Here is a 72,089-nt window from a genome sequence, read left to right on the forward strand (position 1 = left end):
TAAGGTTGCCAGTTCCAGGTTGGGAAATACATAGATATTTTGGGAGGTGGGGCCTCAGGAGGGCAGAGTTTTGGGCATCATGGCATAGAGTCCAACTTCCAATGCAACTCTCTGTCACATGGAGAGTGGTTATAATAGCAGATCTCCATCCACCACATGGATGTGGGTAACCCTAGACACAGTATTAAATTCTGTTGCTCTTCCTGCACATGACAAAGAACGGCTAAAATATGACTGATGCTGCTCTGCACCCTTCAATCCCATCCTGCCCCTGGCTGCACAACCAGTGGGCGGATGGCTCTGGAATCCCTCTCCTCATCTAGATATACCTTAAGGTGCTTACCAATTATTAGCTTAACATATGTAATAACAAGCCATACTATTCCTGCAATCATCACCTTGGTCCAGCCCAGGCCAGGCCAGACCTAATTTATTTAATACCTGAAACTTCCAAAGAACACAGAGCGGATAGAAAAGGCCTCCCTCCCAGTGAATCTGAAGGAAACCCTTCAAATTCCTGCTTGGCTCTAAAAAAATCTAGATAATCCCACATTATTCCATTCTGGATGGGCAGGTTAGATGTATAGTCATCAGATGTGCTGCCTTATAGTGGAATAGCCCTTTTTCACAACAGAAACTCTGTGAGTAGCCCCTCCCAACTTCTGTTAGGTTGGGTTTGACTGCACATTTGGGCCTAACCTCTCCCCAAAGGAGCTTCTTCCATGGAAACAGGCACAATACCCCCACATCCATTGGAGAGAGGGATGGACTAAATTGTTCTGTAGCCTTTTATCAGTCATTCAGCAGCAGTCTGTGTGAGGGTCACATTTGACCCATCACAGAAGCCATTATATAAAGTACCCTTTAATCTTTAAAGTAATAGGAAAATAAATTTAAATGAAGTTTCCCTAGGGGGGGAAATCATTGTGCAATCTCTGTGATGTACTGGACAGCATTAGAATGATGCAGAAATCACTACAGAGTAGTAGCAGCTTGCCACTTTTTCAATAAATCCTGCATTGTGAGACATATTTAAGAAGCTAATGGAATTAGTTGGTTATAATTAGGGCTGATGGGGAAAGCAGGATGGAGCTGGCAAGTTAAAGATGCCTGTTCAGTGAAGCAGGTTGCTTCTGTTTATCTCTCTGGTCAGATGCTGACTATTCAGGTAACTAAATGTGGGCCATACACTGTGAGAAATTGGGGTCACAAGTGCTCTTACTGTGTCTTTCATTACGAATGAATCTCAGGGGTTTGCCAAAGGTGGGAAATCAAATATTTTAATCCTTTAAAAATCAATTTAAGGGATTTTCTGAACAGAAAAGTTTCTTTTAATGAAAGTCCTCTAAGAAGGATTATGTTTACAGACCACAGCTTCAAAATTATTTATTTATTTATTTATTTATTTATTTATTTATTTATTTATTTATTTATTTATTTATATTAGATTTCTATACCACTTCCCAGTGGTATAGAATGAGACAAATACGTTTGGAAATAAATTTAACACGCATACAGGATCATAAAATCTGAATTGACTGCAGCTTCCAACCAAGTGTACACTCAGAGCTGAACTGTTCATATTGGGTTTCCCAGATTATACAAAAATTAAACAAAAGATGCAGGAAGGAATGAAATTTAAACTAAACTCATAGCATGGGGGAAGAGGAGGGCAGGTAACCACTTCTGTTTAGGGACAAGCACTAGCCGGTTCATGAACTAAAGTCATTATAAATTTTGGCTGGCTTGTGGTCCACAAAGCGATGTTTATAGGGAGTGACTAGCATGAACATTCCATCAATTTTCATGCTGTTTGTGGCAGTTTATGACAGTTCATGAATGGATACATTTCCAGACAGATTGTCTCTGCTCAGATAAACTGTTTACCAAATTCCAAAGCAATGAAGGGAGGTGAATTCTCCAGCCTTGGAAACACCAATAGGAACCCTCTAAAGCTTAGCAGGTACTGCTTGTTACTGATATCAGAATTCATATTCTGATCTATAGAATCAAAATGCTGTATGTATACAGTTGGCTGTTGGCAATGGGGTTTGGCTACTGGATGCTTTGGCTGTCGGAGGATTCAGTTATACCTTCCTGATTGAGAACAGGCATCAGTGGGCTGAGGGCTCCCTCACCATCACCTCTGCTGAATTCTCCACCATTGCATGCCCTGCATTAACACCATTGCTACTGACCTCCAAGTTCACTATAGACCCCCTGTAGTGGGGCTTCTCTCTCTTACGGCTCATTGAGGCATAGGTGCTGGGCTGTAGCTCCTCCTTCTCCCCAGTCTCTTTCCAACCATTCTTCTCTCTGGCCTGTAAGCTAAACACTTCTTTGCAGAGCTCATGCGTCCATTACAAGAGCTCTACACTGAAGAACAAAGCCGCCTTTTTATCAAGGAGTCAGAGGCCATTGGTAACAATAAGTGCACCTTCTTTGGGGAGCTATAATTCTGGTCTTGTATATCCAATTCTCCCCAACCTTGATTGGTAGGTAGAGGAGAGTCACCCGGAGATCTCCTGTGACTTTGATATCTCTATCTTTCTGGGAGGCCATTCCGTCACATCATTAACTTCACAAACTGAACCAGTTTGCTTAGCATCTAAAAGTTCATAGCAATCCATGGTCCATGAACTGGGCACATCATGTACAACAAATTCAACCTCATTGTCCTGGTTCATGCCCATCTGTACTTCTGTTTGTATTAATAGAAAAGACCTGACTTTTTGCAACTGGAGCTAAATGTAGCTTGCTTTTTATGAGGAAAATTAGGAATATACTGAGGGATGCATTAACATCCTGTTTCCTCTGGGAGTGGGTGCTGACTGCCTGTGAGTCTGCCTTTAAACCAGTCTTTGCCCCCACCCCCTCTACCCTGCTCTCCTCATTAGGAGGATCACTTTTCAACCTTTTTCAATTGACAGCCAGGCAGATGGCACCATGGTAAATCCCACTTTACAGGTGGTCCCACAGCCAGCTGCTCCCCCCCTCCAAGCTCATGGCATACAGAGGGATTCTGCCGGTTCACTGCCACCCCCCCCCCCCCACACACACACACAGTGAAAGGTTGCTGGAGGGAGAAGGCTCCTGCAAGATCCCTGCCAGCTTAGTGAGTCCTCCTGGGGTGGAGAGCATCCCTCTGTTGCCTCCATGTCCCCGCTTTGACAGTGGGCAGGAAGGGGGGGAATCTGCCATCAGTTCCCAACTTACCAACATTACAGTTGTTGTTGGGGGCCTGCTGCCTCCATCCTGCCCACTTTTAAAGTGGGCTTTACAACTAGGATGCTTTGGGCTGATCCTGCCTTGAGCAGGGGGTTGGACTAGATGGCCTGTATGGCCCTTTCCAACTCTATGATTCTATGATTCTAACTAGTTTCATTATATAATGTGTTGTTTAACCCTTAATCATAATCCCAGTGGTGTGGCCTCAAAAGTGAGCAGCCTCAATTTGCAGTTTGTTGCAGAGAGCCTTAATCTGCACAAGGTTGCTTAAAGGTTGTATTTGTTTCCTTTCCTTCCTTTCAGCAGGATGAAGGGGGTACTGTAATCAGCACTTCCTTTCTTTTGTCAGGTACCAAACTGGGGATCTTACAGTGTTCAATCTCAATAGAAATCATCCACTAGTTCTGCTGAAGCTTACCTGGCTGTAAATGTGCTTTATGCCAATAGCAATCTCTGGATTTTTAGCCAAAGAAGAATCAGGTCCCCTACAATTGCCTAATGACAAACGTTCTGAGGAGAAGAGACATCAAAAGCTCTTCTTTCTTGCAGCTATTCCCCCCCCCCCCAGAAGATAAAGCCAGAGTAATTAAAAAAATAATTAAAGGGTTGAAAGCTGCCATATGAGTTGTGACAACGGATCAGCTTTTGTTTGCTCCAGCTGCTTTTCACCTCTAGCAACATGACAGTTCACATGGCAGCTCTGCTTATCTCACAGGGGCTCCGCCGTTTAGAAATTGCGAGCTTCCTCAGAACAGAGAAATTGGCTGTGCTGTCATGTTATATTCCATGAGGGAGGGTTTCACGAATGCAGACAGCAGGTTGTCATTGGTGACCAGGAATGTCTTCCTGGTAATCATGTTTGTGGACAAACAAAGTATAAGACACCTTTCCCCTGGCATTCACTAGGGAAAAGAGGTCAGCCTCTAAGTGGGAGATACAGAGTAGATACAAGACCCCTCGTCCTGCTGCTTCCCAGTGTCTCAAAATCACAGTACATATGCCCATTCCAGTCATTAACAGCATGTGCCGCAAGCCTACCACTCGCAGTACCTGCAGTTCAACTGATATGCATAGCCACTATGTTGTACACCATGTTGTACAGACAGAGACAATATGTGTATTTATCATGCTGGTACAGCCTCAGCATGCTTGAACACAAATCCTGACAAATCCAGTGGTGAGCCAGTGTGGTATAGCAGTTAGGTGGACTCTAATCTAGAGAACTTGGTTTGATTTCAACTCTTCTTTTTGTTCACATGACAAGGCTGTGCATGTATGGTAAATATGTACATTGCCCCTGTTCACACACAATGCTGACTTTGTGTACTGCAATAGTCTATGCCCTGCTGGTGCACATGCAGTAACATCTGAAAAGAACTGAAGTGAGTGCATAAATCTACCCTACCCCCCAAGTTCCCAGGAAGGGTCATGACTTCACTTCACACTGGACTTTGAGAGAAATGAAAAGCACTAAGAGTTCTTTTTGCTTCTTTTGTCGGCCCCAAAAACATGAAGTTAGGAAATGGTCTCTCTCCTGAGCCCTTAGCTTATAGAGAAGTAATAGGTGAAGCAACAAGCAATAGTTGGCTACGAAGGCCAGCCAAAATGTGTTGATCCCTGGCACAGATTTGACGTCTTTGTTCCTGGCTCTTCTGAGACCAGTGATCATTCTGTTTCAATCAGCTCTCTACACTTCAGGTACTTCTGTTTGTGTCCCACCCCCATCAGAGCTATGCTACAGTGGGTGAACAAACATGAAAACCATAGCCATGCTCCAGCTGTTTCCTATGAGCATCTGAAGTCTAATTGACATATGGGTCTCTGTCATTTGCAAGCACGTTTTCATTCATCTCAGTGGGAGAAGCAGAAATATGTGTCAGTTGCTTCCAATGCTTCCAGGGCAGGCCATGAGCAAGGAAGTTCTGGGTAGGAACATTTGGTGGGTGAAAGGGCAACTCTGCTGGTGGAAGAGAGGATGAATCAAGATAGCCAAAATCACGTTGGACCATGCAGCTCATTTCCAATCGATACAGCTGTCTATATGTATCTATATCGATATAGAGAACGCAGGACGATTTTGCCCCATTTCTTTGCAGGAGGAAAAATAGCTTACATGAAAGATAAATAGAAAAGAAATTGTTTCCAAAGAGGATTTTTTAAAAACATTTTTTTGCAGTTAGAAAAGGGGGGAAATTGACCTTGCCATGAGGATGATATGCTACAAAACTTGTCCTAAAGGTATTATTGCATTAAAGCATAAGCATTTCATTCTTGATTTACATCGCTATTCTGTCCCATTCAAGGGCCCCTATCAATTAATGGCCTCCATTTAAGTCTTGCCTTCTGCCAAATTTGCGACTAAATTCTTTCCATGTGCCAGTTTGGAACAAGATTATCGCAGCCCCATTTAAGTGGGTCATTTTGAGCAGCCCTTATATTTCACAGTCTACCACACAGCTAATCTGGGGGACCTATCCTAACAACTTTTAGAATGCTTTTGCCCTTGCTCTTGCCGAGATACTGAAGGTTTTTTGTCCTGCAGATGCTGCCACAGCAAAAAACAACAAAGCTTGTTTGGATACTAGCTTATGAAGGCAAATCATAAATTCTACTTAGAGGAAGAAAACATTATGGTGCGTTAATCATTTCTTGCATAATGAATGCATATCTTGGGTACAGTGGAACATTTATGGCTTTACTGGCACTATTATGATTAATAAAGCATAAGTGAAGTTGTACAGCAGCACATATTGGTATACAACAGTTTACTGGATGATATACGGACCAGCACTCTTAATACACTCAAACATTTTGTTCTTCCAGATTGCCTTTGCAAGAGCCGCAGACAAACAGGCCGTTAGCACCTGGAGTCTAAGATGAAACAAATACAGAAGAGCCACTAAGGACATTCTGGAAGAAAAAAGTTCAGTGCAGCATTCCTAGAATTACCATTTTGGAATGCAGGTAGGATATTTTGTGATGTAACGTCACATGTTGATAAGTCCTTGCATGTGAAAAGGTAGCAGGGGAACTTCCTATGCTGATAAGTCCTTGCATGTGAAAAGGTAGCATGTCAGGGAAGGGGGTTTATCCCAGCCATTTTTCATAGCAAACTTAAACACATGCACACACACAATCCCCCTCTCCTGAAATGGCACAGTTTTAGGAACTGCATTTTTTTCCAGAACAGATAGTTGACTTTTCAAATAGGATTTTTGTACTGTTCTTACATAGTGCTTCTATTCTCTTATTATTATAGCAATTGTCTGAGACACTTAAACTGACTATCAGTGTCCTGCCCCAACCAAGCTTCATGGGTGGGCAAGGAGCATACATGGCGTATCCTATACCTACAACCAAGACTCTGTGGCACTGCATCATTCTAGAGCTAGGCAGGGGGGAAACTTAAACATGAATGCAGTATACAGGTAAACTTATTGTGGTTGAACTCACTCAGTTATACATGGCATGAACTCCTGTTTAGATTGTCTTGATGTTCCCTCATGATGTTTGTCTTGAATATAGTGCCAGCCCAAGCAGATCGGAATTGCCTTGTGGTCATTGCACTTTCTGGCTGATCTATACAATCCAAGAAATTTTTTAAAATGTGGTAACACTTGGATTGTTAAATTGTCCAACCTGCAAAGCATAGAGTTCCTTATAGGTCACACTGTCTTTGCATTCTTTAAATAACACACACACACACATCCTCTATTTTGTGCATAGCTGGCCAACTTTAACCATCTTATCCCCAGGCACACACGGAGAGCAGGAGAGATGTGTATAAATTGTTTTAATGTATTTAAAGTCTACATTTATTGTACTGGTTTTAACTTATTGTGCAAGCTGCCCCAAGACCACAAGGAGAGGGGTGGCCTATACATCAAAATATAAATAAACCAACGAAAGATCAAAAAATAGATTGTATTGCCTGCTTTTGCACCTATGCAGACAGGGAGCCTTGGTTTGAAAAGTATTCACAAGAACTGCTTGCAAGATTTGTTGTGTTTACGGGCAGGCACTGAAGACACACAGAAACACATAAGTAATGAGTCTCAACTCAAACACCTGAAAAATATTTTTTTTTCCCTTTTAGTACACAACACACCTTTTAAAACTTGGAGTAGGTGGCAGCTGGGATGGTGAAGGAGAATAGTTGCTTCAAGTCTAATTATGTGAGACAGCAACATAGTTGTGCAAATTGCGCACATCTAAGTCTGCCATCTTCAAATAACTTAAATGTATAACAATAAACATAACAATAAAAGTACTCCAAAGACAATTAGTTTCATTACCTAGTGCATGCAAACCAGCCCAGTCATGATGCATGCATATAAGAGTGATAAGTAGCCATCCCTTCTGTTGTACGATGCAACCAGCCAAATCTGCAGACTTGGTTCCTTTCAAAGCACCTGATGTCCATGAAGCCTGACTTTTGCTTGTGAACTTGAATGCCCTCATCAAAAGGGAAGAAGATATAATAGTGATGAAAATTGCATTACTCTTCATACTGCTAGCTTGGATCCATCTGGGCACATATGCTACGAAGTATAACAAATTGTTTGAGTGCCATGCACTATATCTTACACAGTGTTTGTATATGTTTGTAGCATTTACCCGGGGGTATTGCCATCTGTCTCAACATTATGCTAAAAATGGACTTCCTAATAAAATCTCACTTGCTTTTAGCCATCACTCAAAGACAGGCATGCAGAAGGCTTGTTTCATTTTGCTTAGTAGGAATTAAAGCTCTACCACTACAGGCATTATGCTCCTCTTTCAAATCACCTTTTCCCAAGATATTTTATCTCTACCTCCTTATTAAGAATTCAAGACAGTAATTATTTGTTCTTAAGTGGTTTCCTATCAAGGCACTGATCATAGATTTCCTAGTTTCAGCAACAATGCTGCATCATGTGCTTTCCGAACAAAGTCTACTTCTCTGTGTATATAATCAGCATCCTCCCACTCATGGGTGTATCTACCATTTAGTTCTTGAAAGCACTAGAGCTTGGAGGAGGATGAACTCTTAAGAAGGTCCCATCAACTTGAAGCCTAAACAAAAAGCATTTACTTGAATGGTTTTAATCACAACTCAGGAATTGGGAATAGGTTTGGACTAAGGATGGACAGTAACCGGCTCATCACAATTTTGGGGCAGTTTGTGGTTCATGAAACAATGTTAATGGAAGGGTGCCCAGCATGACCATTTTCAAACTTGTTCCAAGTGGTTTGTGAATGATTCCATTTCCAGACAGTCTCCGCTCAATTAAACTTTTTACAAAACTCCAAGGCAACGGAGAGAAGGGGGCCCCTCCAAGAAAGGTTCTCTGCACTCAGACTGTGGTGGATGAGACATCAAGGCAGGCTACCTTCCAAGAAGTTATTTCCTCAGGGATGCTAACTGTGCCATCCAGAAGGGCTATGTGAAGGGCCCAGGAAGCAATCATTGCTGTGGATGGCCAATCCTTTCCCTTTATGGAGGATGTAGCTTTTTGGCAACTGCTGCAAGACCTTGGTACTCCATTTCCTTGCAGAAGACCATAGGTAAATGAGTCTTGCCTGCCATGCACCACTCCTCAGTGGTGATCATCAAGGCTGAGCTCTCTAGAGCACAAGGCAGAACCATGCACTTCATGACATGCCTCTGTAGCAGCCAGCAGTATGGTACCTCCTCTTACAACCCACTGGTGGCAACCAGAAAATTTAGCACCTGGCATGAGGGCAGTAGGCTATTTTGCCATTGCACATGTCCTAGCGATACCGCTCTGACCAAACTGCCTGGTCACAGCTCCGCTGGATCTCTATCATCAAGATTAGTCTTTTCACACCTGAATATTATGGCAGACATCTGCTTTCAGTCAACTCATTTGTCATCATAGTTGCCCTGACACGTGCATCAAAGCATGTGCTAACTACAAAAAGCTGGGCATTTTCTTTGTTTAACAGCCTCATTGTGCAATAAAATCAGAGTCCAGTAGAACCTTTAAGACCAACAAAGATTTATTCAAGGCATGAGCTTTCGAGTGCAAGCACCCTTCATGCACTCGAAAGCTCACACCATGAATAAATCTTTGTTGGCCTTAAAGGTGCTACTGGACTCTGATTTTATTGTGCAGATCAACACAGCTATGCATTTGAATCTAGCCTCATTGTGGGATTCCTTCCAACACTGTATTTGGGGAGAAGGGGTACAGTATTTCTAGAGTTAATAGGACTTTTAGATTAGGCTCACTCCCGGAAACAGTTAGGGCTTTTTTTTTTTTTTAACTCTGTCACACTACCATTACTTGACTAACTACCTTGCATTGTTGTAACCTTAGTACATCTTTTTGAATACACTCTATTTTTCAAACAGCACCAGAGTGATTCTTTTGGCTCTCAGAATCCTGTGGGACTCACTAATGGGACAGTTGAGCTTAGGCTCTCCCCCCAGGGTAAGCAGGTGACCAAACAGCCTTACACCTGGCCACCCACTTCTCACCTGGCATCGAGTCTGAGAGTCAGGGAGAGGACGATGGCCCTGAATACCAGCTCAACCTGGACTAACTGACCTGCTGGAATTCTACTTATGCCATGATCATGTGTTTGGTGGAACAGAAGAACATGGTACAGGATGTAATCTTCTCTATATCATTCAGCATGGAAAAGAGAAGCTTAGCATCAGCTCCAGAAACTGGCTGACCCTCTTCCAAATGGTGTATGTCCTCAAGCCTTTAAGGACATCATCAACATGCTCTGTGTCCATACAGCCAGCATAGGGCATGCCATCCCCCTGATTTGAGGACTGGATGGGTGATGCATTCTCTTTAAAATAAAAGGAAGTAAACATTGACCTGCATTGGTGACCTGCTTATTAAAGGCAGGATTGCTCTCCTGCATGTAGAGCAATGGAAGTGTGAGCTCTGCGAAGAAGTGCAAAGGCTATAGGCAAGCATATGTGGTCAGAGGGAACAGTGAGTGGAAGAGGCTGCGGGGGAGTAGCCACGGCCCAGCACCTGTACCTCATATAGCCTATCAGGAAGAAGCCTTGCTACTGGTTTTCAGTGATGAGTTAGGAGGTCTGCAGCAGTGGTAGGAACACCAGGCATGCAATGGCAGGGGATTTGGCAGAGGCAATGTGAGGGAGTTCCTCACCAAGTTCTCTGAACCCACTTCCCCTGGAGTATCAGTCACACAGGGCTGCCATTTGGCCCTGCCTGGGCGGAAGGTATCTATCTGGGCAATTTTAAGGAAAACCTCAACATTCCTGCTCAACCCCAAAGCAACAAGCTAGCCCCACAATGCTGCCCAGGGTGCAGGGGAGCAAACCTTATGCCAAACATGTGGTACAATCAATGGGTGCCTATAGAAACAACCTGCCCAAATGCCTTACCAACAGGGGAGGGCATTAGTAACTATTATCTCCTCGCCCTATAAGTCTGTCTTTAAGTCTTCTAAAGGTATGCTGACAAAGTCACTCCTTGCTCCTAATTAGGGCAGGACTCATGCTTTCATGTGCATCTCCCTCCACTAGCACATTCAGTTTCCCCTTTGGTTATCTTTGAAATGACAACTTGAGGAATTACTTGTCAAATATCACTAAAAATTGAAGAAGCCCTTTCCTTAGAAAGAAGCTATTACTGGGCTGCCAGGCGATGAAACTTCAAAGGGAAAGAAGAATATCAACGTCAGAACAGCACCTAAGGACAGGTCCCCCTTTCAGTCCAAAATAAAAACAAAGAATGGGGGGAATGTAAATTGAATTGTGCTTCGTACAAGACAGAAGAGGATATTTAGTTCCCCAATTTGGAGTCTGACTCAGGAACGATTCTGGGTTTGCCAATAGTAACAAGCATAAACGTAGCGTCAATATTGTAAAGTGAATGCTGACATGTTTACAGCATGCCACCAGACTGTATTTGAAGGACTTGGGTTATTTCCAGGAAAACAAACCATAAAAATGTACTCAAGTGTTATATTAGTGGAGCTAAAATTGAGGAAGGGAACAGCACAATTACAAGGCACACTGGGAAAAAAATGCTAAAGTACACAGGAGGATTCTGAGAGATAGCAAACATGCCAGAACTGATATGTTGAGTAAACTCCATGTTAACGACAGGAGGAGAGAAATAAATATCTTCATAGAACCTAGAGGCATGACAACCACTATCAGGAAAGATGGTGGACAACAAATTCCTTTCCACACTTCATTCTTATCTGAGCTCTACCAAACTTGCCCTCCCCATTCCAGTAAGGTTTTGCTACTGTAAACCGAGTACTGAACTCAGTTTATCTCAGCAGTTTGCATGCTGAAGTCCAAGCTAGATCCCCTGAGGGTTGGTCAATGAAATGAAGAAGCAACAGACTCAGCTGGCCTTTCTCTCATCTCCAACAAAGCAGCTGACAGTTTCCTCCAAGAGTATCATTAACTGAGGAGGAAACTGTCTTCCATGCATATAGCAGGCATATAACTTTTCCTTCATCTGCCCATATTACCAAAGATGTAAACATTTTTGGACAAAACCACTCCCAAACCTCCATTTTATGGTCTCCAGCCCTTGGCATGAATGACCATGAATGACCATTGCTCCACTATTGGCCTTGGGCTCAGGACTCTTGTACTCTCTCTTTAATACTTAAGGTCAAGGATGAAAAGGCAGACATAATGGTGCTGATCTGTCTGCTCATCTACTGTCCTGATTGCCAGAACTTCTATGCATACCTATGCAACTATGACCCATTTACATAAATTGTTCCAGATGCAGGACTTGGGGGGCCATAGTTCAATGGCATAGCGCATGTACTGCATGCAGAAGATCCCAAATTCAGTCCCTAGAATATACATTTGCCAACAAAACAGGCTTTGTTTACAGGGCTGGAAATGACCTTTACCTGTGGCCCTGGAGAGTAGTTCTTAGAGTCATATTGGACTTCATGGACCAATGCTCAGTGTCAAACAGTTGGAGGTGTTTCTATGAATAACGTGGTCCCATGCTTCAGGGTACAATATGCAAATCTATCAATATGTCCATGTGTAAAATCTGAGAGTATCCAACCCACTTTTAAAAGGAGTATGGCTTGTCTTTGTTATATATCCAAGTAGTCCAGCAAAGCCTTGTCTCTATGGAAGCACACAATATACACAAGCAAACAATAGTTGGCTGTACATCTGTGGAAAGGGTTGAGTGGAGAAACAGATTATAATTTGCTGGGGGCTATTAAAAAAACAAACTCTGATAAGCAGAACTCTCCCAAGAATTCAAAAGAGGAAGTTTATTATTAGCAGTCCCAAAATACCAATGGGAAGCTGGACAGAAGCCACCATAATATTTAAAAATTAGCGATGGCTTTTAAAGAAAAAATGTGGGGCATGGATGGGACTGGTGCTGTAGTATGACCCACAGTGGTTTATGTATGCTTCTGCACCCTTAACTTTCACAGGTCCTGCAAGTAAGGGGAGATCTATTTCAGAGGAACAAACTGTCTACCTTCTAAATTTGACTCTAGTTTGAGATCACTGGATAAATGTAGTATACATAGATTTTAAAACAAGCTTTTCGTTAAAGTGAAAACATTCCCAGTATATAGATCTTCCCAGTAATAACAAGCATAAATGTATTTTCATTGTACTTACATTTGTTAGGCATTTTTAAAGTATATATTCCTGATTAAATACTGTTCTTCTGAGTTGCACCATTGATAGCACAAGAAGCTCAATAGCTATTTCAAGTATATAGGAAAGCAGTTCTCTAAATTAGCTTTGGATGACTTTGACTATTTTGCTTAATGTACCAAATAGTCATCAGGTGATACTTTTGAGTCTCTACCTGTCGTGCCTGGATTAGAAGCAATATCCTGAATGTGAAAGCCATTGTCTTCCATTTTCCCTTGCCAGCTTGATTGTCTGGCATTAATAGCAAGAACCAATTTAACGCTTTGAGTTTATTGGCACTTTCCTTTGCAGTTGTCTTCTACATTTCTTGTAAGCCCTTGAAGGCTTTGAAATGTTTGCTGAAGGAAGGACATTAGAACAGTCAGATGCACACTCCCTTGAGATTAAGTGTTCTGGAGACTGACCAGCTAAGACCCCTCCTTTTGTGGCAGATGGGCAGTGGTATATTTTATTTTGATTTGATAACCAGTGAGACATAGCAGTCACCTGTGCAGATACAGAGGGAGCATGCCGGTGGAGGCATTACATTCACTATGCTGTTCCCCATGCTAGAGTAGTCTTTTTTATTGTGACAATAGATGCTGGTTGCAGAAAATCATCTTATCCAGAGTTCCCATGTGATAAGGAGACATCTGCCAGTAGTGGGTGCAGAGACTCTTGACAGGGATGGCCTGAATCTGTATAGTCAACTGCTCTGAATGTGACAGCCTGGATGCAGAGTCCACAGGACAGGGCATCACGCGCATAACGGGTTGGATCCCACCCTGCAACAGCAGAAGTGTTTTATTTGATGTTGTCTGTTTGCACAAGACAAAGCTACTATAAGATCATTTCTCATCAGTGTTGCTGTGTATAAAAATCTAAAGATAAAAGGCAATTTTATGCAGTTATTATAGCCCAGTCTGAAGATGCAATACCATTTGATCAAAGAAGATCATTATCAGAAGGGAAGGTTGCTGAAATATATAATCATCTTCAAGAGGAAACATAAAATAGGATATGGTCTACTGATTTAGTGCAAGGAATATTTGCAATGACTTTCTTGTGTTTCTGGTTCCTCTCAGATTCTGCTCACTGGTTGCCAGCAGGAAGGTGATCACTCAGAGAGTTGTTCGGATTAAGTCAGGTTAATTCAGATATGTCTGTTTATTAGATTCCACACAGAGGTGCAAAACATGCGCTGCCTTCTGCTTGCAAACATGCAGTTGTAAGCTGTGCCTTTTCAAGCTTCCTCATGGGAGACCCTCCCACATTTTTCCTCTACCTTGTCACAGCTTTTTGCCTTCCTGCTGTGCTTGGTTCCCCCCCTTTCTGAGCTTCCCTAATCATGTGCAGAACACTTTTCTGTTTTCAATGGGGGGGGGGGATAGAGGAAGACACAAGTTCAAATAGATCTGAATTCAGCAGGTCCCACAATGGAATAAACAAAGTAAATGCAGAATCAGCAACAGTCATCCACAAGCGTCTAACTCACTGTCTTGCCACTGCCTGGATTAGAGGGACTGCCTTTCAATGGCTGATCTCCTTTCTCTGGGTTTGTGGACAGACAGTAGCAATAGGATACAATTCATCAAACTGGCACCAAATTGCAACTTGGAGTCCCTCAGGGAGCACATGATGCACATGAGAATACACTCTGAGTACAGAACTTAATGATAGCGAAGAGTGGTGACTTTAGGGACATAACATAGAAATTGGCCTCCAAAAAGGATATAATTTATACATATTGGTTGGAGCCATAAGTTACAGTCGCCACTCAACCATTCAGCTATACATTATAGAGAATGCTATATAGTGTATTATTATAATTTTGACCACTGAGGAAGACCCGGAAGGGTCAAAACGCGTTTGGTCCTATTTTTTCACCTTTGCCAAGCCAAACTACTAGCATCCTACTTAGGTCCAGAACACCTATCCACAGTAATTCACATGACAGTTACCTCCAGACCGGACTTCTGCCACTCACTCTATGCAGGTCTGCCTTTAACCTCGACCCAGAAACTACAGCTGGTTCAGAATGCAGCAGCCAGGGTCCTCAAAGCAACACCATGGAGTTCCCACATTTGGCCCATCCTTCAACAGCTGCAGTGGCTTCCAGTTGTATTCTGGATCAGGCTTAAGGTTCTGGTAATCACCTTTAAGGCCATACGCGGTCTGGGCTCAGTGTACCCGAGGGATCGCCTCTCTCACTACACCCCTCAAAAAACTTTACGATCCACTACCTCCAACCGCCTGGTGATCCCTGGCCCCAGGGAAGCTCACTTGACTTCAACCAGAGTTAGAGTTTTGTCCTTCCTGGCCCCAACCTGGTGGAATGAGCTCCCAGAGGAGTTCAGGGCCCTAACGGAACTTAAATAGTTCCGCAGAGCCTACAAAAGAGAGCTCCTCCACTAGGCCATTGGTTGAAGTCGCCAGTAAAATAGGTGATTTTCCCCATTTCCTCCATCAGCTCTTATATCCTAGAGCAGGTGTAATCAACCTGTGGTCCTCCATATGTCCATGGACTACAATTCCCATGAGCACCTGCCAGCAAACACTGGTGTGTGGATCATGGGAATTGTAGTCCATGGACATCTGGAGGACCACAGGTTGACTACCCCTGTCCTAGAGCATGTATCCCCACCTCTGTGGATGGAAGCAGACACACACTTTATTTGGGGAAATTTGGCCATGGATGTATTGAAAACAGCAGCAGGAGCATTGGGGTAACATGGGAATGGATCCTACAAGGGGCAATTTGTCTGTCACCAATGTACATCCACTCCTCCCAACCCATCTGCTGGTGAAAAACCATGAACTGGGAAGCCCTAGAGCAGGGGTAGTCATCCTGTGGTCCTCCAAATGTCCATGGACTACAATTCCGATGAGCCCCTGCCAGCGGTTGCTGGCAGGGTTCATGGGAATTGTAGTCCATGGACATCTGGAGGACCACAGGTTGACTACCCCTGCCCTAGAGTCTACCTGGGCACTGGCTGCTGAGTGGTTCCTTGTCACCTGGTGTTGAGAACAGCATCTAGCACCCAAGTTTGGCATGCCGTTAAGTGGACCTTATTGGAATATGCAAGATCTGTAGTGTGCATGATTCAAGAAGATATCAAGAATGTTTCACACGGGGCATTGGGAGAGATGTATAGTTAGCATGTTTAGTTCAGGAACTTCTGGACATTTTTCTAATAATCTCCTCCTGTGTCTTGATTGGCTCAGTTGGAGATTTCCTGCTCCTTTGAGCGTACTTCCTTCCTGTCTCCAGAATAGACAAAATGTTAGTGAGAGACAGACTGCATTCTCTTTCTTCTCTCTCTTTATATGCAAAGTTGTCTCTTTACAATAAAACTATTTTATTCTTTCAAGCAGTCTGATGCACTGCTAATTCACATATTTAAACTCTGTCAATAGCTCCACCCCCACGTTCCCTTAAAGCAGGGGTAGTCAACTTATGGTCCTCCAGATGTTCATGGACTACAATTTGCTGACAGGGGGCTCATGGGAATTGTAGTCCATAGATATCTGGAAGACCACAGGTTGACTACCCCTGCCTTAAAGGACTCCTCAAATGGGGAGTCTGGCATGCAGGTACAGTCTCCCCTCACCATAGGATCTGTTCCAATACCTAAACTGCTCCAAAAGCCATTATAGATGTCTAAGAAAAACAATGCTGATACACAACCTTAACAATTGAAAGCAAAGGGAAGGATTGAGGGAAAGTGGGTGGGAGAGTTGAAACTGAGTAAGGACGATTACCTAGCAGTGGCCATGTTGTATAGGCATGAAGCAGACCACCAAGGAGCAGCACTAAAGACCTGTGGCACAACCAGGATCTATCAGTTAATGAGGTGACAGATGTTGCAGCCAGATTGCCCTCACACCCAAGCAGGACCTATCCTCCAGCTTGTATACATGAGCATGCATGCTAAGGTTCAGAAAGCAACACAGTGCCATTTAAATTTTCTGTGGGCAATCAGTAAACTGCATTTGATATTTTCACAACCACTATCCCCATGACCACACCAGTGTATCTGAGTGGAAATTATCTCCACCACATACACTTTGCCCTGCATATCTTCAAGCAGCAGGGACTGAGGTTCGTGCATGCAGCACTCATAATTTTCATGTTTCCAGGATTTCTGCTAGTCTGATCATTTTAGGAATTAATCACACATGATTGAGGAATGAGCTCAGACGTGAAACTGACATCCAGATTGCTCAATTGAAATATTCATGAAATGAAAGGACTACACCTTTATAAATCACTGTGATGCCATTGATTTTTTTTTTACATTTTCAGAATGGACTCATAAATCTGTATGTATCAGACAGAAACAACATAAATGAAGGGACTGATTTGTTTTCTGTTTGTATGGGTTTCCCATTTTGCTTCTGGCTCCTGTATATTCTTACCAGATTGGCATATAGGATTTCAGCCTGGAAGCCTATTTTAAAGTAGTATTTCAATAATAAGAACACTTATCGATTGCTTGGGTATTTCCTTCTCATAAACCTCAAAGACTGTTGATGTTTAAATGCTGTAAAAACTATTCATTGTTAGGTGATACTTTGATGGACACTGCAATAAAAGTATGCTGCGTTTTAGCAAAAAAACATATGTAAGGCAGTCTCAAGACGTGACACAATTCTTAAGCTGAAGTCACCTTTATGGAGAAAATGGAACACCACCTATGTGTAATCATCGCACACAATTGTATTTAACCATGTGCACATGTTGCGGCTGGTTTTCTACATGTCAGTGATTGAGTGGCAAATTTTGAAGTGCCAAAGCTCTCCATAGCTGTAGTCTCACATCCTGACAGTCCTACCTATACAACAAGAAATGAAGTGCCAATGTCTTCTTTTACAGAGGGCTCCTCAGAATGAGTGGCAAACCTAAAACAATCAGGATATGTCCCAAATGAAGCTCAACCAGCTGCTTCTGAAAAGTTCAATACCTCTTGTTTATGAAGCCCAAGTTCAGTTTTTTTCCTGCTACAGGAAGCTGAAGCAGGTTATGCTGCTTCACAAAAGTGGCTAATGGGGTCATTAGAAAGTCATCTGTTTGAATTGCTCAAAACCTCATGAAATAGCCATAGGCAAGCCACCCTTGCAAAACACAGCTCATCATACATTAACCTACCTTACAGAATTGTTAGCATTGCAGCAAGACAACATAGCTATGAAGAATCCTGCAGGGTCAGACAAAGTGTCCATCAACCTGTTCTATAGAGCAGTCAACCAGATGCCTCTAGGAAGCCAACAAATGGGGAGTGAAGTTACCTGTCATGCTCAAGACAGAAGAAATGAAATACTTGAATTGTTGTTGGTCAAGGAAGATATGCAGGATTCTTTTAGGCAACTGAGTTTTGTCATGGTTTATTATTAATTTTTAAGACAGAAAATAAACATTTTGCTCATGCAAAGACATTGTCTTAGCTAAGGCACATCCTAGGCCAGGTCAGGTTATGAGCTTTTAAAACTTGGAATATACATTTATATCTAAGTACCACCAAGTTGCCACTGACTTATTGCAACCCCAAGAAGGGTTTTCAAGGCAAATGAAAAACAATGATGGTTTGTCATTGCCTTCCTTTGTAGACTCTTCTTTGATGGTATCCCATCGAAGTACTGACCCTGCTTAGCTTCAGATGCGATCAGGCTATGCCATGCTGCCTTCCCTCCTGCTGGAATATAACCATTCCCTAAAAATAAAGCTGCTGCAAGTGCCAGAACTCCCTAGTTCCTCTTTAGGGGGTGAGTGTAGGTGTCACTTTCAAGAAGTTCACTCTTTACCTGGAGATTCTGTACTTATCATCGGTTGAGTTATATACTCCTGTGCAACCTTGTTCCACCGCACCCCTGTCAAGTATACATGTGAACTACACAGGCATGGGGGTGACACACAGAGCCATCTACATGTAGTTGCATGTTCTTTCATAAGTTGTTTAGAATTTGGGTACAATGCCATCATGAGTGCAATTCTAGGTTAGAAATCCACTTTTAGAGAGTAACCTCTGATTGTAAAATTAAAATGAGTATGAAGCATAAATGCCCTGTGTAATGATACTATAGCCAAGCTTAGTCGTATGTCCAGAAGTGAAGGAAAAGTGATACATCTGCTCTGTTGAAATCTATCCACTGGTCTGAAATCAGCAGTACTACTCAGTAGAAATCATTTGGATTAGGCTGCAAGAGACATATTGAAGGTGTGGGAAGCAGAACTTATCATTAGCCATATGAAAAAGAGGAAGACTAGTGATAATTGTAATATAGATACATTATGAAACATTTTCCAGATGTCAAAGTATTTCTTTTAGTCTGCTGGCCTGGCAAAATACATCTGGTCCCATTCCTGCTGGCCAGAACAGGCAGTACTCCACCCACCCCAGCCTTCCTAAAAGTTAGGAAAGCTGACACTTGGCTGACCTTTCCAACGTGCAGTACCTGGTATTCACATGGGGATTCAAGACCTTCTTAGTAGGTGCGCGGGGGGGGGGAGAACACTGTACAATGGCAGTTCACCAGAGGGATTATCTAAATGAAGGGAGTGGCTTGAGAGACTCTTTTAGTGGAGAGAGGCACACACAAGCAATCTGAAGAGGACAGGTGGGCAGAGCACATGGTGGCAAAATGCCAACAAGATGAGAGAAAGGGAGAGAAATGAGAACCAAGTCTGCATTTAAAAAAATATCTGCAAACTTTCAGAATATTTGGCCAACTCCCTTTACCTCCGAGAAGGAAGTCTTAAACAAAGAAGACTACATTTAGATACTCATTTTATTTCCTTTTCTGTTGTTGGTATGTTTTCAGCTTTGGGATGCAGGCTATATCCAGTTGCTAGAATTGCCAACAGCCTGAAGAAAAAAAATGTCCTATCCCTTTAATAGAGGCTTAAGAGGATGCCATCCACAAGGAGATGATGTTTACCTCCAAGCCATGAAAAGCTTCAGGCTCCTATTTCCATACACTATTAAAGGGGCTGGATTTTTTTTTGACAGGGTATTAACAATCCTACAGTAATTGCACTTCACCATCCAAATATGCCTGGAGCTACTGGCCTGGTAGTGAAAAAGCAGCTAGACACCTGGGCTAGCTAAGAAAACTCCATATTTCCAGGTTAGAAACAGGTTTTTTATGGCCTTTTGCCATAAAGGAAGATACCAGTAGTGGTGTACCTAGCCTACATGGCTCCTGGGGAAGGAATTTGCCATGCCCCCTACTCTTATTATTTTTGTGGCCATCAAGTGATCCCATAGAGATTTGGAGGTGGTTTATGATTGCCTGCCTCCATGTCAGCCCTGCTTAGCTTCTGAAATCTGAAGAAAGCAGGCTAGGCTGGGGCTATACAGGTCAGGGCCCCATTTCTACATGGCAGAATTATTTTCAGTAATAACCATGAAATAAAACAAATAATAATACTGGCCAGAAAATAGAATTAGGTGGGTAGCCATATTGGTCTGAAGCAGCAGAACAAAGTTTGGTGCCAGGAAAAATAATTCAAATTCCAACATGCTATTCCATCATGAAAGCTTGCAGAGCGTAGTGCTTAAAGTGTTGAACCAGGATCTGGGAAGTCCAGGTTAGAATTCCCACTGGTGCCATAGAAGCTTGCTGGGTGACCTTAGACCAGTTACAGGACATTCAGCCGAGCCCTGACCTGGGTAGCCTCAAGATAGCCAGTTCTCATCAGATCTCAGAAGCTAAGCAGGGCTGATATAGAGGCAGATAATATAGAGGCAAACTCACCATTAAACATCTCTTGCCTTGAAAACCCTAGACGGTTGCCGTAAGTCAGTTGTGACTTGATGGCAGAAAAAAAAGAATGAAAAATTCCATCAAACCACTCATGTTCTGAACAAGCACTTGGGAGGGCTTCTGTTCTCCCTTGTGGAGTCCAAGAGCTGACTAGGTCAAACATTTTTGAGTGCTTGGAGTCTTCCTTTGTACTAACTTTTACACTAGTCAAAGCATCACAAAATAAAGCTTGTAAGTTTCACCAGAAACTAAGAAACATACTACTTCTTCCCCCAAAGAAGTCATATCCCCATCCTCCATTGTTTCCAAAGGACTAAAGTTAAACTGAAGGGGTTCAGTTTTGCAAATCCAGCAGAACCAGTGCAATATACAGAGTACCCAGCAATACCAGTGCAATCCAGAGTGCCCAGCCAGAACACAGTGCCATTTTGGCAATTCCAGCAGATGTCAAGCACAGAATGACAGTCCAAAGATTCCAAACACAGGGAGGGGACTTGGATTGGAACCAGAGCAATGGATGATGCCCAGCAAACCCAGTGCCTTCAGTTCATAATAGTGACAAAGGTTTGCTGCTATACTACTCTTAAATACATTTTGTCACCAAGTAGGATTAGGGATGAAAAGGTCTTGAGACCCAAAAGTGAAAATAAAAGGAAAGTACATGGAAAAATTAGGAAAAAAGAGACAGAAATGACTAAAACATGTGGAAAAGAGGGAGAGAAATTGAGGGAGCTTATTTTTCTTACTACAATACTAACTACTGCTTTGCAAGATCTGGCTGAACAGGGTGCAAGGAAAGGAAGAGAAAAAAGCTGGACTACTAGAGCTGCATTGACTACTATGTGACATCTTTGTATGGATATTAATTGGATTAATCTGTACTGACCTGACTGCATTGATCTCTAATGGATTGATTACATTATTCTGGTACGAGAAACTGCATTGTACAACATTTGATGCTTTCCATCCTATGTTTCTGTGCTGTGGTTGCCTGCAAGCAAAGATGCCTGATCCCAACTTCCTTGCATCACTTTGTAAGGGATGTAACATCAGATGTGTAACCATTGTGTGATGTCCACAAGGACCAGTGTGCCTATGGATGGCTTGGAAACTGTGGCATTTGGTTTCTAGTGAACCGGTCTGAACTATTTGTCATTAGCACAGATCACAGCTTGGTCATCTGCAAACTAGCGAAAGCGGGGTGAGTGATAAGGTGCTAAATGTTGCTGCATGAATAGCTCCTGGGGACGTTACAAGCACGCGCACAGTGATCACATGGACTGGCTGCTTTTTCCAGTGGAAAAGATACGTGACTTCTTTGTTGTTAGTGTAGAAACTTTTCCTTAGAAGCTAGCCATTCAAACCCGAACTGGCTACATAGTCACACTAACAAACTTGAAGCAGCAAAACAGCCATCACTTTTAAAGTTACATGAAATTCTGTCAAAGGGCACATAATGCTAAAGAGAAATCTATTGCAGTATTAAAGGTGCTTTCAGGGAGCCTGCTATCCAAGTTGAAGGACATCAGCGAGTGAATCCAATTTGAAGACATTATATATCTTCTATGTTTCAACAAGCATCTAATCTAGCTTAGTATAACCACAGGACAGAATACTCCTAATGTGGTCTGTCATCAATCAGCATACAGGCATATCTGCAAATGGTTTGAGTGCCTTGCTGTACACAGCATATTATTCATTTACCTTTTTCATTTTGCCTCGAGAATACCATTAGTCCACAGCAGCCAGGGCGTATAAAGATCCTCCATTTGTCTGGTAATACAGACTATAGAACATTAAATGGGAAAAAAAATTAAATGTGGCCTATCTTCCCAAACTCTAATTTCATAGAGTACAATTTCCTTCATGTTAACACCTCAGTCAATCTAAGTTCCATCACCATTTTGGAATGCCCAAATCACAAAATGAGCATCATATATACTGTGTTACGAAACCATATGAAACTCTTCTACTGTAGTGGTTAAGAGTATCAGCCTCTAATCTGAAGAACTAGGGTTGATTCCCTACTGCTCCTCTATATGCAGCCAGCTGGGTGACTTTAAGCCAGTCACAGTTCTCAGAAAACTCTCTCAGCCTCACCTACCTCACAGGGTGTCTGAGGTGGGGAGAGGAAGGGAAGGTGATTTTAAGCCAGTTTGAGACTCCTTTGGGTAGTAAGAAGTGAGGTGCAAAAAACAGCTTGTTTGCATCACCTTCAGGCTGTAAAATTCAAGAAAAAATGAATTCTCTATGGCTACCCTATGGCTGGGCAATTATCCTTGGAGATGCCCATTTGCAATTATGAAGAAACATTGGCGAGAACTTTTCTTTTGATCTGCTTCTGGAAATCAAAGTAAATCTGAGATGTTATCAGATATTACTTTAACCTAATTTTATCATCTGTAATAATGTTAACTACCCAATTTCTAGCATTTTAGCAGGTAGACAGAAATGAAGACAGATAAAATTCTTTATTTATCTAGCTTCACATATTCTTTTAAGAGGACTGTTACCTCAGTGTGGTGGAATATGATGTCAAGTACCTAAATATCGCTAATAAATTCTTCAGTAAGCAGTCAAGAAAATATTACCTACATCTTCCATGCCATCACACCAAATATGAAGAGAATGTTAACAAAGAGCTATCTTTAATTATCTTTCTATAGAGCACTGACCTTATTTCAGACCTACTTCCCCATTTTACCCAGCTTGCGCTCTCCATTACATTTAATCACCCCCATGCATATTCAACCTGTTCTTGTTTTTCCTTTCCATTCATGAAGGATGAGATACATTTTCAAACACGAAAAGCTTCTTTTATTTGCTGCATCTATTTTTTTCCCAAATAAGTTATTAATATCCAAAGTAATATTGCTTTGGTTCTGTTGGTGAAATGGAAGACACAAGGGGAGAAAGCATTTATTATCCTCAGGTTGCTTGAACCAAGGAGAAAAGACAAAGGTAGAATCAATAAAGCAGGTTCAAAGCTCAAAATCAAGTGAGTTGTTCAGTAGTTTAGGAGCAAGGACACAGTATTGGAAAAGCCCTTTCTTTATCTTTGTCCAAAACACGGCAATGTAGTCTGAATGTTAGGTCTCCAAGGAACTCAGTCTGAAAGATCAGACTCTTCTTCCCCTCTAATTTGTCAAGGAGAACCAATAATGATGTCTTCTAAGACCAATATTGGCAGGGCATCACATGATTTACCTATCTTTTGTTTTCACTAGCCATCTTTTTTCTTTATACAAAAGATTTTCAGTGAGAAGTATATGGTTACTTACAGATGTTCATAGAGGTCAGTGCATTAGAGAAATGTACCTGCCATATTTTGAAAATATATTTTGGACATTTATTATTTATATCTTATAAAGGAAGCAGTTTTGAGTGGTCAGCTGGAGTGTCAGTCATGAAGAAAATTTCCCCACTTCTTAGGGAATGAGTGGGCCTTTGGTTGGTCATGAAACTACTCCCGTTTGCAGCACTTCTGATTTTTTAAAAAACTTTTAAAAACAGAAATATAGCACCCAAGTGAGGCAACCATGCATGGATTCACTTCCTGCACACACAATATAAGTTTCAGATGTGCCTGTGAACCCTTCACAGTTGACAGAACATGGTACACTACTTCCCTGCTACAACCACAGCATAACCTTACCTAAGTGGAAGGTACACAGAGGACATGCTGCACTCTGGATGGTTTGTACAACATATGTCATTGCTACCCTTATCTGAGAAGAAACGTGAAACATAAAAACAGAACCTGGGAAGGGGGGGGGGGTTTCAGGAAAAATGCCAGTAAGGGAAAGGTTAAATCCTTGTTGCTCAGAATTGGCACCTACTGAGGTTCCTTTTCATTTGTTGCAAATGTTGCACAGAAGGTGTTGTGTGCCCAGAGCACAGCATGTCCGCGGACTGTCGCCTGCCTGAGCCAACATGAGCTATCTGCAATTTGCGGTTTGTGGCTGTCTACAGACCATGTTTTTAAAAAGTCCCTTTTCATCTCCTCATATCCCTGCAGTGCTTCTCCCCCTCCTCATTCTTCCCCTGCCCTCCCCAGCACATTTCCTAAGCAAGATAAATTCATCAAGTCTGGCAGCCTACTAAGCAAGCACACATGCCTAGACGTCATCCCACCATGCCTTTTTTTTTTTTTAAGTCGAGGTGGAAAGACATTAGCTGCATCATCAACAGCTAATCTTTCCTGTCCACAATTTCAAATTTGAGAGTGTCATAGCTTTGCTGAAAGCCCACAATGGCTTGTCGGAGGCAAGGAAATTGCCATGGCACCCATAAATCTGCTTAGCTAAGCACTCTGCTTCTTTCTTGTTAACATTCAGGCTAGGGAAGTACCCTCATTTCTGGTTTGCTTAAATGACCCAGGCAGGCAACTACTGAAACCTCTTTCAAGGCAGCTGCTTTTAAAACCTTTTGTACTTCAGTATCTCACATTTCAGGGAAAACTAAGTTCCCGATCTCTTCAAATCCATAACAAGGTGTTTGCTTATCAGTCTGCTTCTACCTACATTTCTGGCAAGTCCTTTCCATCTATTTTTCTCCCTTCTTCTCAAATAGTTGTGTTCTTGTTATATACATGCATGCATATACACATACATATACATAAATATATTATATATATACATACATATACACATGATAAATAAGTTAGCTAGTGGTTCCAAAGCAATTTTCTGACTGGGAAATTGAATTCAGGTGGGTAGGCATGTTGATCTGAAGCAAAAGAACAAAGTTTGAGTCCTGTAGCACCTTTAAGACCACTCAAGTTTAATTCTGGGTACAAGCTTTCATGTGCACCTGCACTTCATCAGATAAGGGTGCATGCACACAAAAGCTTATAACCAAAATTAAACTTTGTTGGTCTTAAAGGTGTTACTGGACTCTTTAAAATGATATACCAAAGAAGGCGACTTTTCCATAGGAAACAGTGATGATCCTGGCTAAAGGGACGGGCCTGACTTTTGTCTCTCTGAGTGTAGAAATAACATTTGGCAGTAGAAGAAAGAGTAACAATTCTGAATTGGCTGAAGATACATCCTTATGTGGAGTAATTTTCTGTCCTGTAGGAGGATATCCTTACTGGGGATGTGTGCTTCAGGCCGCTTCGGCCAAAAAACCCCCTCTGAAACAAGGCTGCTTCAACGACAGATCACCCCAAGGCAGTCCGAAGCACCAAATCCCATGTTCAAACAGATTCAAAGCCAGCCTTCCAGGGCACGTTTTGTGGTGCCTTTGGCTACCTTGGAGCACTTCAGGTGCTCCAAGGTCCTTTGGATGTAGCCATTAAAGAAAAGGCGGAGGGATATCCCTCTCTCCCTCCCTCCCCCCCAAGGAGGATGACAACATGCCTGCCTGCCCCCTCCACTCTCTCTTCCCCCGCATGACTCACCTGGTGGCTGGGCTCCGCTCTAGCATGCGGCCAGCGTGCCACAAAGATCTGCCTGGGGGTCTTGGGCCTTGTGATGTGCCTGCACAAGCCCTGTCTGTGCCCACCCCGGACTCCAAGGGCCAGGCAAGAACTGCTGCTGCCGCTGCCGCTGCCACCCCCCCCCCCCCCGGCTCTCCTTGCCTCAGCCAGCTTTGTGCCCCTTTAATGGGCTCTGAAGTACTGCCTTGGAGTTCTCCAAGGTTTTGGAGATCTCTGGGGCAGCTTTTCCTGAAGCCAAGGCAGCCTGAGGCGGCTTCCCCTGAAGCCGAGTTGGCTTGAGGCATCTTCCTCTGAGGTGGTCCGGATTTGTAGGTAAGTGCACAACCCTGATCTTTACTGTTCCTTATATACCATGTGCATATTTTTAAAGAAAGCAAATAACACAATATAGAAATTAATGGGAATATTTCTGCCATACCAAACCCAATGATTTTCAACCAAAAATTGTAAACAGAAGAATATTCATTACAGTCATTATAGACACATTAAGTAATGGGTACAGCAGTAATAAGAATCAACAGAGAAGTCAGGAAAAATGGTAATTTTCAGGTCTCTAAGAAGGCTTCAGGAATAAATACTGTGTTAACTAATTTACAGAAGTACAAAAGGATGTTCCATAGAATGCTAGCAACAGCAGCAACAAAAAAGAATATCTCACAGCTGTCAATTTGACACAGGCCATCTTATAAAACCATTCCTAAGTGCATGGGGTACAACAAAATGTATCCTGTGTCCGCTCATCTTAGGCTTTAAAGGTACGGACTGCTATCTAGAAGCTAGTAAGTGGCATTCTGGTATACACCAGCTGAAGCTCCTTCAAAATCTTCAAGGATTGCCCAGTATAGAGAAAAATACAGCAGTCTTATCAAAAACATATTCCTACCCCATGGTACAAGAGGGAAACTATCTCAAACTGGTAAGGCAAGTCCTCGCTGGTAAAGGAAGTCCTGGCAATAGATATTAGATAGGAATCTGGAAACATCTTTGGGTTCAGGAATATTTTATGTATATATGTATGTACCTACCTACATACATATACACATACACACACACACACACACCACCCTCATTATAAAGAAGATACTTGGGAGGAAACTATGGGAAGTTCTTTTAAAGAACTGGATAGGACAAAGACTGGCTGTGACTTTAGAAATTGGGAACCCAATTCCAAGCTTCTGTTTTCTCTGCCAGGCTATTTCCATCAGAGTGTCAACTGCTCCTTCACCTATGTCTCCCAATGGGTTCTAGTCATCAGTCAGCCAGTTTTGAAGTATTGAGGGGTTTCACACTTTACCACCCTTAAAAGTCACAAAACAGCAGGAGTTCAGAAAGGTAGCGTTTTCCCAAGTTTATCTAGTTTTTCACAAGCCTGATCTTTATGCGAGTCCAACCACTGCATTCCTTCATGAAAAGTAAGAAATTAAAAACAAAATACCAAATCCCCTGGAAAAGTCTAGATTATGTCAGTTGAAAAGAAACACTAAAATGTACAAGGTTAAGTATGAAAGGTTAAGCAACAATCAATGTGACTTGATTCAAAATAGCATTGAGTTTGCTTTTGTAAAATCTCAAAAATGCAAATATTTGAGAGACTGTTGTTGTATTCTTCTCTAGCTGTTTTGTTTCTTCTGCATTAATAATAATCAACATTTCAGAAGACCCACACTGAGACTTATTCAACTTTTCATATTATGAAAGGAAGCTTCGGTTATAATGCTGGATTTACAGTGTGTCTGATTTACCAAACATGCTTAACTCTGCACAACCTTTTTGACTTAATAGTGGTCATGACAGCATTAAAACAAATCTCAGAACAATATCAGTGATATATTCAGAACAGCAGAAGATTGATAATGCCTAAATAAAGTGTTTTGTTCTTCTTTCTTTCCATTACATTAAACTAATGCATTCCAATGCACCCTGAATATGGCAAATGGCTAATCAATGAAGATGTAGATAGAAGAACATATTTTGACAATGGAATTCCATTATTTAAAAAACGTACGGCATCAAAGAAATTGAGCTCTTCCCTTGACTTCTGCTTCCAGAGAGATTGGTATTGATTTCCTTTCCAGAACTGGGTATTACCCATACCATACATTTTTTATGATGCTTTGAATAAACATGCGCCCCCTTGTCCAGCTTATCCAGAAGTTTGAGCTGAATTGTCACCAATATGCAGATGACACCCAGCTACTCCTCGGCCAGCTGATCCAGAAGTTTGAGCTCCCGTCATCCATCAACACCACTAGATTGCTTGGAGACTGTGGTGGATTGGCTCAAGGGGAGACAATTGAAGTTGAATCCAGTCAAGAGAGAGGTCTGGTTAGGTCAGTACACAGAGAGGCATTTGGCACACCTCCCAACTCTTGACAAGGCCCAACTAACACTAGTGCTGTCTCAAAAGAAGCCCTGGTCAGGAACATTGCTCACCTGGCATTTTTCCATCTGCACTAGGTATGACTGCTTATACCCTACCTCTCTGCATAGGACCTATCCAGGCTGATCCACGCAATGATCACCTCTAGACTTCTGCAACTTCTACAACTCGCTGTATGCAGGTCTTCCTTTGAAACTGCTCCAAAATGTGGTAGCTAGACACATTGAGGGTGCACATGAGACCAGTGCTCTCCCAGCTGCATTGACTCCAGATTGAAGACCAGATCAAGTTCAAGGTTTTGGTATTAACCTTCAAAACCCTAAATGGTCTTGGACCAGCATATTTGGACTGCCTTTATCCTCTATGCCCCCCAAAGGTCATTATATAAAAATAAAGACTTACGTGTTTAAACACTGAATTTTTGAAGTTGTTATAGCTTGGTAGGGGGGAAAAACTATCCTTGACAATGGCCAGAATGCTAGTAAGAGGGACATAGCCCACTGTTTTATTAATATGATAGACAAAGTTCAAGTTTTCCTGCTAGTCCATTCTCGGAATAAGTTGGCCTACACAATAATCACACGTGGTTGCATTTACCCAAAGTAATTTTCTTCTTCTTCCACAGCCAATGATAAAGATAATATCTCTGAGATCAGGGATACATAAAGTTCGGACTCCAGACTATGACCCTGGCCTTTTAAAAACAGAATCTGGTAGCTAGATGTAAGTGTAACAGTGTAGTAGCCATATAAATCTAGCCAAAGTCAGCATTTCTTTGGTGGGACAGATCTGTAAAACCTTGTCTATATTTTTCTACATCCCAGTAGAAGAGGAACAAAAGATTATCAAAAACTGGATCATCTTTCTTTAGCAATAGTTACCTACAAAGGAAATATTGGAATAGTAATTACATTCAGGAACTCAGCCCCAGCATTGAAAACCTGCCTAATCTGAAACCAAAAAGAGGGGGAACTGGAAGAAAACATTATGTTCAAAGTCATTAGTACAACCCCTTGAACCAATTTACCATTAGTGGAAGGATATCCCAGTCATCATGATTTCTATACAGGTGAACATCTACTGCCATCTGTAAGCACATGCACAGCTGACATGGCAACCTTGTAGGGTTTTCAAGGCAAAAATGTTCAGAGGTGGTTTGCCATTGGCTGCCTCAATGTCATGACTTTGGTGTTCCTTGGAAGTTCCCCATCCAAATAATATCCAGGGTTGAGCAAAATTAGCTTCCGAGAACTGATGAGATTGGGTTATCCAGGGAAAACATTCTGAACAGGAGGACAATAAAACACCAGTAGATTCTCACTTGCTGAGTACTGTTCACAGGCATGGTGCTCAGGTTCTACTTTATAATTTCTTAGCACAAGATCAGTGAGGCATCTTCCAGAAAGCCTTCATAAATACTCTTTGAATAGTAACACTACTCATATATCATGGACACATTGAGTATAGCCTGTGACAAACCCTGAAAGAACACGATGCAGCTCTAATGCACATGGAGCACTTTGGGCATTTAGAAAGCCATTCAAATGCTAAGTATTAAGATCATTCCTTCCCTAACATTGTATTATCCATTCATCTTCTGCCAACAGGATAATTGCATTGTGTGTTGGGCTTCCTTAGCTGGGGGTGACATTGGCTTACTTTCTGCTGTGTTCTACATCACCAGACTATTTGCTGAAATCACTTTTAGTAGTCAGGTCAGTAGGAAATTTCCTTTATTGATTAACTCTATAGATTCATTAAAGTCTTTTCATTTCCCCTCTTCTTTTCTGTCACAAAAGCTAATTGCTTCCACCATAGTTTCAAAATAGCATTCTAATTGTCAGAATTCTTCTGAGTTAGTTCCTTTAAAGACATTTCATGCATGGTTTCTGGAGACAGATGATATATCAGATAGTACATCAAAGTCCAGAACTAAAAACAATAACAACAACAACAGCAGCAGCAGCTTGGCAAGGTGTCCAAATGCTACAAAAGTGTTAACATGAGAATGCTTTTGCTATAATCCAAGCAAAGTCAACACTGAAATAGGGATAGGTAATTTGGTTTGGATAAGCTGTAAAGGATCAGTGCTGATTTGGGTATTTTTCAGATCTATCCAAGCCAAATCATTGATCCCTGCACTTTAAACCAATTGAATCAGCAGTGTCTGAATTGTGATTCAGTCAGTTTAAAGGAATAGAAGGGAGAGAGCCTGCCGAACACCTGATCTCTCATGATCAGCTGATTTACACACTCTTTAAATGCCTCCTGCTCTCCCATCTCAGGCTCTGGGGGTACCTGGCCAATTGGAATATACAGGAAGCATGTACACAGGGGGGAATACACAAGAAGCATGTACACAGGGGGGAAAGTACATTTTGAAGTCAGCCAAATCCATACAAATGAAGGGTTATTCAGGTGATTTGGATTTCAGACAAAACCAAAATGATATCATTTTTTCCCTGTTCATGTACTTACACTGAAGTTCTTATGGAGTACTCCAAAGAGCATACTTCTACATGAGTTGATTGGTATAATGTGAAACCATGGTGGGGCCCACAAAAAATAAAAAAGAGGTAAGGACTATAATATTAAGGTGACCAGATTTTAACATTGGTAAATTGGGACACCATTGACCGGGGGGGGGGGGGGGGTTCTTGATTAAAAATTTGGTCTATATGGAGCAACAAAAAGTTTCAGAGAATGCATAGAATGCAAAAATAGTATTGTAATATATATTTAATTTCATCATAAGTACAATTGGCCAGGTACCCCCAGATGTCCCTCCAAAAGTGGGACAATCTGGTCATCTTATATAATATCATATTTAAATCTCTAAAGAGTAAACAAACTTGCATTGTTGTTAACTTTCTATTTGCTTCTTCACGTGGATACTAACAGTATATCTTAACAAGGTATGATCATGAATCTTATCCTATTTTTGGTTCATGAACCGAAGTTCATGAACCGAAGTTCATGATGAGTCTATCATGATCTTCCACAAGTTTTTAAAGTAGTTCATGGCAATTCATGGATAAAACACAGAGGAGAGGTTTAAAGGAATTATGTTTCCCTTTGAATCCCTGCTTGCTGTTTCCTGTAAAAGCTATAAAAGAGGTGTTCTTCAGGCTTTCTTATCCAAAACAGTATTCCTCACCACTCAGCTGTTATCGAAGGTTTGCAGGACCATGAACCAGTCCAATTTTGGAATGAACCACCTGGTTCAATTTGGTTCATGGTTTGAATTGTGTTTCAGCCATGAACCAACATGAATTTCATTTTCCCAGCTCATGCCCATTCCTACTCTTAACAGTAAAAAGTAGTGGTGGGCATGAACTTATTTGGTTTGGTTCAATTCATGGGTCACAGCTGAAGCATGAGTTGAACCACTACCTAATCTGGAGGCTTGTTCATGAACCAAACCAAGACCCCACAAACCCCATTGAAAGGGACCATAGTCCCTCTAAACAGGCTTTGTAGGAATTCTGAAAAACAGCTGATCGGCAAGGAACATCTCCCTGCTACTCAGCTGTTTCAGGCTATTTTGTTCAATTCCTTTAAATTTTAAAAGGACTCCTCAGCATTCAGGCATTTTTCAGGCTGACTTCTGCAGTCCTTTTAAATGACTCCCCACTGTTCAGATGTTTATGTGAGTTTCATGGGGAACAGAAAGTAGCAGTTTAAAAGGACTCAGGGGTTTAAAAGCAGGTCTGAAAAACAAAAAAGTCACATCTTCATATACTGGACATTGGGCAAGGCATCTGTTCCTTTGCTCCCCTTGCAATTCTACTAATCTGCGAATGTAACAAACAATATTTGATAGGTTCATAATGTAGAATATTAAAGTGACATTGCCTTTGATTGCAGCTGTTAACCAGTGAACTTCCATCCATATATTAGTAGCAAAATATGTTACATTGTGGTGTAAGAAAACCCAGCTGCTTTGAACCAAGGAAGTGCCTGAGGAGACTTATTCTTAATGGAGCTTTTCCACTGCAGTATCCTGCTCTAGTTGTTTTTCACAGATGGGGCTCTATGTTTCAAAAGGTCAACAAGTGTTTTGAATTTGGAAGGAAGAGTAAGCTGTTCTGGCAGTGGGAATTGCAAGTCCCATGTTAAAAACTCACCACATCCAGCACTGCTTTCAGGAAAGAAGTGAGACACAAAGGAGTGGGGTTTTATCACACACACCTTTGTACAATATGTAGTTTGGTCTTTAAACTTGCCCAAGTTCAATTATGCCTGATTTTTCACCCTCATTATCAAACTGGTTGATATGGGAAGAGAAGAGACAGCAACATAAACTCCCGAATGCTAAGTACCTAGGATCGCTAAATTGATGATGTGTCATATAAATCCTTGAGAAATTACGTGACATTACGTGACACTGATTAAAGCTGATTTTCCACTGAATTATTCTCTTCCCATCAATAGCAAAGTAATGACTCATGCCCGATGTCAGTCTTTCACTCTTTGGCAGTTTAAATACACATCCTTGGATGTGATCCAACTGTGCTAACATCTGAAATATAATGAACAATGCCACTCTAATTTGACAATGGAAGTAAAAGTAGGTTTAAAGAACCATATGGAACAAGCTATTGTTCTGAATGTATTTTGGAACAGTATATTGTTAAGCCTTGCTTTGCAATACAAAATGAGTACAGTAAAGGACCAGAGACACAATTAAGAACTTGAGGGCCTCGATAGCAATAATGTAACATGGCAAAAACTTTTAAAATAACCCAATTATAGACATTCGTCATACTATGTATTTTAACCTGGAGCCCTCCACTTGCTAGAAGAAGGTGACAGTACAATTAGTGTCATTTACTGCACTAATAGAAAATGGGGGAGAAAAACTGGCTGGAGAATGTGAAACATACTTCACTGCCCACAGATGATGGCTCATTAATGTTCTTCCTCCTGTACCAGATTGCTCTGTAAATAGGATTTAAAATACAGACCTCTGTGTGCATTTTGTAAGTAAGAATGAAGAAAGAGAACTATATATGCACTTGCGTGCACGCACACACACACACACACACACACGCTCTAACAATAACAAACGTGCAGACATGCCCCTATTCACGCTACGAATACTTTCTGCATATTTCTTTAGAGGCATAAAGAAGGGAAGAATTAATGGTACTGTGTTATATTTACCATGAAGCAATTAAGATTGCTAATTTAGGATTCAGAAATTCCTAGGGATTTAGTGGGGTATAATGCCATACACTCCATTCTCCAGAACAGTCATTTTCTTCAGGGAGATGAATCTCTGTAGCCTAGAGATAAATTATAATTCCAGTGTATCTCCAGGCCCTATCTGGAAGGTTGGCGACCCTTGATGCAGCAAAAATGGTAGTAAGGATGAACCAATGTTGTGCAGAGAGTAGATTAGAATCTAGGAGACCCAGGTTCGAATGTCAATTGTACCATGAAACTTGTTGGAGGTGACCATAGTCTAGTCCAGTGGTTCTCAACCTGTGGGTCATGACCCCATTTGGGGTCAACTTGGCCCCTTCCCCGGAGTCGCCAGGTTGTTCGCTGCTGCAGTGGCGGCAGGCAGAGGTGGGCAGAGGCAAAGGGCAGTGCACAGTGTAGGTGGGCAGAGGCAATGGCTGCCTCCACAACGCCTCGATTGTTGTGCGCATGTGCATGCACAATGCTACCTCCACCGCCAAAGTTGTGGTCACCAGAAAGGTAAGGTTGAGAACCACTGGTCTAGTCATTAGCTCAGCCTACCTCACAGAATTGTTTGAAGATAAAATGGAGGAAGGAGGCAGAAAAGTGAGACCAAGAGCAATTCCACACATTAAAAAATTAGCGTTATGCAAGCACAATGGCATAATGCTAAAAAAATCACATCTCTGGGAATTCTTCACCTCCTGGTTCCTCTGCCATCGTCTTGCGCGTCTTGCCACTCTGCATGCCTGCTTGAAATGGCGGAAGAAGGGAACGTGCTATCCACGCTCCTCTCTTCCACCTGTCAATCAAGACAGGCAGCCAATTGCCTTTCTCCATCTTTTAAACAGACCACAATGTGAGCCAATTGTTATTTTAAATAGAAGTTCTCTGTTTGAAGAGAAGTTCTCTGTTTGTGTCTATTCATAGATGTGTAAGGCTGTCTTTATGGCCACCGCTCTTGGAATAACAAGCCTTGAAGCTTTTTAAAAATGATCTGGTTCCCAATTTTTTTTTTTGGGGGGGGGGGGAAGAAGTATGCTTTGTATGCAAACATGGGGAAAAGGTGTTTTTTTGTTTTATTTTTTGCTCTGCCTGTTTGCACTAAATAGTTGGGGGAATCCAGTTTATGCGATTCCCGCATTAGTGCTTTAAAATGGAGGATGTAGGTGCCGGTTTGCTGCTGTGTTGCTGGATGAGGATGACATTATGCAAAGCACCAAAAATATGGCATTTGCAAAATAAAAGGATTTCACTATATTTCCTTTGTCCGGAATGGGCCCAAGAGACAACTTTGGGGATGCTTATATATATTCGTGGCCCTTGGATATCAAACAGATCATGACTCCTTTTCCTTTCTTATCCTTCTCATGTCACATGGCTCAATTTTACATTTTGCAGTTCCCTTAACCCTTCCTTATCATGTTTCCACCAAAGAGATCGGAGTGTGACATGTTTACATTTCTTTTAGCTTTGTCAATTTTTCCAGGGCTGAAAGGACTACAGAGGAGGTGCTAGACCACTTCATCTGGTGCCCCCAAACCAAGAAGTGGAATATCACCCCAGAATTCCCTGTGATGCTGTGATTGCTTTGGAAGCAATCTCATTTCTGCAAAGGAGGGATACTCTGTGGAAACACAGTATAGCTCTCTTACACTCCTTTAGCACTGTTGTCATAAGCACAGCTAAAAATATCATGAAAAAACGATATGCTCCAAAGCCTCCCGAGCCCTCTGGCTGTGAGAAGCTGTCACACAAGAATATGGGAGGGGTCTTCTTAGGCAATGAAATGAGAATAATTTAATTCAAAACAAACAGTATGAAACAAAGAAGAGAGAATTAGGCCTACCAGAGTCCTTCAAAGCAGCCTGCCTAGGTCCAATATATATAGGGTCTGGAGTAACACTACTCCAGAGTTTCGTACCTTGGAATTATAATAAATCATTGAGTAAACTTGTGAATATGACTCTCTCATTTTAAAATGGGAAGTCACTTCAGTGACCCTTTCAATGTCACAAAAGTCTATGGTGCAATCACCCATATTACAGTGGGAGGGATGGTTAGCAGCAGTGCCACAGCATGGCTCTCTTGTGCTCTGCTTCTTCTAGTACTGCCAGGTTTTCCCACCATCAGATGAGCCAAATGTCAGCAGTGGGGTGTCTCCCAGGCTGTAGGTCTCAGCAGCAATCTGGCCCTGTCAATCCCTGGTGCTAGTCTGAACTAATGTTTTGAGTCTGCACGTCCCATTAAAATGAATTGATTTAAACACACGTAATTATACCCTTGACCAAAATCAGGCACAAGTGTGTGTAGCAGCACAAACGTCTGCCTGTGTTACGACAACTATAGCAGAATGCTGTGTAAGGTAACTGTTGTGCAGCATTCCAGCTCAGTATCTCTAGCTTCCAGACTCCCTTGATTTGCACAGAGGCAAGGCAGAGGCTTTGCCTGTCAAAAGAAGATCCTAGGAGACAAATTATTCCAGGACCTATCAGCTACTACACATGTCACTACAAGCAGTTCATTCTAGGTGATATCATGCCACAAAATGGCTTGCCTCCAGTCCATTTTCTGCCATGCCACTGACAAAGTTGCTAATCTCTAGGTAGTGGCTGGAGATCCCTTGATATTACAACTAATCTCCAGACAACAGAGACCTCCAAACTGGAGAAAATGGCAACTGTGGAAGGTGGACCCTATGGCATTGAAATCCCTCCCCTCCCTAAATCCCCCCTCCTGATGTTCTACCCCAAATCTCCAGGTATTTTCCAATCTGGAGCTAGCAACCCTAACCACTGACAACTCTACCAAGATGTACTCACAGAAGAATTCAAGGTATTTGGGAATTAAATATTGTGCCTGAATATATTTAATGGGTTAAAGAATGTCTTGTATTCAGAGGACTTTTCTCAATATCAGGCTTAAGGTTTTGGTTATCACCTTTAAGGCCATACATGGTCTGGGCCCAGTATACCTGAGGGATCGCCTGTCTGCCTACACCCCTTAAAGAGCCTTGCACTCTACTACCTCCAACCTCCTTGTGGTCCCTGGCCCCAAAGAAGCCAGCTTGACCTCAACCAGGGCCAGAGCTTTCTCCATTCTGGCCCTCACCTGGTGGAACGAGCTCCCAGAAGAGATCAGGGCCCTGATAGAACCTAAACAGTTCCGCAGGGCCTGCATAAGGAAGCTCCTCCACCAGGAATTTGGTTGAGGTTGACCCGGACCATCGCTTCCAATTGGCCCTCAGGCTCCCCCTCCTATTATGACCGCCACTAATCTGCCTAACGCACTGGGTCCCAGTAAGAGTTGAGCTGAGGCTCCTTTGGAGTTCTATCATTTTATTATTGCTATTATCATGTTGGGGTTATTATTGCTGTACTGTTATTGCTGTTGTCACATGTGTTACCTCATGTTATCTGTACCTGTTCCCTGTTCCCTGTAAACCGTCCTGAGCCTTCAGGGGAGGGCGGTATATATATTAAAAATAAATAAATAAATAAATAAATAAATAAATAAATATCTTCCTTCTTTCATGAGAGAAAGAGAGAGTGTGCACTTACATATCCCCCATGGCTTTTCTGCTAAGTTTAATTTGCAACATAAATGAATGACAGTTGCTGGAGGATTTGAATAAATCTGAACTGAATAAAGCTGTAAGGGCTTAGGGGGAGGAGTTAGAGCGGGCTCTGTCCGGGATGAGGAAGGGTGCCGATTGGCCCCTTCCTCCGGACAGACCATCAGCCAGGCCAATTGGCAGGCGCAAAGCGCCTGCCAATTGGCCCGGCCGATTCCCGTCCTGCCGACAAGGGAGCGAAGAGCGTGAGACCGAAGCGCCTCTCGCCACATCAGGCCACCGGCCAAGGGAGCCCCCGGCAGCCTTGCTCCGTGCGGCTGCTGGGGGCTCCCTGCGGGGAAAGGCTAGCACCCATTGTATTTCCGCATACAATGGGCTTTGCCTCTAGTTTGATAATATATGCATTTCGACCTGTTGACACCTTGGTCAGGGGATAATGGAATAGCTCATATTGACTGTAGCTTTTAGAAGTAAGTTTTGCAGAGTCTGTGCCTCCTCGTTCTATAGATTTGTTTATTTATTTACTTACTTATTTGCTTACTTACAATTGGATTTGTATGACCGCCGCTCCCAAACTCAACCCAAACTCTGTCAATATACGATTTAATTTAAATCCCACAGGAGTGGACCAAAGACAGCCAATGGAAATTGGGATGTTGTCACTGGGGACCTATCAAGTCAGGCCAGTCTATTATTGGCCCTGAGCCTAAGTGGAGAGGGGAGCCCGATCTTAATCCCCGAGACCACCTCCCAGCTTCAGACAAACACCTGGCGAAAGAGCTCCGTTTTACAGGCCCTGCAAAAGTACAATAGACAATATAGACAAAAGAGCATTACAGATATAGGAATACAATTATTCCATCCATAGCAACAATAGGTTTTAGTTTTTAGTTGTTTTGTTTTTGCAGTTAACTGTCTTGTTTGGACCAATTCACAATGAATGAATTAATAAAAGCATGGAAATGCCAATAGAAGCCATGGATTTAATGAAAACATTGCTGCAAGGTATGTAACAAGCCAGGATTTTAATTCCTTTCTACTGATTTGATCAAACTGATGCAGTCACTATACACAAACCAAGAAGCCACTGTATGTACCCCATATGGTGACACCAACTGGTTCAAAATAGTGAAGGGAGTGCACCAAGGCTGTATTCTTTTCTCCTTCCTCTTTAACTGGTATGCTGAGATCATTATGAGAGAGGCTGAACTCAAAGAATCAAACATATATAAATAATTTCTGGTATGCTGATGATGCTAACCTGTCAGAAACTAAGGAAAGCCTAGAACACTTTCTCACAAAGGTCAACAAAGCAAGCAAGAAATTTGGCCTTTTCTTAAATACTAAAAAGACAAAAATAATGACCACTGCAAAAAACAGACATGTCACAATAGCAACTGATGGTGAAGAATAATAGAATCATAGAATTGGAAGAGAACTCCATGGTCATCTACTCCAACCCTCCACACAATGCAGGAACTCATAACTACTTGCCCACCGACAGTGACTGCAATTTCATGCCCAAGAGATCCAAAAACTCCAGAATCCAGCCTGGCCTGAAGGAAATTCACCTACCACCCCACAGCAGCAATTAGCAATTTCCTCGGTATGCAAGGAAGGGCCACAAGAGACAAACACTGGCACATCTCTTCCTGCCCACCCACTCACAATCTGCCTGAGTTCATAAAATCAGCATTTGTGTCAGATGACTATCTAGTCTCTGCTTACAAGCTTCCAAAGAAGAAGAACTCACCATTTCCTGAGGAAGATTGTTCCACTGACAAACTGCTTTAGGTGTCAGGAACTTCTTCCAGATATTTAGCCAAAAATTCTTTTGAATTAATTTCAAACCATTGGTTCTGGTCCGACCCTCTGGAGCAACAGAAAACAACTCTGCTACATCTTCTATATGACAGCCGCTCAAGTATTTGATGGCTATCATATCACCTCTTAGTTGCCTTCTCTCCAGGCTTCTCTCCAAAAGATTGAATGTGTTCAGTAATTCATTTTTCTTGGATCACAAATTGATGAGACTGGTGATTGTAGTATGGAAATAACATGTTGAATTGCTCAGGGTCACTCAGCAATGATGAGCTTGAACCAAACATGGAAAAGCCAGGACATAAGTTTGACTACCAAATGTAGATTAGTTAAATCTATCATATTTCCAATAGCCAGTTATGGTTGTGAAAGTGAAAAAAATCAGGCAATTAGAATTGATTCATTTGAAATCTGGTGTTGGAGAAGGCTTCTGTGGGTTCCATGGATGACAAAAGTCATGAACAAGGAAATACTACAGTGCATAATGCCTGATCTATCACTGGTAAGCAAAATCATGAGACTCCATCTCACTTACTTCGGTCATATCATGTGATCCAGCTCAATGGAGAAAGCAACTATGCTAGGATTGGCCGGTGGAAAAAGGAAACCAGGCTAACAAAGAACACAGTAGATAAAGGTAAAGGTATCCCATGTGTAAGCAACCAGGTCATGTCTGACCCTTGGGGTGACACCCTCTGCATTTTCATGGCAGACTCAATACAGGGTGGTTTGCCAGTGCCTTCCCCAGTCATTACCGTTTACCCAGCAAGCTGGGTACTCATTTTACCGACCTCGGAAGGATGGAAGGCTGAGTCAACCTTGAGCCGGCTGCTGGGATTGAACTCCCAGCCTCATGGGCAGAGCTTTCAGACTGCATGTCTGCTGCCTTACCACTCTGCACCACAAGAGGCTCTTTTAACACGGTAGTTAGATACGATCAAAATAGACCATGGCCAGAACATTACACAACTAAAAGAAGCTGTGCAAGATTGGGAATTGTGGTGGAAGTTATGCCATAGGAACGCCAAGAGTTGGACTCAACTGAATGGCTAACATTATCATCACCACATGAAGAAAATGAGAGGACAATTTTATTTATTTATTTATTTATTGAATTTTTATGCAACTACTCTAAGGCCAGCCTGCTCATGGCAGTTCACAATATATATATAATAATAAAACACTAAAAACAAGTTAGGGCTGTTCTCCAGACTATAGAGAATGGTTTCCTTCAATTAAATGGAAGCTCCAGAGTTCTCCACTGAGCTCTTTCCCTTCCCCAAACTGTGTCTTCTCCTGGTACCACTTCCAAATCAACAGGATTTCCCCCATGCTGCAGTTGGCAAGCTAATTGTTATAGTGATCACAGTCCTGGGCTCTTCTACCATAGTGAAATTGGCTCATATTAGCAATATCTCGTAACATTTGTCTGATACCATGGGACCACTGCCCAAAACTTGGCATAATCAAATTACAGGTGACCCTAGTGAAAATCAGAGCCATGTGTTTTAGCCACAATGATCTGTTCTTCAAAAAGAGAGTGTTTTGTCCTCTGTTTTCTTAATTCACATATTTAGTAATCACATGGGGTTTTCACCTTATTAATTCTGCACCAGCATAACAAGTTAATCAGAGCTCAAACTTGACCTGTGTGATCATCCTATGTGGAGCAGCTTAAATTTCTCTGAATTGAGGCCCATCATCTTAGGAAACTCCATGAGATCAGTGATCAAATTTCAAAGAGGTGTATTCAAGTATTGCAAAAGCTAATCTCTTAATAACAGGAGGGGAATATCGGCTAGCCCACCAGTGAGAAATCCAAAGAACATTCCATGTTATCAGGAGATTTTCTGAGAACAGAATGGGGTTTTTTAAGTATTTGCATAAATTATACAAAACAGGGAAGCTTACAATGCCTCCCAGGGCTTCCCAAGTGAAATAAAGGCACAGAAACATAGCCTGTCAGTTCAGCGTATTTGCATTTCAGATTAACAAACCAGGTCTGTGCGTTCCATTTTCAGTGGTCAAGTAGAGACAGTTTAGGATATCAATACATCGTCAAGGGGGGAGGGTTGTAGCTGTTATACCTGCACTGTATCACACATTGATTTCTGTCCATCATCAGGTTTTATAACTACAGGCACAGATCTGTGAACAATTGAGTTTCAAATGTACATCTGTGGGGAGTTTCTTTTTTAAATATCACAGTTATAGTCTTTGTTATACTCAACATCATAAAGGCATTAGTAAGAATGTTGTTGATCAGACACTTTGATTCTTAAAGAAAGGAAAGGTCTGTTGCATTTTGAATATGAAAATCTCTTCAGGTATTATATTTAGGTTTTGTGAACCAATTCCTGTTCTGTTTCAGCAATCTTTTAACCATTGTCAAAAACAGTACAGTACAAACAGAGCCTCTATGTTCATGTTCTTCAAATAAAGCTATGCCAGTTGCTTGTGTTGTAATGTATAAAGGCAAGCCTCTGAGGGAAAAATTACTGCTTTCCAGGTCTTAGAGGTTTGGCCCTGCAGGGTTCTGGTATGGTAATCTGTAGCTGAGCAAGCTGATTGAGAGGCCAACTACAAGAAGGCCCAGCCAGAGAGCTAAATAAAACCTTTTTTTAGCTGAGGCAAGCTGATGTGCAGTTTTGTTCAGCAGTGTGGGACCTTCCACATATAATTTACTTGAAAAACCCAGGGGTAAAAGTATTGGAGAGTTAGTAGCTCTATTGCAGAACTACCTTAACCCTGCTCCTAGTGAGATGGCACAACATTTTAAATATAATTCACAATCCACAAAACCTGGGAGTCTTTAGGGGAGTTTGCTGGGGAACTGAGGAAGCTTACCCAGAATTGCAATCATGGTGCCACATTGACACAAATGTTAAGGGATTGGTTAGTCTGTGGAATGATGAGACTGCTGTTTGAATCTGCTTTTACCTTTGATTCTGCGTTAAGTTTGGCCCTGGCTATGGAATCTGCAACTAAACTTTTACAGGCTTTGCAGGCACTTTGCCCAATGACAAGAGGAGAAAGACCTCATCTGGACGTGTTTTGAAAGCTGTCAGGGAACCTGAAAAGGAAAAGAAACGTAAGGAGAATTGTGACCATTGTGTTAGAGTCTGTGCCTCCTCGTTCTATAGATTTGTTTGTTTATTTATTTACTTACTTATTTGCTTACTTACAATTGGATTTGTATGACCGCCGCTCCCAAACGCGACCCAATCTCTGGCAATATATGATTTAATTTAAATCCCACAGGAGTGGACCAAAGACAGCCAATGGAAATTGGGATGTTGTCACTGGGGACCTATCCAGTCAGGCCAGTCTATTATTGGCCCTGACCCTAAGGGGAGAGGGGATCCCCGGGACCACCTCCCAGCTTCAGACAAACACCTGGCGAAAGAGCTCCGTTTTATAAAGCCCTGCAAAAATCCAAAATGTTACAATTGTGGTAAGAGTGGCCACACTAGAAGAGTATGCAGGGTTAATACAAATTGTTCTATCATATCCAGTAATGTGAAACATCACTCCACACTCAGGGGATGTATGTATTGGAAGAGACAAATCCTGTAAGTGCAGATGAGGAGAGAGTATAAACAAGTTAAAATCTGACTAGAACAAAATTCCTAACACACCCTGGCATAGCTTGGTGGTTTCTCATCCAGATACTAACCAGGGCTGGCCTTTCCTACCTTCTGAGAGATGCTGAGATCAGGCTTGCCTAGGCCATCCAGGTCAGGGTGCTTCTAACTGGTATAACCTAAGGAAAACATATGCTGAAGATACAGAAAATTATTAGATAATAGGAATACTAGTATTCCTTTTAAGAGTATTCAGTATACAACTCAAAGGGAAATTGGGCTCTCTAAAAAGAAAATAATTGCAAACCAATCTCTTTTATGTGGCTTTTTAGTTATACCAAATATTTTCCAGAGACCTGAAATGCTGGACTAATTATATGCCTTCATCTACTAGGTAATGCTACCCAATTTGGCTGCCTTTGATTTGTTAATGTACTGCCTAAAATTATTTTCCAGTTTTTGAAAATATAAAGATCACAATTTTTTTTTTCTCCTGCTGCTGTCAGCCTTACAAACTAAGCTGGGGAAAGGACTGATAAACACTGCATTTGGGGTGTGAGAGAGACTCCATTTTTAGTGTACTACTACTATGGAGAGGGAATAAAGTAGATTTTAGAAATGCACAAAAAGGCTGAAGATACTTTAAGGGACTTACCTTTAGAATCCACAATCCAGTTAAAACCTAAGAAGCAGAAAGCACAGACTGGGCTTTAGGTTGTTAACACACACAGAAGCAGCAGCTCCAGGCAAGAAGAAAGCAAAGTAAAGCAAAGCATCCCCTGCGGCTTCCGACACCTGTCAATCACAGCTGTGACTTCCATTATTGGCTAGAACAAAGGAAAGGCGGAACAGGCTGTTTCAATTGTATAAATTAGGTAGAAAATGTTCACATTTTGCATTCCATCTTTGCATCTAAGAGACTTATACACTTGCATTTTTTTAAAAAGAGGAAATCTGAAAATCTGGGCCAGCTTTGGTCCAACTGGTTACTGTGCCTAACCAGCCAAATGGGCATGGCAACTAGAATTCATTTAAGGAATGTAGCTTCAAGGCCAGGGAACACAGTCTATTATTTTAATGATCTCCACTAAAAAAAAGGTTTGTTTTCTCATTGAGTAAAGATACCAGTGGCTTCTATTATAATTTAAAGACATCAAGCTGGGCCCAGAAGGCAGAGCAGGCTGAAGATGATATGCCTATTTCTCTTGATTGTCTGTTGATCATCATTATTTCAGTGTGATCTGGATTCTGCTTCAGAAAATTCACTCAGATCCAGGCCTGGTCATAGGAAGACAGACTTTCCTCCCTTTATTTCCCAGGCGGAAATTTGTGACGTGTTTTCTGCACTGAGTCTGAAAGAGGCAGCCTCTTTTGCAAAATGGTGCCTGCTTGCACCTTTATTTTCATTGTAACCCTTAATCTCATTATTCTGTGCCTTGATTGCCACCTCCCTTCCTACCAAAGTATTCTAAGCGTAATTTTAAAAAACTTGTTGTTTTATAACTTGTTATAATGCTGCTGTGCAAGATTGCTTTTTTTAAACTTAGAAACAGCTATGTAATGCAATCACCCCCCCCCCTTTTTTTAAAGGCAGATTTTCTGGAAGAGAAGGAGGGAGGCAGAGGAAGGAAGGGGGCACAGGGGACAGTGATAAGGAAAGGGGCATTCCCAAATGACTCACAATGGCAGGCATGGGTGAAAAACCTGAGTGCATTTATGCAAACCCCACTTGAAAAGATGAAATCTGGTTTTCTGAGGGGGCAATTCAGGACTGTGCCTGAAGAAGCAAGTAGACAAAAAGGTTGACCATTTTAAAATGCAAATCCAAATGATACCACTAGTGTGGAAACAGCCTGAGTTGTGTTTTCATGACTCATTGGATCTAATGGTCCTAATGTGACTTTAGTTTCCGAATAGAGGCCAGCATAGAGCATTCTCTTAAAATTATCTTTACACCGCCCGTGGCGCCGCGGGCGCCATGGACTAAATAAAACAGTAAGCCCTTGGAAGGCGGGCTGTGTCCGGGATGAGGAAGGGTGCCGATTGGCCCCTTCCCCCGGACAGACTATCGGAGGCGCCTGCCAATTGGTCCCTCCGATTCCTTGCTGGAGGAACTGCGAGCCGCGCATAGCGCGGCTCACAATTGCTCCTTGGCCGGCAGCCTGATGTCAGGCCGCCGCCCAGGGAGCCCCCAGCAGCCGCCCTGCGAGCGGCTGCCGGGGACTCCCGTCCCTTATTAAAACGGAACTTACAAAATGGCCACCAAGGGACCGCAGACGGAGTCGCCTCGCAGCCGAGGATGCCCCGCCACCACCACCCGCCGCTCTGCCTCAGGCCGCCGCCGCCGAAACTCCAGGACTCCTGCCACTCGCCAGCCGCTCGCAAGCCGCTCCAGGTAGTCCCCCCCCCATAGCATAGCGCAGCTGGTGGGTGCTCCCTGCCCGGCGGCCTGATGCAACGGGAGCCGTCAGGCCGCCGCCCAGGGAGCTCCCAGCAGCCACCCTGCGTGTGGCTGCCGGGGACTCCCATCCTTATTACAACGGACCTTACAAAATGGCCGCCGAGGGACCGCAGACGGAGCCGCCTCGCAGCCGAGGATGCCCCGCCGCCGCCCGCCGCTCCGCCTCAGGCCGCCGCCAAAACTCCAGGACTCCTGCCACTCGCCAGCCGCTCGCAAGCCGCTCCAGGTAGTCCCCCCCCATACCCACTCTCTCTGCTAGCGCCCATTGCATTTCAAAGTGCAATGGGCTATATTTCTAGTCCTTGTCATAATTCCCCTGATTGTAGGTGATGTCTTCTGCTGTGGCGGCAATGAGCTTTTTGTGACCTATGTATGCCTTTCAATTCTCTCTTGGCGCTCCATGATATGGATCATGGCCGCAGTTTGGCTGGGCCAAATGTGCTTATCTGTCTGATCATGGTAAGGGCAGTGAGATCTTTAGTGGCTATGCCGTGGCTGGGGCATCCATGCAAGGTACAAAACTCACAGTGGGGTGAAAGTGAGAGGCAGCTGTAAATCTTGCATTTCCAGTGTCTTTGTTAAAGGGACCAAACTGTTTGGCTATGGCCTTTGCTACAGTGGCAACCCAGGGAATCTTTTCCTGGATTTCTAAACACTCTATGTGTCCAGCGTGCTTCTCTAAATGTTTTAGTTATAATAGGGGAAGCAGGAACTGAGTTTCCCCTGCCTGGTTATATGGATTCTTGAAAACTAACATTTTCCCGCAGGGGCTCATTGGGACCTGGTCCTGGGAGGTCTGGGAGAGTCTCTGGGTGGACTGATACTATTAGAACTCGCCCTAGACTGAAATGGTGTTTGAGAGAGTCTTTGTCGCACAGCTCATGGGTAGTCATGGCACCCTCCAATTTTATTTATGCAGCCAGATAATGGACTACATGCCAAGCTTAAGTAAGTTGTTGTTCTGACATCACAACTGAGCACAGGCTGAAGCTTTCACTAATTTCAGCAGACATGAAAGTACCTTTGTCCACAAGCAGGTTAAATTTCTCTGCTTCTGACTTGCCTAGCTCCTGAGCCTGTTGCTCATGATTTGTATTTTCTTCCCTGGTTCATGCAGTCATTCTGAGCAATCCAAAGACCACATGCCGCTCAAGCTTCTTTCTTAGAACCACACAATTGTTTATTCTCACACTGAGCCTGGAAGGCAATGTACAATGTCTGCAGGGCATCAGGACATCTGAAGTAGCCCAATTCCAATGGAGTTTTTGACCTTTTTCTAAGCTAGGGCTATGATTAAATGTCATCATGGCCCTCAAGGGGTTTTAGGTGGGGTAGAAGATTTGCTCCTGCCCAAGGATTTCCTACTCTCACTGCACAGTCAGTTCAACTCCAAAGAGTTTTGATGGATCTGTATACCACAGGTAGTTAACCTCCTAAAACAGGGACCCTTATCCCAGGTGCAAGAGACCTTTGTTCAATTATGCAGTAGAATTGCAAGGGGGGGGGGACTCTTTGGAATGTAAAGCAGTTACTCTGGTGAGATTGGCAGAGCAGCAGGAGGAAGAGGGCCAGAAACCAAATTGAGCTAGCCTAGGCTGAATCTGCACTTACTTTGTTTATTCCATTGTCAATCCTGTTGAATCAGATCGAATTGAACTCTGGTCTCTCTGTCCCCCCCTCCCCATTGAAACAAAAAAGTGTTCTGCACATGCTTAGGGAGGCTCAGAAGGGGATGGGGGAAGCAAGCACAGCCTCTTTCTTTGTTTTCTTGAAGGGAGGAGAGAGGATTGGAGAAGCCAAATACAGCCGAGCCTCTTCCTTTCTTTTCTTGGGGGGGGGAGGGGAGAGGATTGCTGACAGCAGAGAATGGAGGGGAGAAAATCCAAGATGCAAATCTCTACACTTCTGCTGAAAAATTAGGGGCTTCCCCTTTAAAGCAAGCTTGTCACCTGGGCAGCCTTGACCAATCAGGGCTTCTCTACCATGGAGCTCATTGTTTCTCAGTCTGATTCTTAAAATATTGAGGGTTAAAAGCACTCTAAGATAATGCAGGATAAAGGTAGGGTCACTCCAGATCAATCCTGATTGTTGCAGATGGAAATTTAAAATAAGACAAAATCAAAATGAAAATTGCATTCAGTGGAGATGGTAGGGACTGAATCGACCTGGGTTTGGAATTAAAGCTCTTTGCAGCTTACACTTTAGTCCAAATGTTAATGCCACAATTTTGAAAGGGAGGGGTACTTTGCTCCACTCTCCAGAAAATTGCTAAAGCCTAACAAGTCTGTCACCATGATGGATGAAAAGAACTGTCCTCCCAGAGGGAGCTATTCTCGGGGAAGCAAAAGCTATGATGTTGGGAGCTCCTGCCCACTACCTAGTGTACAATGATGGCTCCTGGCCAATTCACATTCCTACCCTATTACTCCCAAGTCTTTGAAGGATTCCTACCCTATTTCTATTCCAAACCAACCCAAAATGAGAAATGTCTTGGGAAGAACCACATGTGCCCTTGTGTTCTAAAGAACATTCCAGCTTTTTGCATGGATTTGTGGGCAAATAGGTGTGGCTGAATGACATGGACCCAAGAGATGAAGGGGGGGGGGAGATTCCCATCCTGACAGTCAAGCACACAGATCCATATGCATGCGCTCACACACCCTCATGAGAGTTTCTCTGGGGATATCTCCCTGTATCTGCACTCTAAAACCTGTGCACAATGTTCAGAAGTGCAGAGTGTTGCCCATGTAATCCACCTGTTACCCAAATAGGCAGTCTTCTAATTAGTTGGGGGAATTTGCAAAGGAGACAGAGAGAGAAGCAGGTAACTGGGAGTTTCCATCTATGTATGCCAGGACTTTTCCCTTTAAGTGCTCTCAAATAAATTAGGTGGGTGATCAATCAGAAAAGTTTTTATTAAAAAGAAAACAAAAATGGACAAAATACATACACACAAACTAAAACCATGTACAAAAGCTAATAAAGGGAAAATGGAGGATATAGGAAAGTGTTTTAGGGAAGTGTGATATCAACCAATTTTGAAGAGGTCTGTGGAAGCAGCAGAGCTAGAGAAAAAATGATCAGCAATTTGTTCTGTGACGGGGAGAAAACAAGAATCCCAGAAAGTATGCGTGTGCGTGGTCACATAAAACGCAAACTGCTGGAGCAGCAGGATTGTCCAGTTGTAGGGCAAAGTGTGCGCTAAAGTGGGGATGATGCGTCTGCCAAAAAATGATGACTCAATGGCAACTGGAGGTATGACAAAATGGTATGAAAAACTTGATGGCTTTGCAAGTTCTGGACAGGAAAAGAATTCAAGAAGGTGAAAAGTTTTGTTAATTAAGTGTTAATTAATTACACCATTTAACCAAGGTGTAATGGGTGAGGGGAAGTGAGTCTGGGATGATGATGAGATTAGGCTAAGTGAATCAATAGGATATGGGCCACCCATTGTTCTAAAGTCATGCATCCTCTCTGGGGCAAGAAGGGGTATAACAAACCAGCCTTTAGCATTTTGAAACTATTTTGGGTTCATCGTGGCCTAAACAATGCCCAACACTTTAATTATTGGGGTGATATTAAGAAGGATATTTCTGGCTCTTTTAACCTATAAATTACACCTCAGCAGCAGGAGGGGGGGTGATTGCTAACAGTAGGGGCTCTCAGACCTCAAAACTAGCCATTCAAATCATTCAATTGACTCTACTTGACAAGCATCTTGCTCTACTTCACCTAATAGGTCTGAATCTGCCCTATTAGCTTCACTGATGTCAACAACTTTCACCAACTGAGACTCTGATTGAAGACCTTCTAAGAGAGTTCTTCAATTGTCATCACCCTAGGAAAATAGACTATATTTCCTAGTGGAAATGAAACCATCTGTTGGTCAATAAATCATCAGAATCACTAAGGATTGACGAACAGACAGCACACTGCAATATCATAGCTTGTGGCTAAGTTCCTGGGTTGCTGAGTGATGTGCATTTGATGCATTACATTTCAGTTAACTTTTAGTGCTCTGATATGTACATGCAAATTGTTGTCTGGTGGGAATGTATATTCTCTATTCAGAGAGAGCCATTTTTTATTATTTTGGAATGTGTTTTTCATGGACGGTAATAGATTTTATCCACTAGGGAGTAATTTACTAGAGGTAGTGAGGGGGAGACCTGAGGATGTTAGGTTTAAACTAAGAAAGAGCTGAAGTTGCTACTGAAATTACTGTATTCACTCCATATGTAGTTTTACATTGTTGATTAATATTACTGCAACAAATGACTGCATGTTTAAATTAAGAAGACAAGATGTACATTGGTCTAGGTCTCTTTGTTATTCATGGCATGAGAAGGAAAATACCAGAAATAAGTCAAGAATGTGGGATTGCACACAACACAGATTTAAACTATCTTCCTTTATAGCCTACCTTTCTCATGGAAACTCAAGACAAGATTAAAAAATATGGAAAGCAATTCAGGAAGAAAGGAAACACCTCCAATAAACAATTCAGTATGACTAGGAAGCAATGTAAACAAACAACAATGACAAAAATACTGCTGTGACAGAAACACTTAAGAAGCAAGCCTCAGAGAACCAGGAGATGAACAGTTAAATCTTCACACAGCTAGAGGGATTGAGTAACAGGCTATTCCCAAGCACTGGGATTAGTCACTAGCAGCTGAGAGAGAAATCCCATGAGAGTGTTGTGCTGAGGGAATTGGGATTCTGACAGAAACCTGCATTGAGATAAGGCCATTATATATCTTAGCTATTTAATATCTTCTCTGAGGAGATTTTAGTGAGAAAATCATTTTGGTTCAGCCTAAACTGAAAACAGAGCCTCTTATGGTGCAGAGTGGTAAAGCAGCAGACAAGCTGTCTGAATCTCTGCCATGAGGCTGGGAGTTCAATCCCAGCAGCCGGCTCAAGGTTGACTCAGCCCTCCATCCTTCCGAGGTTGGTAAAATGAGTACCCAAGCTTGCTGCTGGGGGGTAAACGGTAATGACTCGGGAAGGCACTGGCAAACCACCCCGTATTCAGTCTGCCATGAAAATACTAGAGGGCGTCACCCCAAGGGTCAGACATGACTCGGTGCTTGCACAGGGGATACTTTTACCTTTAAACTGAAAACAGTTCTACACAGACAGGAGAGCTGGGAATAATATTTGACTGAGTGATTTGAGATAGATAACTGGGACTCACAGTCAGGACAGAAGAAAAGAGATATATCTTCAAGGGAGAGAATAGGAATCCTGGTCTGGTGTTGAAAGATGGTGTTGTGAACGAGGTGTTCACAACTCTTGAGGTAAGAGTTAGAGGGAAACTGGTGTTTCTAAGAAAGGAAGATTGGGGTACTGACAGAGGGTACCATCTTTCAATTCAAGAACACTAGTGGAACTCAAAAGAAAAATACTAAAGTGTTTAGAAAAAATACAGAAACAAATGCCTTGTAAGAACAAAGAACTTAAAGAAAAGACTTTTGTAAATGTCAAAGGCCTGTACAAGATCTGAAAATTGTACAACAGTTTAATTCCATATTCCGTTTAACCTTTACCTGTATATTAATAAAATCTTTTGTTTGGTCTTTCCACTGTCTCATGTGTCATCCAAAAAGGGTTTAGAAAAGAGGGCTCCTTCCCTATTGTTCCAGGCCTAAGTTAAAAGCCAAATTATCTATCAGAGACAGAGTGGGACAGCCAGGTTTATTATCTACAATAAAGGAACCACAGTTCTTGGGCAACTCAATTAGGAAAAGATGACTTCTAGACATTTGAATCCTGGTTAGTATTTTGTTTCTATACACACAGCATTGGAAAGCAGGGGGCAGGTAAAGGTACATGGACAGAGTTGGCTTTATCATGATGGCAAAGAATACAGTTCACACAATGCTGCCACTGTGCAGGATACAAAGAGAGACATAACTATTAGCTGGACCAACCTATTATGTGGCATGTAAGCTAAACAGATTGACTACACAGTCATCCCTTGAAAGAATCATTTGAATGGGAAGTCAAAGTAGCGTAGAGTTGTTTGTGGCCAACAAATGCCTTGCGTGCTGTTTCACCATACAAACAGTAATTAATTCTAGCTGTCACAGAAATAAAAACGGAAAACAGGACTCTAGGGCAAGCCTAAGAATTAAATATACTTACCAGTCAGTCTTTTGTTTTCACATATCAGTCTCAAGACAGTTTAACAGCCAGGTACTTTTTTGACTTAAGCTTTTGCTGCACAAGAGATTAAGAGGTTTGTGGCTTTTCTTCTATCAGGGCTGCAGAGAACTTCAACATGTACATGATCAACTTTCAAATTTACTATGATCAAACTCCTTGGTTACATGCATCTAACATCTCTTTTGATAGCAGAGGAACCTTTCAGCAATAAGAATTTGATGGTTGTCAACTAGACTACAGCTTTCATGAGGCATTGCTAGAAAACACATACATAAGTTCATCCACATCTGGACCATTCACCTGCTATTTAGCCAAGGGGCAGTGGGAACCTGTGGCAAAGTATGGTGCATGGGGAAACGTTCTGCCTCTTTTGATTAGCCACTAGTACTATATACTTGTTTGCTGTGTGCACACAGCAGCTAACAGCCTATCAGGATCAATAGAATCCAGAAGGAGTAGGAGAGGAGAAGGGAACAAAAATTCCACTAAACTAACAGTTCTGGTCAGGTGGTATTTGAGTCTCTGGAATAAGAGACTTTCTCAGGATGCCTGCAGATCAGGAATAGGGTACTCATGTTCCTGACATTCAGTTCACACAGCAGAGATGGGTATGTTCAAAAGAAATTTGTGCTGGAACAATCAATATTCCCTAAAAATAGCAGGGGGTTCTAAGCTTAGCAACAGTGGAAGCCATATACTATGTTGTGAGAGTGCAAGTAAGCAAACAGCAACGAAAAAAGATGATCTTTCTTTAGTCTAATATAACTACTTTATTAGAATAAAGATAGTGCAGTAGAAAAATAAGAGTCCTAATCTACTCTAATTAGCTCAGATTCTGAGAGATGCAGGAATGCATCTTATTCTCATGGGGCCAAAGATGGAGAGCTCTGGCCGTGACTGTGATTAAGGCATTGAAAAAGGAAGAAGGAAACAAAATTCCCTGAGAATATCTGAGCCATTCCGCACCAGGAGCTATGTAGCAAATTGGTTTCGGAACAAAAAAATGCCATTTTAAATAGTGGAATTCGTTGTTATGCATAACTGCCTTCGTAGTGGAATCTAGTTGCGTTTCTATCGTTTCCCACAGGTTTCCGGTCTTGGCAAAAATCGCTAGCCAGGAAGTGATATTGCCAAGCTTTGTCCCGCCCCTGCCCGTCAATCAAATGAGCAGCCAATGGGCAGCCGTTATCATGCTCCCGAAAAGCCCCTTTCCCTTTAAGGAAGTTAAAAAAACACACACACACTGCAACAAATCTGCGCTGATTCATTGCAACGGAGAGACCAATCTAGCTAGCAGGTGATGTTTGAGCTGCCGTTTCATCGTTGCCACGCTTCCCGAGTGAAAAAAAATACCTCCCCCCGCATGGGCGCAATTTTTGGCCAAAAATAAAGTGAAAAATAAAGGGAAAATAAACCAGCAAACAGGGCTGTGTGGTGCTTGGTGCTTGGTGACTTAAAACAGCTCTGGGGATGGACTGCAGCCGGGGAAGCCTTGCTGGGTAAACGAAGGCTCACCGGTGCGTTGATCTCCGCTCGCTCCAAGAAAAAAAAATGGCGATCGCTTTGCCAGAAGATCAGAGGAGAGAGCCAGGGGGAGGGACTTTACAGAAACCGCAACAATGGTAACGCACAGAACTTTCCCGCTAGTGTTGCAGATTGGTTGCAAGAGTGTAGCACTTTCCGGAGGGTGAATCCACTTTTTGGGATTTCCCTGAAAGCGCTACAACGAAGCACTTTTTGCGGATCGGTTTCAGGAGTGTGGCAGATTGTCAACGACGTTGTACATAACAGCAAATTAGTAGCTATTTCAATTTACAACCATTGTGCAATTTTGAACGAGTGCGGAATGGCCCTCAGTTTTCTTCAAAGGGGATAGCATCAGAAAAGTAGGGACCTGACTTCTCTATTTCTAAAACTTTCTCATAGCCCCCTCTGAAGACTAAGGCAGAGAGACATTATATTCCCTCACTAACATTTTTTGATTCCTTTCCTTAGGAGGTGCATTGGCGGGCCCTTCCTGAAAACTCAAGCCAGACTCAGTGTTTGCCCACTCAGGTAAGTTCCTCCCTCCCTCACTTCCTTCCTTTCTCTTCTCCCTGTTCTGGTGTGGAGGTTTGACTGGCTGCTCCCCTGGGTTTGCTCCTTCTGGACCTGGCTTCTGGAGTGGGTGACTGGGAAGGTGGGGCTCCCTGTTTCCTTCCTGAGTTAACCCAAAAGCCATGCTCGGCATACTCCAGAATGGTGGGGAGGGAAGGAAGCTGCCTGGTTGTTGGGAGAGGGTCAGCACTAGGATCCTGCTCCTGTCTGACTCTGGCAACATGACTTGCCCTGCACTGGCCTCAGCATGGTTCATGGATGAGCTGGTAGGATGTCAGCTGGCTGGGTGTCAGAGCTGTCTTTGGCTGTAGGGCTGAGTCAGTGGGTGTCCTGGATTAGGCTAGGACAGCTGCATGGTGGGTAGCTTCTTGTAGGGAGTAGAAAGCATTGGTTTAAATTGCTCCAAGCCATTTAAACCAAACAAATCAATGGCAGGGAGCTCTCCACTTCTCAGCTTTTTTCATGAAGAGCTCTTCACAAACCACCATGAACCATCAGAATTTTTGAAAGTTCATGGCGGTTCTTCAATTCATGACCATTGCTTCATAAACCATGAATCTACCAGAATTCATGACAAACTTTAGTTCATCAGCCACGTTGTGTCCATACCTAGGAAAAACTTACAAAAGAAGAAGTGTTAGCTTTTATACCCTGATTTTCACTATGGAAGGAAACTCAAAGCTGCTTACAATCACCTTCCCTTCCTCTCCCCAGAACAGGCACCCTGTGAGGTAGATGGGCCTGAGAGAGCTCTGACATTAGTGTTCTGTGAGAACAGCACTATCAGGGTTGTGACAAGCCCATGGTCACCCAGCTGGCTTCATGTGGAGGAGCAGGGAATTAAACCGGGCTGACTAGTTTAGAAGCCACTGCTCTTAACCACTACACCAAGCTGACTAATCATCATAACTATAGCAGGTAAAAATATTAATTAGGCTGTGGCAAATTCATTCACAGGTACTTGAATTCAGTCTGCCAGGTAGAGATCGGAATAAAGACCACTGTGGCCAAACCACATCACACTAACACTAACCATTTAAAATCCTGACCTTCACAAAAAGCAGCATGAGATCACATCTATGTAAAATTGGCTTTTTAAGCACAATTGAACATGTTAGAACTGTTTGTCAAATGTTCAACTGTGGTGATTACAGCTGGCAAGCAGACCACAAGCTAAACTGCGAGTGATTAGGCATCCCTGCCATCTGCCTCTAGTGCCATAAACCAGAAGCTGATCTACAAAGAGGAGTCCTGTGCCTCTATTGCTTCTCCTCTTTTGTAAACCATTTCATGTTCACTGGCAGAGGCAGAGTTAATAGCAAGCTGACATCAGGTGCCACATGCATCTGACAAATTGGCTGTGCATTAGATGTACATTCAACTATGGGAAAAAATTTTCTGCATAGAAATAGGAGGTAAAATACACATTCAGACATATTATGTTGTATAACTTTGCCAGGATTGTACCACTTCAGACTGCAGATGGAAAAATGTATCTTTAAATTCTTTGCACATGAAAACTTCCTATGTGAGCTGGCATGTAAAGGATGAAGCTTCTAGCTTTCTTTCCATCAGTGTACTTTCTTATGTGTGGGGAATCTGATACTTTTCAACAATGAAATCCCTTAGCAGGGATATGAACTGAGGCACTCTTAGAAGAGCTGTTCTATATTATTGTTGTGAAATGTGTCAAAAGAGGCTGAAAAGATAATGGGAGCGGCACGTAGGAAGCCCATGAGTCCAAAAAGACCATTCTCTAATTTAAAACAAATAGGAAAAATTTTTCTTAAGAGTCAAATTCAAGGTGTCCATATACAGTTTCTACAGAACACACAATATTGTTGGTAGCCGTGCTGGGTTTTTCCCATTCATACAGCATTAAAGCATTTGTAAAACTTGGCTAGAAACCTAATGAGAATATATTCTAGCATGGTGTCTCTGGCATTCTCTTCGTGGTCCCAGCTGGTGACACAAGCAAAAGCAGCATCACTCGGTTGGAATTCTGATATCTTTGGTTCTTGATCTTGGCCAGAACCAGGAAATGATTACAGCATTTTGAAGCCTTTGAAAAGTTTTGTTTTATTTCACGCTCAGTTACAATCAAGGGTCTAGAGGGAAAAGGAATGGTATTTTTCTCTAACGAAAGTGCCCAGCTTGAATAGATCTTTAAAAAAAAACAACAGTGGCTGGAGCTTCCAGATATAAGACTAACTTTTGAATGCTCTGTTCACTCCTTTGTTTGCTAAGCAAGACAGATTTCCTTTGTAACAGATACCACTTCTACCGTCATTGCTGTGATCATTAAGCTAGCACGGGGAAAGTTCTGCAGCCTTATATATAAACCAGCCACTTGCTGTGGAAACAGCAACAGCAGACAAAGATGAAGCAAAATTCCAAGGCTTCACACAGTGATTTTTCCTCCCAGAGGACTGTGATGGAAACCTCATTGCTCATATTGTGTACACTAATCCTCCTATTACCTTTGGAGAAGGGGAGATCATAGTCTTTGGATAACCAGCCATCATCTTAAGCTTTGCTTGCAGTATATGATATAGTTAATACATTTTGAACATAGCAAAAAATATATTGACCACTGTAGTTAAGATCATGCAAGACAATAATCTAAGGATTCTCATCCTAAAACAAACCCTGGCTTCTCTTTGATGAACAGCTGATTTGCTGCAATCTACTCTGATATTTTAAACAATAAAACTCTAGAATGTAGCCCTTCCCACTATCAGGAAGGTAACCTTCCTGATATCCCTTTTGCTAAACCATCACGGGCTAGTGCATTTCTGAGGCCCATTCCGCACAAGGACCAATGTTGCCAATTGCTTTCACAAAGCAATAACGGTATTTTAAATAGTGGAAACTCGGCGTTCCGCATACCTTCATTTGTAGTGGAATCCAGTAGCGTTTCATTCGTTCCCCACAGGTTTCTGGTCTCGCAGGAATCGCTAGAAAGGAAGCAATTTTTTCTGTGCTTGTTCCCGCCCCTGGCGGTCAATCAAACAAACAGCCAATGGCGGTTGTTATCATGCTCCCGAAAAGCCCCTTTCCCTTTAAGCACAGTTAAAAAAAAAAACACACACACACACACACACACTTCAATGAATATGCCTTGATTCTTCCTAACGTAGAGACCGATCTAGCTGGCATGTGAGCTGGTGAGTCATCATTATCACTCTTCCCCGAGTGGAAAAAATAATCCCCCCCCCCCTGCACAGGTGTGATTTTTGGCCGAAATTAAAGAGAACTGGCAAACAGGTGGCTGTGTTGTGCTTGGGGACTTAGGGGAGCTTTAAAGCGCTTCTTTGGAGGGACTGTAGCCGGAGAAACCTCACTGGGTGAATCAAGCCTCGCTGGTTCATTGCTTTCCCCACTCGCTCTGAGGGCGAAAAAATGGTGATCATTTCGCCGGAAGTTCAGAGGAGAGAGGCAGGGGGAGGGACTTTGTTGCAACCGCTACATTGAGAACGCGCATGTCTTTTTTGCAAGTGTCGCAGGTTGTTGGCAGGAGTGTAGCGATTTTCTGAGGGTGAATCCATTTTTCCCGATTCCCCGGAAATCGCTACAACAAAGCGATTTTCGCGCTAGTGTTGCAGGAGTATTGCAGATTGCCCACGACATCATGCGGAATGTAGTTTTAGTGGCGAAAACAAAATGCAAGACTAGTGCTATATTAAAGTCATGCAGAATGGACCCAAATTTTATGCAAGTAGTTGGTAACCTGTTAGGGGCACTAGTGTGAAAGGTAGGGTAATCATTTCCAGAATCTACTGAGGTCCTAATCTCAGTATAAAATGGGAAAATACATTAATATGTAGGTTGAAGCCGTTGCACTGATTATGTTGTTGTTGTTAGGTGCGAAGTCGTGTCCGACCCATCACGACCCCATGGACAATGATCCTCCAGGCACTGATTATACCATTGTTAATTACATCATTCTCCATACAGTAGTTCCTAAGAACAGACATTAAGTAATGTCTACCTAGAGATGTTTATGAGAAAAATAATTGTATTATCTAGATAATAATAATAGAAAGGCTATTAAGTTCAACCGATTCCACCTGCTTGGCTGTACCATCCATACAGCAAAACTGAAACTCAAGGACACACAGAGGAGAGTCTTCCATGACTGCTTCTGACTTTCTAGATTCAGAACTGTGCAACTTTGTATGTCGGCTTGGCATTCAACTCAAAGGTGAGATAATCATTTATTTAATGAAGAACTATTTTCTTTAATTCACGTAATTAACCTGACCTGAGACTGGGAAGGAATAGAATAGAAACAAGCTCAAATTAATGATGGTAGAAGCACAGAAGACTGATTATAAAAACAGTAAATAAGGTGGGATGTCCCATAAAGTTTTCAAGTGTTGTTGACAATGTCAGGCCAATTTTGTTTGAGCAGTACAATCCTAGTGTACAAGACCTGAGCAGTTCAGCCAAGTTGGATCTGTCACATTTTGAACATTTGTGGACGATAGACTCTTTTGTAAATATTGATTTGTGGCTGGCTCAAACATACCCTGCTTCCATTTTAGGAGGCAACCCCTATGAATACTTACTTGCAGGTCAATTTCATTAAACTCACAAGAATTTGCTCTCTATTAGGGATGGTGAAAACCTCAGTACAAATGGGAGTGCCATCCAAGTGCATTATTTACAAAAGTCTCCAAGCATGTCTACATCTTCTTCTTGTTCAGATGTGAATTCTGTGCTGAGCAGCTTTGCATCTCCCCAGTAGCTGTTTGTGTCCCAATGTAATGGTCCCTTTTAAAAGGTGAAAATATACAGCATGTGAAGGCAAACAACAAGAGTAGGTTTTCACCATGATTAAAGACACTGACTAGGGAACAATAGATCTTCCTGGGAAAAATAACTGCAACACCCATGAAACAATACAATACTTGCACGTGGATTTATCTTTAATCAGGACAATTGTTGCCTTTCCTTGTATTTATTTGTTTGATTCATATCTATGCCACCACTCCTAGGTCAGCTAGTTTGTGGCGGCTTACAACAACCATAAAATACAATAAAAATCAACAAGATGTAATATTAAAATCCCCCTCCCATCCTTCCCAACCACCCTACCCCAATATACAGTACAGAATGAGTGATGAGCCCTGAGACATACATGATTAGGTGCTGGCATCTATATTTTTAAAGGTAGTATGACCATTATTTACTTCTTCTAAAGCAAGGAATTTTCTGTACTATAAGTTTCAGTCTGGGATTCCTACGAAGGTATAAGAGCAACAGCTTTCTCTCTACCTACTTCCTTTTAAAGTAGTTCACTCTTTGGAAATTTTTAGTTGGTTCTAATAAAGGTATTGTATTACACTCTCTGACATGATTTTTTTAAACTTTTTTTAGAGCAAGGCTTCCCAACTTTATTGAGGTTAAGGTCACCTTTGGAATTCTGACACAGAATGGTGCACGCAACCACAAAATGTGGTTACAGAGACAATCACACAATGGCTGCAGGAAGAGGCAGAGACAACCACAAAACATCCAGGAGTGAGGTTATACATAATTCTAACTCTACAACTTTCCAGATGAACAGGATGCCTTTAAAAATAAACATGTTTAAAAATATTTTCTTGCACAGAGGACTTACCTCCAGTCATGCAGTAAAGGTGCACCTGCTGCCAAGTAATGTTTTTTGAAGCTGCACAGCCAAGTAGATCTCCAGTGGCCAATCAGAAGCACTACTTGGTTATTACCACTTTCTAAAAACACTTCTTGGTAGAGATGAGCAGGAACTGATACTCCAATTCATGAGCTGAACTAACACATAACACCAGTTGCACTGGCTCCCAACCTGTTTCCAAATATATAGAGAAGTACTAGAGGCAATGTGTGTTACACAAAGGGAAACAATGGGCACTAGGATGCACACATGCACTGTGGCCTTCCTGGGGGCTGGCTACATGGCAAAAGCTCCTGCCCACCCCTGGAGTCTTGAGGCCCTACCTCCAAAACTCAAGGAACATTCCTAACCCAGGGGTAACCAACCTCGAGGTGCAGCCTGGAAATCTCCTGGAATTGGAGATCATCTGCAGACTAGAGATCAGCTCCCAAGGGAAAAATGGCTGTTTTGGAGGAAGACTCTTAAATGACAACTCATCTCCAGGCTCCTGGAGATGAAAGGGCTTGCTTGGGAGGGGGAACTTCTGTGGCAATGTGCCCCAAAGAAGTTTCAGGATGCCACTCTCCAGCAGGAACCTAGGGATTTGCTGGAATTTCAGGTCATTGCCAGGCAACAGAGATCAGTCCCCCCTGAAAAAAAGGGCTTCTTGGAAGGGGGGACTCTGACTTTGGATCCCATGAGGTACAGGGATGCCAGGCTTCAGGTGGGAAACAAAAAGAAATGCTGTGTGGCAGTAATTGCTAATAACAAGAAACATCCAATAATCCATACATTTGTCGAAGTTTCTGCTTTCAATAAAATATTTAATTGATAGCAAAATTTGCTTGAAGAACTGAAAACCTTTTAGTCTGTATGTTCTTCAGTTCAATATCAAAGTAAATCAAAAACAGTTGTATGTTCCAATCAAACATGAAGACATTGGTTGGCAAAGAATTCAGAGGGTTTCTCAATTATTACCTCTGTCAGTTTTGCAATTTTTTACCATTGAGAAACTTCTGAAATATTCCTCAAACTTTGAGAAATTCCAAAAGTGGGATCTTCAGGTCCCAGTTGGAAGCTAGCATTCTTGCACTGTTCAGGGATGCCAGCCTCCAGGTGGGACCTGCAGTACTCCCAGAATTGAAGCTCCTCTCCAGACTACCGAGATCAGTTCCCCTGAAGAAAAGAACTGCTTGGGATGGGGACATGGGGCTGTGTAGCACTCCTCTCTCTACACAGAGAGGGAGACAGACAGAGAACACAGAAGACAAAAGCATTTCTTCCTTCTCAAATAGCAAACCTTACTAACCACACTATCACCTCTTCATGAAGGAAATAGCTGAGTGTCTCCCTCCTTGGATTACTCTGAGAAGCCATTGACCATAAGGTCCACATTTAAAAGAAAAGAATCCCTTAACAGTAAATGAGCAAGTAAAAAACTATTTACATCATTCTCTTGCAACACTTTCTTCCGCCTATGCTCTAGCTACATCTCTTTAAGGCAACAGCAATTTGTACAACTTGGTGTAGAGAGAAGCTGCTTCTAAATTGGCAAGCTGGATTTGATTCCCTGCTCCTCCACACACTGGGTGACCTTGGGTGAGTCACAGTCCTGTTAGAAACTGTTTCCATAGAGCAGTTTCTCTCAGAGCTCTCTCAGCCTCACCTACCTCACAGGGTGTCTGTTGTGGGGAGAGGAAGGTGATTATATACCACTGTGTGAGTCCTTTGTGCCATGAAAAGCAGGATATAAAAACCAGCTGTTCTTCTATTGGGAAGGTGCTACTGGGGAACAGTGTCTTCCCCTTCCACAGGTCCTCATGGTGATTCTTTGCCCCATCTACGGTTTCCCTATCTTCCATGCCATTGGTCTCAAATTTGCTTTGTTGTGATGGTCTTGGAACAATTACAGCAATACCAAGGTGGTATCCATATGGAAAAGTATACACCTTTCCAGTCCCATCTACATCAGCATTATTTTCCTTGCTGAAATTGCCTGTGTTGGTTACTCCCCAACCATTCCTCCATTCTCAGATTTCAAACTGCAAATCTCACATAACTTACTCATAAGTAAACATTCTCAGGGGAGAGGCTTTTCCTGGTTAGCCTAGATCCCAGGGGGCTGGCAGGGGGGCATTTCTGGGCCTCCTACAGCCCTCCCTTTCAGAAGGCACACAGATGCTGCCCCAGGAAGCAGCTTGCTCCCCCCCCCCCATTCTCTGAGATCAGGAAGCCAGGGCATCTTACGAGCAGAAGGTCATGCTCTGAGGTTGCCTCCTCTTCCATCCAACAAGCATCTGAAATTGGTGGTGGAGAGCTGACTCTTATTAGCCTTTCCTGGCCAAGAGCTCCCTTTTGATTGGGGCTAAACTATGAGGGCAGGCCATTGCTGGCTGAGGGCCATTTCCTATCTCCTATCTCCTAAAGGGGTAATATTTCTGAGGCGGCCAATCAGGTAGGGAGTAAGTTGTCTGCATGCAATTTGAGCTGACTGACCCTCATTGGCAGAGTGAAATTTGAGTTGATTGGCCCTCTCTCTATCTCTCTGTTCGCAGCACACCCCATGGAGAACCAATCAGGTAGGGAGTGAATTGTCATCCTGAACTTTATTATGTTTAATGATGATCATGATAATGACAAGCTACCCTGAGAGCCTTTTAAGAACATGTGGCCAAATTAAAAGAGGAGATAAATTTAAAAAAAACACACTTCAGAATTACACTGAATGAATTAATTATACCCAAATAGCCAACAATAGAGAATATACATGATGGAGATTTCAGAAGAGCTCAATAATTCATTACTTTACACTAGAATTAAAAAGAGAGGTTATACTTTGATCCCTTCTAGCAGTAGCAATCAGATTTTTCTTGGCAGCAAACTTAAGTAGCATTGGGGCATTGTTTCTGCCAATGTCGAAGTCATGCAAGTTGAAAATATGTTAACATTTTTCCAGTTGACAAACTACTCACCAGTGAAACACAGTAGAATTGTGCTGTGGACCCACTGCCAAGATGTTGCTTTCCAAGGAATATTCCCCCCATGCAGTATGAAAGTACAGGATAATATCAGATGAGTTTAAGGTCATGTTCTACTTTTGCAAATATATATAACCATTTGGAAAAAAAACTCTTCCAAGTACAGAAGAGGTTGCATCACGGTTGCTTTATGGAGTCAGTGTGCTTGCTGCACAACTAATTAGATCTGGGGATAGCAACATACAGTTCCAAAACTGTAGATAGCTTTTGATGAATGCTGCAGTTCATTAGAAGCAGGCCTGTATTGGACAAAGGAAGATTCTAACCCTCACTGGCCATCAATATATATGGCACATTTTATAAACTATCATTTCAGTTGTAAGAGCTGCCTCATTATGTTATACATATGGGAATTTGCAGGATTTGGTTTTCAAATGTTATTGCTTTACAAACAAGAAATGTTGTTTGTGGGAACAATGAATCAGTTGCCTTTCTTTACCTTTTTCCACACTGGAGTAAATCCAGAGAGACTTATGCATTGAACACAATAACCCCAAGTTTGGTTGATTGTGAGTTTTGTTTCAATAAATGGGGACACAGGGTTTGTTGTTTTTTTTGTAGAAGCTGTATCTAATCATAATGAAAGTATTGCCATCCCCATAACTGATTTGAATCCAGGCACCCTTTTAAGACTATAGTATTAAAGTCAAGACTGTATTTGAAAAATTATAGCATTTTGTCCCCAGTGGAGACCTAGAATAGCTTATGACATTGTTCTCCCTTCCTCCATACCGTCCTCATAACAACAACTTTGTGTTGTACATTAGCCTGAGAGCACTTGATGGGCCCAAAAGTCACCTGGTGAGCTTCCATAGCAAAGCAGGGATTCAAAGCCAGCTCTCCTAGGCCTTGTCCTGGCATTTTGCCCACTGCTCCATGAGAAGTTGCCACCTATTCCACCACTTAATCAGGGTACCTTGATATGAACTCAGTTTTTACTACCAGATGAGCATAACTGAGCCCATATCTCAGCATGAGATAGCAGCTGTTGAATAGTATTATAAATATTTTGCTTCTTGTTACTGAAGACACCTGAGCTCTTCCAAGTGGTATCTGTGTTTTGCTCTCTAATGGCCTCTACAATTTCCCCAGTCAAAAACAAGGCTTCACAAAATAAAGCAATTTAGGTTTCTTAGCTATTTTATCTGTCATAATGGGCAAAAACAAAGGTCACAGCAACTGTCTCTCTACTCAGAACCAGAGGAATTGCCACCATCTGCTGTGGATGGGAATAATTTTCATCACGATGAATCATTACTTGCTAGATCTAAGTGCTGGGCCCTTTTCTAAATAAAACCTTCCTGCTTTCTTTGTCAGCCAAAGATGTCCTTCAAAAGCATTTTTCTATTTGTTTCAGAAGCAGCCTGCAGATTCCTTTTGTGCTTATCTTCAACTAATAATGCAACTATCGTAGATCACATCCATGAAAAGCTGCCCTCCAGGCTGGAACATTTACACACTTCGCTTCTGTTTCCATGAAGTAAAGGAAGATAAGCACCCCACTTTATATATGAAAGTATATAGTAGGCAACTGATGGTCAGTCCTGAATAGTTCCAGAGGAGTAGAATTATTAGTCTGTTGTGGCAAAAACTAAAGAGGAATCTTGTGGACCCTTGAAGACAAAGGTATTTTTATCCTAGTATAAATTTTTGTGGGCTGGTGTGCTCTAATCTGTGACAACGTATGCTCACATTAAAACCAATTAAATGCTATAGTTAAATGCAATAGGATTCCCAATTATATAAGTCAATGGAATATCCTAAATTGTTGGAACAACAAAGAAAGCCTTGGGCTGCTTTTACATAGCAAGGCTTCTCTGCATTGCTTTCACCATGACGGAAAATGCATAGGCAGGAGTGACAGATCCTCCACATGTGGGATTTTTCTGTGTTTTCCTCTGGGTTTTTTTCTGACTCAGGAGCCAAAGGTAAAAATAAAATAAAATAAAACTATTTATTATAGTTTGCGGTTAATTATAGTATTGACTTGCAGGCTAGCACTGTGCCAAATAAGACAGGGCCAAATAAGACATGGCCACAGCTTTATTTGCATCCAAGCTTGAACAGAGGGTTGGCCCCAATTTGGGCATGAAGGAGGAAGCCCATAACCCCACAGCCTGGCACCACCTTTCCCAGCTGGGAAAGCCAATCCCTTGCCTCTGGGGTTCTCCATGTGGGAAGGAGCCAACAGATGCCCATCTCATTTGGCTCCCCAGGTTGCTTGGCTTTGAGCCCATATGAAAAAGCATACAATAAAGGATATTGCCTACCTCACTCCCTGCTGCTCTTTTTTTTGCATTTGTATGGAGGTTTTGTTTTGGGTAGCTTTGATAAATGGCATTCTTCTGTACAAGTAGGCTGGACCCAAAATAGGTGAGAATGCACACATGGCAAAGATCTTGACTAAACCAGTTTATAAATACACTTACCCTGAGCTCCCTCAATGATTGCCTGTTTCCATTTGCAACAGCATGCTAACAAACTCCAATCTGCTGCATTGATGTAGATACAGAGAATGTTATTGTCATGCTGAATTATCAGTTCTATCCTAAACAGAAGACAGTGGGTTTAGAAGGATGTAACTCTGTTGAGGATGGTCCTGTAAATAACAAGGGAACAATGTTGTGTATTGTGTAAAAATGTCTTCCTTTTCCAAGAAGCAGTTCATCACATAGTATTATTAGTTCTGTATTAATTGGCCAAATTAGATCTCAGCCAAATAGAGTGCATATTTAAAATGGCTGGCTGAATATAGAGATCATTTGTCAATGTCTTCTGCTGAATTGTTAGTCAGACAGGCCTGAACGCATTATTTGAGACAGAAAATGAATAGTTCCAGTTGCTATGGATACAGTTCTGGTGTGGGGTAAATGGCCGCCTGCTACCATGCCTCTTGGCTCTTTTTTCCATTCTGATTTTTTCCCCTTTCTCTTTTATGTGTGTTCAGCTTCAAGACATTGTAGTATGCTATGGACAGACCTGAAATGAATCTTTGAAAAATCATTTTCATACTTGACTGAAGGCATAAGATTTCATCAAGAAACAGCTGATGTGGAGGCCTAGTGATAAGATGTAAACTAACTCTGATGGGTCAAGTTCTGCTTCCCTGTTTTCCATGATGATGTCAGCTGGGATCAAATAGACATCACAACTCTGCATTACCTGGACTCTTATACCCAAAGGCAACATGAACTCTTGTGCAGGAACACAATGAAAACCTCAGAGACCTCTTAAGAGATTTATGATTAAGATAATGGATAATTTTCTAACATTTTCATTTGAATCACTAGAAGTGTTTTCAATATGGGATAAATGAAAAAGCAGGTATTAGGGATGCTTTCTTACACCAAGACGTTTTCCGCATGAAGAAAAATACCCAGGCTGGCACACATCTGGCAGTGCAGCTAATCCCCGCTTCCACATGATGTCGGTGCTGACCTGGCTCTGGCCTGGTCCTGGCCCAATTCAGGTCTTCCATTGCCCCACAGCAAGGGAACATGGATATTTCCGTGTTCCGTTTTCTGCCCTGGGTTCCAATGGGCCTATGCAGGGCCAGGCCTGTATGGCAGGGAAGAGCTAGGCCTTTCAGGGCCAGCTCCTCCTCCACCCTGAGCCAACAACAGTGTTCTAGAAGGGGACAGAAAAATGACCTAGGCAGCTCCATGGCTCTGTGCAGTGCCATCAAGCCACCTCCCCCCCCCCCCATGCTGCAGATTCTTTCTGCCCTGGCTCCCTCATGTTGAGACAGAAATCCAAGGTGGATGGTGTGCAGAGCCAAAACTGGTCCTCTATGGGAACACAGGAAGCCGTGGGGCAAATTGGCCCATCACAAAGAATTGGTGGCAGCCCGATGCAGCCACTGCCATGTGGAATGGGCACAACAGTGTCAAAGTCCCTGAGATAACCCTCAGTTTTGCAACATTGCCCAGGACAAGGGTATTGTTGTAGGACTGTTGCCATTTTAAAGGCATTTTCACTGATATTTTTAGAGATGGGGTGCAGAGGTATAAGGAAATCACATGGAAATCCGAGTCAGGTTTTGCTGTACTATTTAAGCCTCTGCTTCCTATTTTCATTCATTGAAAGACACCCTTTTGGAATTTGTTTCTATGTTTAATCAGAAGTAAACTAGATTATTTCCAATCACTATTTACTTCCAAGTAATTGTATGGGGACTGCACACAGTCTTAATTTAAAAATAAAACCAAACAAAATTGATAAAGCCCCTGTAGAGACTCTCAGTTGCTTTACAAATTATGTTGCTAACATTTACCAGAACATAGTTTTACAGCCAAGAAACACATTCCCACAAAGCCTCACAGTACCGGTAAGAAGAGCATTTTGCTCTGCCTGAGGAGCCAATTTTCTACCCTAGCAATTAAGGTGACTCCTTGAGGTGCTGGTAGCACCAGTGTATGCCAGCAGCACGTCCATTATCATCTCCCATACCACAAAGCTGTCAGCTGAGTCCAAGGCACTGGCAGTACTGCTGGGGATTTGTTTGCTGCCAGTCCAACCCATTCCACCTCCCCCTTTTATTTGCAAACACACAAACATGCCATAGGTGGCAACAGCCTTGGTGGGGGGGGCAGGGGGGAAACAGTGTCACTTGGCCCAAGAGTGTCGCCTACCCCTGTTGTAGGCATTATATTGGCAGCCTCTTTCTTCAGATAATCTTGAGTGTGCACCCTGTAGGTGAAGTAGGATTCCAATGTGAAATATGAATCTATACCATATGTAAACATTTGGAGTGGATTAGAACAGAGACAAAGCTCATCATCTCCGGCAGGGAGCTTACATGCTAACAGAGAACAGATCCCCTTTGTTTCTGCTGGTTGAAGTCTCTAGATTGCCATCATACAAGGAATCCATACCTGGTTAGATACTGTGCTATAAATTATTACAATAGTCCTGAATCCCCCCTCCCTCACCCCATTTTTAAAATCAACCTCTCACTTCCAGTTATCCTGCCCTGTGCCTCCCTTATTATTCTTTATCGGGCTGTGTTATCTTGTTTGACCTGTTAGACTCCAAGCTTTCTAGGCTGGTTGACCACCAGAGCATAGTCCAACAGTCATTTCATCTCTTGCAAGGGCCAGTACAAAGTGCAATTAAGGAATGATCCACAATCTCCTGTTTTTCACTTCTGTCTTCAGGCAAGATGTAGGTTTATGATGAGATGGTTTTAATTTAAAATACAGAACAGGATTCCCCCCCCCCCTGCCAGTACCAATGGTTTTAATTTATTTCTTAGCAGGGATTATGTCAGATATAAGATAAGATTAGACTCGACACATTTCTTCTCCTCACAGGTATAGCATGATGATAACATGATTATATTTCATCCCCATCACTAGATCTGGAGATAACTTCTTGGGGCAGGCATTCCTTTGTCCCTCGTGACATGAAAGGCTGAAGCACTGTATCGCTAGTAATTAATTCAGGCCCTTATCCCATCTGGATATCTATGATAGGCAGGAAATGAACCTTTGTCATACTGCATGTACCTAGTACTAAGTCCAAGAATATAATGCACTGTTCAGGGCCTCTCCCGTAACCATTTTAGACTTTTTAAAAAGAAGTTAATCTCCTGCTTTGTAAGAATTGCTATCAAGTATATGAGGCCTATGATTTCATGGTACAAGGAATTAAAAAAAACATAGTAGCTACATAGTAGCTAATTTAACAGGATGCTGTTCCCATTGGCTGCAGAGGAAAGGACGTGCAGTAATGGGTTTAAACTACAACAATATAGGGGGGGAAATTTCACAGTCAGAGTAGTTCAGCAGTGGAATAGGCTGCCTAAGGGGGTGGTGAGCTCCCCCTCACTGGCAGCCTTCAAACAAAGGTTGGAAACACACTTTTCTTGGATGCTTTAGGATGCTTAGGGCTGATCCTGCGTTGAGCAGGGGGTTGGACTAGATGGCCTGTATGGCCCCTCCAACTCTATGATTTTATGGTTCTAATTTAAGTAACATCTAATTCTTGAATACATCAAAAGAGTGGATAGTAGTCTACCAACTGGATACAAAAGATGCATTTCCCCATATTCCTGTACTAACAGCTCCCTCCAATCCTGGGAATGATTACCTCAAAGGCTGTAGTATCTATGCAGAACAGCCATGAGGATTGTCTGGCAGAAATAAGGAAGGAAAAGGGGATGACATTTTCCATCCCCTCAGCAGAGCTCCATTTGGCTATTCCTCCCTGTGGCTCCTGCATCTTTGGGAATGTTTCCATAGGAACTGCAGAAATGGAGAGAAGTGCAGGAGAGACACACCTTCAGAACATGGAATGGGAGGATAATGTTCATTACTTGAAAGAAAATCTGACTGATTTCAGAAATTTATGGGGAATTTAAAGTCTTTTGAATGTGTACCCCAAAAGGAGAAAGCAGAAAGCATGTATATTATACTAGTTCATTTGCCAGAACACCTTGTTGAGTATACACTCAGCTGCTGAGGGTGCCAAGTGGGGCAGGTAGGGCTGAGGAAAGGGCAGCACACAGTGGACAGAGCCAAATAAACTAGCTCTGATTTTTGTGCCCATCTTTGTCCCTTGGAACACTAAGAACACTCAAGCACAGTAATCATACCCTTCATGAATTTAAGAGAAGTCTTGTGTGCTGTTGTACTTGATTCTCTTACAGAAAAAAGTGAACCTCCACCACCCTTTCCAGCCATCTCTGCCCATGCCCCCCACCAAAAAAGACTAGACAATGCCACCTAGTTTTGACTTCTCGCTCACTTTTTTACTTAATTTATTTTCTATTAATGAAAGTAATTGCTGGGCAGGGGGGAACAGTACCGGGCATAAAGAAGACACAGACATAAGAATTTCATTTGGGCTTTTAAAGGCCACAGCTTTATTGGTATGCATATGAGTGAAGGCATCAAGGTGGGCAGATCCAAACAAATGCCCCTCCATCCCACGGCTGGCCGACCATGGAGAATGCTTGGGATAGAACCATCAGTAGGCCTGCATGTGGGGACTGAGTGACATCCAAGTCAAGCTTCCCCTACCACTCAAGCCTGCTCAAACCCTGGGAGGTGATACACAGGAGAATCTCCATGGGTGTCAGTTTCTATTGGAGATTCCTCAAGTGCCTGCCATGGCGATGCTGCTGTCTTGCATGCCCTGGCCTCGTATGGAGGCCCCCAAGCCTGGTGAAGCCTGGCATGCAGGCATGGGCCCCAGCCCCTAGGATCTGCCCACCACCCAAACCACCCAAACCACAAGCTGTGACAAGATGAAGCAGTGAAGAAATAGCTGAGAGATACAAATCACAATGTAAACAATGACCATGAACAAAATATAATGGGTGGGAGGGTGGGAAAGACTCCATTGGTATGGGAGAAAGCAGGAGGGTACCTTCAAGGACTGACTGCCTTTTAAAGCCCACCTGGGCAGCTTCTCCCGTCTTGTCCCCATCATACACCTTGAACCAGGTAAAGCGACAGCTTCTTCCCACTGGTCACTCGAGTGCAGGAAAACACATCCTCCTTCTTGCTCCGGTATCTCCCTGTCCAAGCAATGGTGGCTGCCTTGTTTATTCTGGCAGCTGCACCAACCTTTGCTAATAAAACATCTCCAACTGCAATTCTATGTGTGCATACTTGAGAACAAAACTGATTGGATTTAGACAAGTCAAGTCAGGCTGGGGGTTACTCCAGTAACAGAGTTACTCCAGTCTAAGTCCATTAATTTCAGTAGACTTACAACAGAACAGAGCAGCATAGGAATACACTGTAAAGAACCTGCACCTTCTTTTGGCAGTGTCACAACCAAAGAAATAAAACAGATAACTGCAGATTGTATATTTTTATGTGCACATCCCCTGCCTTTATATTTGTTTAAAGAAAGCCACCATCTCCTAGACAGATGCCAAACTATTATTCCTACCACAACAAAAGTGCAAGTAATGGTCAGCACAAAAGTCGTTAGAAAAACATAGTTAAGCCTGTGTCCCAAGAAGCTTTCAGTCTAGATGTAGATTTGGGTGGGGAGTAAAGAAGGGAAAGAAGGAAAGCTGTGCTGAATATGAATGAATGCTCAGAACAGCCCTTAAAATGTACAGTGCCCATGCCTTTAAAGCATAAGTCTGCCACTAATAATGCTGGTACAGTTTTTTAATGAAAAGCTAGACTCTTTTGCTTCATCTGAAATCCATTAGAAAATATAAATCCTGAGTTTACTCCTGAGAAAACTCATTATGCTTCCATCTAATTGCTATCTTGACCCACTTCTGATGGCCTCATCCATCACAAAAGCAAAGCTGAAACCCTGTGTCTCTGAACATAACTCTTTCACACGTGACAACAATTCAGATTCAGTCATCTGTAGATGATGCATGAGCTTTACCCATTCATCTCCTTTCTACTCTGCATAGCATCAGTAGGCAAACCACTCTGCAGTACTGTCAGACATATGGCAATAGGTATGCATTCATCATGCATAACACCCGTTTTGACTATGCCATATCCCAGCAGCACGAGGAGACCTGTATTTTATATCTCACACTCAAGATCACCATTCTCAAGTAGGGCTGTGCATTTTTTTTTGGTACATTTTGGTTCAGGTTTATTGGGCTCCCCAAAATTTCAGTATTTCAACAAAAATAAATCCTGGATCCCAAAAACACTATGGTATTTGAATCTGGACCCCCCCCCGAAACCGTGAATTTTATAGGGTCCAATAGACCCAAAATGATTTTTTAAAATACCAATATTTAAAAGTCAACCGAGCCCTGTGGCTGGTTTGCCTTCATCTGTGGTTTAAACCATGCTGCAGGATACACAGGCCCCAAGATCTACATGTGGCAGGGGGGTTTCTCACCACCTCACACAGACCAGGTCGAAAGCTCTCTGCTTCTGCCCTTCCAGCCAGTCTTGCAGCTTGCAGGGGCTCCTGGGAATTGTAGTCCATGGACATCTGGAGGGCCGCAGTTTGACTACCCCTGCTCTTTAGCATAGCTGAATGGATCCAAATAAGAGCCAAAACAGCCTGGCTATATTCAGGCTTAACTACACCAGTAGCTGATCAGTTTCTCTGATCTGTATTTAGACTAAATATTATCCCCAAAATAATGGTAAATAATACCCCAAAAGACTTTTTTTTTGGGGGGGTGGGTTCAATTTATACTGAATGCACACCTTTGTTCTCAAACACCTATATACCATAGTGCATTTGGCTCCCATTTATCACCCTTCCTGCATTGGAGTGATTTTCCAAAGTTACCTCCAAGAAAATGGTAAACACCTGATGTCATTAAATCTTGTTGGGTATTCTCTCCTTTATATTCTCCTTTATATTCCTGCAAACAAACTTCCCTCTTATTCTATCGCTAAGCAAGGGCTTCCTTTTTTAAAAAAAATCCAATCCCTGGAGAACACATTTTAAGACATAGTAATTTATTTATTCCTAATAGATCACAATTCCACTAAGAGGGATGGGTGATGTTTAAAAAATTAATCATTATAGAGCTCTTTGGGTAAGTTCAAGCTGACATGGCTGAAGTCACTTGATGATGTCTAACCAAACCCACTTGTTGCTAAAAATGCTCAAAAGCTCTTCAAGCTGAGCCAGTAAGGTCAGTGGCCCTTGGGGAACTGAGTTCAAAACGTTGCCTGACTTGGTAGTTGCTTGCTTATATCATCACGGGGTCCATTTAATCCATGTCTACTAATAGACGTTAGTGACTGTCACTGATCAGGGATCAAATTGCCATTTAAACAACATGCCCTAAAATGGGTGTTGTGCCCTGAGACAGGGCTGGCTTCATACATTATGTTAATGGCAGTATAATTCAGTCATGTTTGCTGATCTGAATACATGCAATGGGGGAAAAGTAACATGACAAAGAGAAAAATATTCCCATGCAGCTCAGGGGTTAATGGTAGTACCAGAATTTATAAAAGAGAAGTTATAAATAGTATATTTTGGCATGACTAGATCTTTCATGCCTCCTGGTTCTCAAAGGTGAGGACTACAAGATGGATAAGATAATCAAAAGCGAATCTGTAAAAGTGGAAAGGAAGTGACTCTGATGGACTTCTATGAGGTGGCAATG

General features: G+C 42.4%; 1 long non-coding RNA gene across 1 annotated transcript; it reads left to right on the forward strand.

The window, feature by feature from the left end:
- The first annotated feature begins 1,846 nt into the window (after positions 1-1,846).
- On the forward strand, positions 1,847-30,126 carry LOC143841827 (uncharacterized). Its single transcript, XR_013232874.1, has 3 exons — positions 1,847-1,963; positions 6,052-6,192; positions 30,057-30,126. It is a non-coding gene; the product is annotated as an uncharacterized LOC143841827 (long non-coding RNA).
- The last annotated feature ends 41,963 nt before the right edge of the window (positions 30,127-72,089 follow it).

The sequence above is a fragment of the Paroedura picta genome, chromosome 7 (genome assembly GCF_049243985.1).
Source record: "Paroedura picta isolate Pp20150507F chromosome 7, Ppicta_v3.0, whole genome shotgun sequence".
Lineage (NCBI taxonomy): Eukaryota > Metazoa > Chordata > Lepidosauria > Squamata > Gekkonidae > Paroedura > Paroedura picta.